General features: G+C 42.3%; 5 protein-coding genes and 4 non-coding genes across 9 annotated transcripts in view; 4 read left to right on the top strand and 5 right to left on the bottom strand.

Moving 5' to 3' along the window:
• LOC132868075 (carbamoyl-phosphate synthase [ammonia], mitochondrial-like) overlaps nt 1-6,208 on the top strand; it is a 7,152-nt gene extending 944 nt beyond the window's left edge. The window contains exons 2-3 of the mRNA XM_060901040.1: nt 722-879; nt 6,182-6,208. Coding sequence (XP_060757023.1) covers nt 722-879; nt 6,182-6,208 — 185 coding nt within the window. The remainder of the gene's footprint in view (nt 1-721; nt 880-6,181) is intronic.
• On the top strand, nt 2,740-2,812 carry trnat-agu (transfer RNA threonine (anticodon AGU)). The gene has a single exon. It is a non-coding gene; the product is annotated as a tRNA-Thr (tRNA).
• Nucleotides 6,209-18,758: 12,550 nt separating the features above from the next.
• Nucleotides 18,759-19,130, bottom strand: trnat-agu (transfer RNA threonine (anticodon AGU)). Its single transcript has 2 exons — nt 19,094-19,130; nt 18,759-18,794 (listed from the first exon to the last, which is right to left on the bottom strand). It is a non-coding gene; the product is annotated as a tRNA-Thr (tRNA).
• A 4,974-nt stretch (nt 19,131-24,104) lies between these two features.
• Nucleotides 24,105-24,186, bottom strand: trnas-gcu (transfer RNA serine (anticodon GCU)). The gene has a single exon. It is a non-coding gene; the product is annotated as a tRNA-Ser (tRNA).
• A 12,529-nt stretch (nt 24,187-36,715) lies between these two features.
• trnas-gcu (transfer RNA serine (anticodon GCU)) lies at nt 36,716-36,797 on the bottom strand. The gene has a single exon. It is a non-coding gene; the product is annotated as a tRNA-Ser (tRNA).
• A 17,184-nt stretch (nt 36,798-53,981) lies between these two features.
• LOC132867774 (histone H4) lies at nt 53,982-54,540 on the top strand. The gene has a single exon (XM_060900779.1). It carries the CDS (start codon nt 54,009-54,011, stop codon nt 54,318-54,320), a length of 312 nt encoding a protein of 103 aa, XP_060756762.1. The 5' UTR covers nt 53,982-54,008; the 3' UTR covers nt 54,321-54,540.
• Nucleotides 54,541-54,710: 170 nt separating this feature from the next.
• LOC132867760 (histone H2B-like) lies at nt 54,711-55,360 on the top strand. Its single transcript, XM_060900767.1, has one exon. It carries the CDS (start codon nt 54,928-54,930, stop codon nt 55,300-55,302), a length of 375 nt encoding a protein of 124 aa, XP_060756750.1. The 5' UTR covers nt 54,711-54,927; the 3' UTR covers nt 55,303-55,360.
• Nucleotides 55,361-55,695: 335 nt separating this feature from the next.
• Nucleotides 55,696-56,402, bottom strand: LOC132868074 (uncharacterized). Its single transcript, XM_060901039.1, has 2 exons — nt 56,392-56,402; nt 55,696-56,310 (listed from the first exon to the last, which is right to left on the bottom strand). The coding sequence occupies exons 1-2, from the start codon at nt 56,400-56,402 to the stop codon at nt 56,028-56,030; spliced, it is 294 nt and encodes a 97-aa protein (XP_060757022.1). The 3' UTR covers nt 55,696-56,027.
• A 94-nt stretch (nt 56,403-56,496) lies between these two features.
• LOC132867787 (histone H2A-like) lies at nt 56,497-57,070 on the bottom strand. Its single transcript, XM_060900790.1, has one exon. The coding sequence runs from the start codon at nt 57,059-57,061 to the stop codon at nt 56,675-56,677; it is 387 nt and encodes a 128-aa protein (XP_060756773.1). The 5' UTR covers nt 57,062-57,070; the 3' UTR covers nt 56,497-56,674.
• Between the last annotated feature and the right edge of the window lie 15,019 nt (nt 57,071-72,089).

The raw sequence follows: 72,089 nt of genomic DNA, 5'->3' as shown, positions 1-72,089 counted from the left end.
ATATATATATTAGAAATTACATGCTTGAAATATTCATGTTTTTCTATTGCATTTTGAATTTTTTTTGCAGTTTGTTGTAAATATCTACCATATATTACAATATCAGACATTTTATATTTTTAGATATAGAAATATAAAGTTTTGGTTCGAGAACTGACATGCGACCTTTTACCTGGATTTTCATGTGGTTATAATATCAATTGCCTGTTGACATTTATTGGTAAACTACAAACCTAGAAATTAATGCAAACAACAATGAGTGATTTAACAAAATTTAATGTACAAAAGTACTTAGAAAGTGGGTAGAAAGTGGAACAAAAAGATTTTCTGACACAGGTTAAACATTATCAGTTCATTTGTTTACAAACGTTTGGATTACTTCCTCATTTACCTAAGCACTGACTTCGATATATTTATATAAAACATATTTTGGACTTAATACAAGTCTATATAAAAAATTAAATAAAAACTGTTTTGTTAACTTAATTCCACATACCATTAAAAAAAAAATTCTCATCTCGATGTCAATAACTGTGGAACGGTGTCACATCATCTGACACGCTAAGTAATCGGGAATCAACTTATTTTTTTCCAGTGGAAGATTGAGTGACTATTCATGCACAATTTATGTATTGAAAGTCTCTTCTACTTTTGCAATGGCCAAAAGATCATTAAGGTGTCGATGATTGTAGCCACAGCTCTAGTTCTGGATACTTAGGAGTAGTGGTGCTGTTTCAGATTGGCGTACTGCAGCAGTACGGTGTGAAGGTTTTGGGCACACCTGTAGAGGCCATCATCGCCACAGAGGACAGACAGCTGTTTGCTGACAAGCTGAAGGAGATCGATGAGAGGATCGGCCCCAGTGTGGCTGTGGAGTCGGTGAGCCCTGCTCTTCTCTCATTACACTCCACACGTGTATATCCAATATCCAGCACACGATATTCCCAGTCACCCACTTTTAAAGGCCTATATAGATCAAATGGGTGTGCTTTTATACGAATGTTTGCATGTATAACATTATTTATGATAATATTTACTCAGCATGTAATGATATATTGCAATGATAAATCGTGATACATATTTATGACGATTTGAAGAAATGAATTACAAAACAATATCAGCTGTGAGCTACTGCTCACTTACGTATCCCCTCGCTCTCGCTTATATCAGAATACAAGCAATTGAAGGAATAGGACAATTATTATGAATGTTGACTTCAACAAATAATTAACCCTGAAACAAGTAAGTAAAGAGCAGTGTTCTCCCCAGATATTTCAAATAGCATCCTGGTAAACTGTCATTTTGAAATAGCATTTTGCTTCTTGAAATAGCATCTAAATTCACCCTATATCTTTCATAAATACATTCAGTCAGTAAACAGATAGTCGATGTGGGACAGACCTGAAAACGGTATAAACAGTATAGAACCCCAAGCTGAAGCTCAGTACCAAATATCAAGCAGTTGTGATTTGGAGTTGCTGAGAAAAGTGTTTCGAAAATTTTGTAAATCCACCCTATATGTTTCGTAAATACATTCATTTGGTAAACAGGAAGTCGATGTGGGACAGACCTGAAAACGGTATACATGGTATAGAACCCCAAGCTGAAGTTTGGTACTAAGTGGCTATGATTTGTGGTTGCTGAGAAAAAGGGTGTTTCGGATGGACGGAGATACAGACGGATGGACAGAGGTAAACCAGTATATTTCCCCTTCTTTGGAGTGGGGGTATAAAAAAATGAATTGTAATTATCAGGCTGTATAATCACTAAGATAGATAGATAGCTCCCAAGCTGGGAATTTGTTTTGTTGCAGCAGCAAGTTATCAAACATGTGAAAAGAAAAAGACACACTGTGCAACATAAAATAGAATTAAAAAAAATAACAAGCTGACTTTACAATATACAGATAAAAATGTAACAATAAAAAAAAACTAAATATGCAATTTGTACATGTGCCTGTGCATTAATAGTGCTAAAATCAAGAATTGTGATAAATGAAGATAAAAACTGTGCAAAAGTGTCAGTATTGAATGGAAGACAAACAAATAAATAAAAACAAATCAACTCTAACAATGCAAATGACCCAAAACTATATCTCTTCAGGTAGCTTTTTTTCTTTTGCCATGATCTGGATTTGAACCAGGGTTGTTACAGCCACAATGCAGAGTACTAACCACTATACAATCACGGCAAACCACTCAAAGATAGTCATACTAGCTTTCAAGACCATACTACTCATAGTTTTCAAGTTCTGATCTGGAAACAAAACCTCCCCCTCAGACGAACCTGAGAAACTCAGTCTGATATTGTTTCCATGGAAACATGAAAAATTAAAATTTCTCAAATTTCTTAGTATGAAAAGGCACATCGACATCACCTTATTAATATGTATACCAAGTTTCAAATCCATATCATGAATAGTTTTGGATATATGCTCCGGAAACAAACATTGCTCTTAGAAACTAAGTCAAAAATCTATTTTTTATGTAAAAATTTGAAAAATACTTGAGAAAGTAGCCAGAATGTACAGTCCACAGCCCACTCTACGATTGACACACCGCATTATTTAAAATGTGTGTCCTTTTTTTGTGAGGCAAATAGTAAACAGAAGCTAACTGCAGCGAGGAACTAAAGTTGTGAGTGATGTTACAGCAGTTTCTGTGGGCTGTTTTGAGGATCAGCACAGGGGCTTCAAGGTTCTGCTGTGGCCCCAAGTTTCAGCAGCTGTGAAAGAATTGAGGCTCCCTAGCTCAGTGGTGAGAGCCCTGGTCTAGTAAACCAGGGGTTGTGAATTCAACCCTCACTGGGGCCTGTAAGGGATATTTTGAAAGTGGAAAGATGATCCAGATAAAAGAGGGGATATTGAGAACACTGACACCAGAAGGTGAGCAAGTGTTGCTCATGATTTCTCATCACCTGAAGACCACTTTCTGCTGGTGAGAATGGCCTCATATGGACAGTTTGAAGATCAGTGTGATCACTGTGGATGAGACTGAGGACTTGAAGGTGTTTTTGGTGTGCAATTTCTGCAAAGCACTTTGCACTCAAGTCTCCATCAATGCACATACTCAGGTGGTATTTGTTTATATTTGGAGGCTATTTTGCAAAATTTACCAAGTCTTGTTTTTGATAATAATATACAAGTTCAGATATAAATTCATACATCTGGGCTTGTTGTAATGTTTGTAGGATGCTGTTTCATAGTTAATTATGCAGTGGAACTTTGCACATAAAAAGATCCCTGAAACCACATATAGGAAATTGGTATAAAAGTATTACATTATTAATATGCATTTATTATATCCATAATAGGTGTTATTTGTGGCACACAACCTTTTTACTCAGGTCAAAAGCAGGGTTCATACATTAGATACCCATTTAACCCTAAAAGGACCTAAACTACTGAGTGGGATCAGTTAGAACCTCAGAGGTGGTGTGCTGCTCAGTCTATTCAACTGACATCACTTTCTGCTTTTAGGAGTTTGTTACTCTATAGATTCTTTATCTAAAAGTATGTTTGTTTCAAGATTGATGAAAAAAAACTGTTTAACAAGGTGACTGATTTTCTGTTTGGGTCCCATAACTCTTTGAGATTTGTTGCAAAAATATTTCAGCAAGTTCGTCGCTTCTTTGTGTGTCTATGTTTGCCTATCTGTACATTTGCATGCTTGTCTCAGATATCTGCCATAATAAAGAATATAACTCTTTCTTACAAATTGTAGATAACTAGTGAACCTGTTAGTTATAGAGTTACTGAAATGTCTGATGTCTGATGCTTATCTGTCCATGCGCTCTCCATACAGAACAACAGACAGTCCAGCAGATACAGAGGAAACTGACATTGTCTAGTTGTGAAAGTGACATTGTTTTCTTTTGAAAATAGTCCAGTGGCTGTTCTGGTCATAATGTGTTACCAATAACTGCTTTTATCTTCATGTTTTGTGTTTGAATCCTTAGGCAAAGTGTTATTTCTTGATGTAGTTTGGACATAAAAAAAAAAAAAAAACTGCTCGCAGCTTAGTAATAAATGTATCACAGAAATTTCTAAAATGAGAGATTGTGAGCTGAGTTCTGGAATGTAGATAAGCTATAAATATTCTCAAGTTCTGTAGCAATAGTGTCAAATATTTCTGTTTTTTTATGTTCTCTATGTACTTAAATGTCTCATTTTAAACTTAACTTGATAATATCATGTAAACATATGATTTCTATTCACATAAAGTTAGTAAACGGGTAATTTAAAAAAATACAGATTTTATAATGGACTTAAGTGATACGGATATATGGTGGGTTTTTTTACGTTTTTACATGTGATTTTTAGCATTTCCTTTTTTGGTGAAAATGGTGATTGCTGATATTACAACAAGTAAAAATAATTTGTTTGGGATGTAAATAAAGGGTTAATACTGAGAAACCAGACTTGGCAAATTTTGCAAAGTAGGTTACATATGCTCCCTGACTATAAAGTTGATACGTCAACAACAAAAAAGACCTTGCTATGGAATTTGTCTCACATACAAAGACAATTTATTTATAGCCCTGGTTGAACAGAGCAAAATCAGTAAAGCCAGAGAGATTTTCTGAAGAAAGCAAAAGTAACATGAACCTGCTTTCCTCCACACATCTCATGCAACCATCTCAAATGTTGACACTTTATTTTGGCCTGTTGGTCGAGGGCAGGGGTGGGGAACCTTTTTACTATCAAGGGCCATTTTGAGTTTTATAACATCCTGTGGGGGCCAAACTAAATTTTTTAACCCATAACCTCTGCTGAAAATTTTAAGATGCAGCCCATTTATTTTAGCGTTCTTTCATGCTATTCAAATAAAGCAACTTTATTGATGTAACTTTCTGTTTTAATCTTCCCATTTTCTTTTTAAATTTTATCCACCTCTTATTGTTTTAATGTTCTGTTTTTAGTCTTGTATTCTTATTGATTTTATATGTACTGATGTAAAGCACTTTGAGCATTTTATGTAATGAAGAAGCTACAATATATAATATTTTACCAAATTTTATTATTATATCTGGCCGACCTAATGTGAAGGCTGGAACTGTTTCTCTTTGGCGAGGCGTCTGATGTCAAATGGTAGAGATGACGATGATACTCGCAGCTGGTTTTCCAGGTTTGGGTCAGTCAGTCTTGAGCGGAACCGATTCTTTGCAAGGGTCAGTTCTGAGAAGAACTGCTCACAGCAGTAGGCTGTCCCAAACAGTGATGCAAAGCTTAGGAAGGTTGTTGTACCTAGCTTTGAGATCATTGTTGCTTTGCAGCTCAGTGATTTCGTGCTGTAGGTTGTCAGGCACATCAGCTGGTTCCACATTGAATGGTGTTGCAAATATGTTCAGGTCCTTCTCATAACTTCTCATCAGCTGGAACCTCTCTCCAAAGGCCTGGAGTAGTTTTGCACACTCCCCAGCATATTCAGATGTCACAGCAGGCTTTTGTTCTTGCAAAGTAGGAAAGTGCACAGTGTTTCCCCTTTCCAGTTGCACTTGTCACTGTCATGGTCCTACCTGTGGGCTTCTCTCTTCAGGTAACATCTCCACTCAGCATTACCGGCCACGCCCGCACTCACTTCCTCTTATTAACTTTCAGTGACTGTCATTGGCTGTTGCCGATCACCTGCTTCCCCCTGGGTGTATTTAAGCTGCAGTTCTCCCTAGCCTCAGTGTCAGATTGTCTGCAACTCTCAGCCTGATAACCTGCTCTGTGTTCCTACTACTCTGACTCCTGAAATTGTTCTGTTCTGTTTGACTCGGTCTGCTCTCCAGCCCCGGAACCCTGACCTGCCTTCTGTTCCGTTTGACTCTGTCTGCTCTCCAGCCCCAGTAACCTGATCTGCCTTCTGTCCCCTATCTTGCTACCTGATTTGTGACTCTGTGTTCCAGTTTGCTCTCTAACTCCTGCCTGCTGAGGGACTGCTCACTTGGAGACTACCTGAAACCCATGTTCTGTCAGCTTACAGCCACAGCTCTCTGACTATGCCAGATCCTGTCAGATCTCAGCTGCTAAGCAGGGCCAGGCCTGGTCAGTACTTGGATGGAAGACCTCAGACGTCACCACCAGCCATCCCTGCCTCTAGACTTCACACACATTCTCCCAACTCCCTTTCCCCTTGTTATTAATAAACTGTGGTTTGAGCACATTTGATCTCCTCTCCTGTCTGTTTCGTGACAGTCACAGCTTCAGTTTAAAGTCAAATGATTTCACATTTGAAAACAGTGAGCTGAAAAGCTGGTTGGGACCTTGGAGCTTAACATTCAGTTCTGAGAGGAACTTGGTAATGTCCACCATGAAGGCCAAATCACACAGCCATTTGCTATCATTGAGTTCTGCGACTGGTTTGCCCTTCATCTCCATGAGCTGCTTTACTTCTTCCCTCAAGTTATGCGTGCAAGCATATCTGCACGACTCAGCCACCACACCTCACAATGGTAAACCAGGTCTCCATACTCTGACTCAAGCTCAGTCAGTAGCTCTTTAAACTGGTGACTGTTAAGTCCTCTGCTTTTAATGAAGTTGATGGTGGAAACAACAGTAGTCATCACATTATTGAGCTTCAGGGAATGCACATACAGGCTCTCTTGGTGTATGATACAGTGGCACACAACCAACTCATTTGGATCCAGACTGAGATGACTCATTTCTTTTTTAACCAACGCAGTCAATCCTTTCTGCATGCCAACCATGGCTGGGGCTCCGTCTGTTGCCGGTCCACTTAGCTTGTCAAACTGCAGTTCGAATTTGTTCATAGCCAAAACAACTTGCTCAAACAAATCCTCACCTTTGGTAGTGCCATGCATGGCTTGCAAAGACAGCATTTCCTCTCGTGTATCAAACTCAGCTGTAATCCCATGCATATATATATATATATATATGGGGCGGCACGGTGGTGTAGTGGTTAGTGCTGTCGCCTCACAGCAAGAAGGTCCTGGGTTCGAGCCCCATGGCCGGCGAGGGCCTTTCTGTGAAGAGTTTGCATGTTCTCCCCGTGTCTGCGTGGGTTTCCTCCGGGTGCTCCGGTTTCCCCCACAGTCCAAAGACATTTGGACCTGTGATGACCTGGCGACTTGTCCAGGGTGTACCCCGCCTCTCGCCCGTAGTCAGCTGGGATAGGCTCCAGCTTGCCTGCGACCCTGTAGAAGGATAAAGCGGCTAGAGATAATGAGATGAGATATATATATATGATTGGACTAGGCATTGCCCTGGTTTATTGAGGATATCAGAAAATGGTGACAGCTGTCCAAAGCCCCATAAAGCTGCCCGACATGATTGAAGCGGTGGGCAGAGCTGTTGGCACTCAGACTGTGGCTATTCAGAACTTGAACTGCAACATGGATAACATCATGGAGAAACTTTTGGCTTTGCAAAGGAAAATGGATCGATTCAGAGACCAGAATGGACAACCAGAGTAGTCATGTAAAAGAATGCATCTACTTGCCCCAAGACCAAACAATCCCAATCTTACCTGCTTTCGGCCCCCTCTGACAGCACTGGCCTCGGTCAAGGCCATTGCTGGAACAATAACTCCCCCTGAAGATCACTGCAGTGATACGCTCTTGCATTCCTTCCCCCACTTCCCACGGTCACCGCTTTTTACCCCCAGTGTGACAAGCGGGTGCACGACCAGCGCCGTCATGGCTGCAGGAATGGACGGCTGCTTGCTTGCGCTGGGTTATCTCCACCCCTCCCCCCTCCACCCACTGCCCACCCTCCCCTGCAGATCAAAGTGCAGAAATCACCGTATGACAGGGTTCACGTTTCATGAAACATTTGTATCTTGCCAATCACAGCGTAAGAATGATTGTGCATTGATAAATGTGGTGGGTGAAAACCATTGTCATTTCAATATCACAATCCTAAATATTATCGGTTTAGAGGCTCCTTGACTTTACGACATGAACAACAGAAGGGCAATAATATAACAACAACCAATCAGAATTCAGATACATTCTGTTGCTGAGTAAAATCGTGCTGTTTTACTGTTAGACCAATCAGATCTCAGCTTAAACTCGCATTCTAAACTAGTTGCAGCTCCCCCAGAAGACAGCGACTCCCCCTGCAGCCTCATGGAACGCAAGGTTTAAGGCTCCGGATGGGTTTTACTGCCGTTTATGAGGGAAAGGAACAAACACCCTCCCGACAGCCAATAAAACACATTTGCGAATTGCTAGAATGAGTTAATCATCACATGCAAGACAGGGCCACTGACAGCTTTGGCTGGGCCCGGGACAAAATGCTCTGAATGGGCCCCCCGGGCCAACACACACACACACCCACCTCTCTTATCCCAGTCTCTACTCACTCCAACCCTTAAATGACAGGTATTCAAAAACCATTCACTGAATCTTTCCCCCCTGTTCTGTAACGGAATAAGCGGTTACTGTTATTTTGTATCCTTTAACCGAACGCCATGAAATTTATTCCGTTACTAGAGATGCGCGGATGGCAGTTGCAGCCGCGGAGTCCGCAGATAATCCGTGGATCGGGCGGGTGAACTAGCGAAAAATAAAAATTTAATTACATTCGGGCGGGTGGCGGTTGAAGCACTGAAATAAATAACAAATAATGAATTTGTGGATGAAGTAGGGGAGTATTCCTCCACAAACTTCCATATCGATGGATCAGCAGAGGAAAATCTACTTTCCTTTTGGGAGAAACACGGGCAGGCATTTCCACGACTACAGCACCTCGCCAAGAGAATTTTATGCATTCCAGCAACAAGTGCTGCGAGCGAGCGAGCGCTCCTTCAGCGCAGCAGGGCGCGTTATAGAGGCCAGGCGCTCTCGCCTAAAACCCGACACAGGAGATGCCATTTTATTCTTGCATAGTGCAAAGAAAAAAATCTAGACACACCTTTTGTTGTTTGTTCTTTAGACACATTGTGTGGTATTTGATGTCGTTTATGTCCTGAAGATTGTGTAGGGTGATTGATAACGGTTTATAAGCTACTGTAGGCACATAGGCCCATGCCGTTTATTTTATTTTATTGTATTAACATATTATTTTTTAAAATAAATTCAACAACTTACCAAACCACAAGTGGCTATAGGCAATGCGCAGATATTTTGTTTGTTAGCCGATGCTATGCCGTTTATTTTTTGTATAGGCATAGGCCCACTATTATTTTTATTTAGCCTAAACTGTTCAACTACATACGTGGCTATAGGGCATGTGACATATTTTCTTTTGTTAGCCCTATTTATTTTCATGTTTTTCTTGCACGTCATCCCTATTTGACAGATTTGGCATTGCTCAATATCAATAAAGGTTCATCAGTCTTGTCGCGCATTTGGTCTTTTCCGATATTAAACGGAGCACACCCTGCTGCCCCACTGCCTTTGCTAGTACCTGCTGCATCATCCGAATCTTTTTTAAAATATTTATGCAGTGAGCCCCTGAGTCTCTTGGTTTCTTCCTCTCTTTTTCTCTTTTCTTTTCTGTGCTCCGTTGTGCATGTTGGCAAATGGCACACACACTGATTGTCGAAGCGCTATGATCGAACGATGTCATTTTTTCCCCCCTTAATCAAAGAGTCAGACCAAACCATTTTTGCATTAAGGGTGGTAGGGGGTTCTTGATGCCTTTTTCAAAGACAATAAAGGCAAAAGATCTAGAAATAATTTATTGAATGCAAATATAGCACATTTCTCCCCCAAATCAACACATTTTGAAATGAAATAAAATAATCGCAACTTCATGAGAGCCCAGTTTTGGGCCCTCCCCATTCCTGGGCCCGGGACAACATACCCGTTTGTCCCCCCCTGTCGGCGGGCCTGATTGTCTGTTTTAACATGATTTTAGTTTAAATTGAGTGCAAGTATTTTGATAAGTACTCTTAAATCAGGGTTGGGCATATTTCCCGGTCAATGGCTTATTTCCCGGACAGCATCCAATATATGATTTCCTGTACAAAGAAAAACTGAAATAATCTCTGTAAAAATAATTATAGTAGTAAAAGAGCCATTCAAAAAAATGATCAGAGACTGAACTGGAAAAGGAAAAAAACCCGAACAATAACAGTGAAGGGGAGTGCTATAAAGATATGTAAGGATTGTAGGGAAAGTTGAGAAAATAAGAAGAGGTAATGAAAGGAAAAAAGTCAGGAGATACTTTACTTGGGGCAAATTTGATCGGACATGACAGTTTAACACAGAAGCCAAATGATCACACACTATCGATGTGAGTGGTAAGATGGCAGCCAGATGACTTCACTCATCTCAACAGCAGGGAATAGGCTATGAACACGCCAGATTTTTATGGAGAGCTCAGTAGTTTGGAGTCGGTGATGTCACGATTTGTCCTCAGAATGTGATATTTGAACCTTGGAGAGAGGAAGATGGCGGTGCACAGGAACACTGTTTTCCTTTTAAAATAAAATATGTACACAGTATACAGGTACAAATATGAACAAGTGAACATTCAAACATGTTTTGTATGGATATTATCTGTCAGTATAAAGGAGTTTACTTTTTGGGTTTTGTTTGGCTTTAATTCAAGGCATTTAACAAAAATATTCTTTTAACCATTTAGGAATTATAGCAGTTCATAGTTGCAGTGCAAGGACCCAATTGAATCCACATTGCAACCGTAAGGACTACTATTAGGGCCCGAGAACCCGAGGTGCAGGCTGAGGGCCTGAGGGTCTGTTCCTCCAGTGGCACATGCATCTTTGGCTCAGGCCTCATACTTGTGAAAAATCAAAAACGTACATTTTATGTGGGTTTTGGCATGATTGAGGAGCTCCATAGTGTCCCCCAATGCAAGCAATGTTTAGATTTTTGAATGTGTTTATTTCTGTAGTTGTCACAAAGTTTGTTCGATCTCCGTGGTTTTTGGTGGGGACACTGTCATCACCATGACAGACCTATTTCACACTGGCTTATATTTGCTCCACTCAACAGGAAGTCAGCTATTTTTAAAGTTTTGCATTTAAAAAAAATAATAATTTCATGTACTCTTTCAAACTCATTGGATTCACTTGAAATTTGGCTGGTATAAACTCCAGATGTATGAAAATAAATTGTGACAGTATAGTAGATATGGCCTATTTAAAAAAAAATGGTTCATTGAGTGACAAAAGGGTGAAAAATCTAAACTACACTCAAATTACATTTTGTGTTTGCTGTGTACGACAAAATCCACATTTTCTGAAATGGATGTCCATTTAACTCATGTAGCACTAGTTTTGCTGTGAGGCAGGCAAATATCTTTCAAAAAGAGGATAGACCTTGATGGCTAAGAATATGTAGGAACTTGAAAATCGTTGCACTCCTGACAGGTGCCGCTTCTCCATTGTGTACCGAGAAAAAGCACATCCAACAACATATCCTGGTAGAGACAGCATGTCCTTCAGGTAAACTGCATAGCCAAGTCCCCAAAATGCAAAGCGCATGCACAGTAGGGCAATAAGTAATTTTACTGTAACACTCCTGACAGTTTTGAAGTGCTTTGAAAAGCTTTCAGCCCACCGCCACTGTGTTAGCGACATAAATGGTTAACAGCAGAACAGAAGAACAAATGTAAATTGAGAAAATGGTCACAGGTTTATTATTTAGGGCAATTTTCAAGCAACAGTGATGCTGTATTTGGTTAAAAAAGACAAATTAGTGACAATTCAACACATTCAGTGCCAGCTAACAACAAGGTTATCAACAGCAACTGGGAAACAACTGTCGCTCTCAGACTTAAACCACCAGTTGGATATCTAACAGCAACAATCAGCCATCAGAGTACCTGTAAAATTTTCCTTTGTTTCCACACGGACTCTATCCTATTCTCTGCAGTGGTGTGCGTTCTTGATACCGAGTCTTTTGAAAAAGACACGAAAGCTCTTCAAATTCATCCTCAATCGTTGGCTTTTTGGATGAGGATGACACTGAACCTTTTGCCATGGAGAAAGAAGTGGTTGGATTTTTTTCCCTAATTTATTTTTAAACAGATTGGCTTATTGGTCTAGGGGTATGAGTCTTGCTTAGGGTACAAGTGGTTCTGGGTTCAACTCCCAGACAAGCCCAGGTTTTATCTTATGTTTTACCTTATAACATCCAAGATGGCACTGCGGACGGTTGCCTCGGTACTTCGCTTTCTTGTACTTTCTACATTTTTGTGTATTTGTTGTGTTTCTTGCGTTTCTTCGCTTGTCACATACTCTAGAGAAGAACTCATAAACATTGGATTAACCACCAGTAAAGTTCTTTCATCGGCTTTCATCAATCCGGAAATTTTTTCAGAGTTACTTGTTGGGGGAGCAGCAGCTCTCTATGGATTACGCTGGGGACGCCGGAGACACCGGGGGAAGCGAGCCGGTGCACTCGTCAGACTGAGGCAGCGGGGGTTTCGCACTGCGCTCCCGTCTATTCACCTGGCTAACGTCCGCTCTCTGGCCAACAAGATGGATGAACTGCTGCTCCTCAACACAATCAACACAGATTTTAACAGATCTGCTGCCTTGTGCTTCACCGAAACCTGGCTCGGTGAGCACATCCCGGACACTTCTCTCCACCTGCCTGGATTTCACCTTCACCGAGCGGACCGTGAAACGGCACTCACGGGGAAAACAAGGAGGCAGAGTCTGCTTTTACATTAACAAAGGTTGGTGTACTGATGTCACAGTTCTAAATAAATCATGCAGTCCTCATCTGGAGTCATTATTCATAAACTGCAAACCGTTTTATGCTCTGCAAAAGTTTTCCTCGTTTATTCTGGTTGGAGTTTACATCCCCCCCTCAGGCGAGTGTAAATGAGGCGTTACAACACCTGGCTGACCAGATAAACAATGTGGAGAAAAAACACCCAGACTCTTTGCTCATTGTTTTGGGGGACTTTAACAGAGCAAACTTCAGCCATGAACTGCCAAAATATAAACAGCACATTAAGTGTCCCACCAGGGACACTAACACTCTGGACCACTGTTACACTGTTTTAAAGGACTCGTACCACTCTGTCCCCCATGCAGCCTTGGGACTATCTGATCACTGTATGGTTCATCTTATCCCATCCTACAGGCAGAAGCTGAAATCTGCTAAGCCTGTAGTTAAGACGGTGAGGAGATGGTCTGATGAGGCCAAAGTGGAACTACAAGCCTGCTTTGACTGCACTGATTGGAGTGTTTTTGAGGCTGCAGCTTCAGACCTTCATGAACTGACTGATACTGTTCCATCTTACATCAGTTTTTGTGAGGATATGTGTGTGCCCACCAAGACCTTCTGCACATACAATAACAACAAACCCTGGTTCACCGCAAAACTCAGACAGCTTCGCCAGGCCAAGGAGGAGGCCTACAGAAGTGGGAACAGAGTCCTGTACAAACAGGCCAGAAACACACTCAGTGCGTTTACATGCACATCCAAATCGAGCTACTGTCGGTAATCGAGCTAAGGGTCCCAGCAGGGGTGCCAGAGAAATCCAATCCTACATGCACACAAGGAAATCGAGCTATTGTGTGAGGTACATTGTGCACCTGAGCCACAGGTGGCGCTACACGCCCCATCGTGTTGGTACACTTCCGGTTGTCGTCATGAAGAAGAGCTATTCAAGAGTATAAGCAAAGTTATCAGCAGTGTTGCCAGATACTGCTGACGTTTTCCAGCCCAAAACATGTTCAAATCTGCCAAAATGCACTTAAAACTGCCCAATCTGGCAACACTGGCTGTTCCGTGTTCACAAGTTCCGTGCTCAAGCTATTAGGCTTGCTCTAACAGACTGTATGGCTACAAACTGTCCTGCGCAGACCACTGTTTTGTAAGACAACTTATTTTGCACAATTGTATATTTTTCTAAAGTCCATTTTTTGCTTACAAAAAAAAAATTTTTTTGCTTACAATTTAACTTATGTCTTAATAAACACACAAAAAGTTCAATTGTTTTGTTTTTATTGACATTCTTCAGATGTTGTATATATATATATATATATATATACACACACACACAAATACAATGACTTGTTTATGTACACAATTCACAGCTATGCAACAGCTATACAGATGTATTTGGTGATACAGTAAGTGAGCTAAATTTTAACAGTGCAAACAATGCCACAAAAAGAAAAGATTCATGCCGTTGTCATGATTCGTTGTCATGCCGACCGAGGCTGTTGTGTTTCCCGCTTGTGGTCTCGTCACTTCTGGAAGGGGCAGTGCTGAAGTAAGTAGCTCGACTACGTAGCTCGATAGGGTTTACATGCAATAAGTAGCTCGGCTAAAATTGCATAATCTAGGTCGTGTAGCTCGATTACGAGAAATCAAGTTCGGTTCAGTTTCAGCCGAGCTAAGGTGTTTCCATGGCATTTAGAACTTCGATTTCAGTCGAGCAACGGCAGAAATTTGATTTTCTCTATGTGCATGTAAACGCACTGACTGACGAAAGAGGTGAAATCAGCTAAGAGGAGCTATGCTGAAAGGATCAAAAACAGCCAACGATCCGGCATCAGTGTGGACAGGCCTGAAGAATATCACTAACTACAGGAGACCATCCCCCTACACTGCAATGAACCATCAACTGGCTGACGAGTTGAATGTATTCTACTCCAGATTCGACAAATTCACACCTCTCCCCCCCTCAGACATTAAAGACCCATTCACACCCCCTGCTATTCTGCCTCCTCTTGCCTCTGACCCCACACCAGCACTCAAGATCTGTGAAGAGGATGTTTGTCAGCTTTTTCGCAGACAGAAGATCAGGAAGGCACCTGGCCCAGATGGTGTGTCACCCTCCTGTCTGAAGGTCTGTGCTGATCAGCTGGCTCCCATCTTCACCCAGATCTTCAATAGATCCCTGGAGCTGTGTGAAGTCCCCTCATGCTTCAAATGCTCCACAATAATCCCAGTTCCCAAGAAAACCACCATCACAGGACTGAATGACTACAGGCCTGTAGCTCTCACATCTGTAGTCATGAAGTCCTTCGAGAGACTGGTGTTGTCACACGTGAAGGACATCACAGACCCCCTGCTGGACCCCCTGCAGTTTGCCTACTGGGCAAACAGGTCAGCAGATGATGCAATCAATATGGGACTGCACTACATTCTGCAACACCTTGACTCTGCAGGGACATATGCCAGGAATCTGTTCGTGGACTTCAGTTCGGCATTCAACACCATTGTTCCAGACATCCTCCACACCAAGCTCACCCAGCTCACTGTGCCCTCCTCTACCTGTCAGTGGATTACAAACTTCCTGACTGACAGGAAGCAGCAGATGAGGATGGGGAGCATCATATCCAGCACTCAGACTGTCAGCACTGGCGCCCCCCAAGGGTGTGTGCTCTCCCCACTGCTCTTCTCCCTTTATACCAATGACTGCACCTCAAGAGACCCGTCTGTTAAACTCCTGAAATTTGCAGATGATACAACGGTCATCGCCCTCATCCGGGACAGTGACGAGTCTGCATACAGACGGGAGGTTGAACAGCTGGTCTGGTGGTGCGGTCAGAACAATATGGAGCTGAACATGCTCAAAACTGTGGAGATGACAGTGGACTTTAGGAGGAGCCCCCCCCCCACTCTGCTGCTCATCACCAACAACACTGTGACTGCCGTTGAAAGCTTCAGGTTTCTGGGTTCCACAATCTCTCAGGACTTGAAGTGGGAGACAAACACAGTCACTGTCATCAAAAAGGCTCAGCAGAGGTTGTACTTTCTGCGCCAGCTCAGGAAGCTCAACCTGCCTAAGGAGCTGCTGACACAATTCCACACTGCCATCATTCAGTCTGTTCTTTGCTCTTCCATCACTGTTTGGTTTGGATCGGTCACCAAACAGGAGAAGAACAGACTGCAATGGACAATAAGGTCTGCAGAGAAAATTATTGGTGTCAACCTGCCCTCCATCCAAGACTTATACTTGTTCAGAGTCAGGAAACGGGCAGGTAACATCTCTGCGGACCCATCACACCCTGGTCACAATCTGTTTAATCTTCTCCCCTTCATGGAGGCGATATAGATCTCTGTATGCAAAAACAACCAGACAATAAGAACAGTTTCTTCCCTCAGGCTGTCTCTGTGATGAGCAGCTAAAATCCAGATTCTATATCAGTAATATCACTTGCAAAATATCTGCACACTCATACTGTCATTCTGTACTCACTGTTACTTATATTTATACTTATTTAAATTTACTATTCATCTTTGCACTATGCACCATATTGCACCAAAAGGGAAATCCTTTCTGTGATGAACAGCTAAAATCCAGATTCATATATCAGTAATATCACTTGTAAAATATCTGAACACTTATACCATCATTCTGTGCACACTGTATACTTTATATTTATTTAACTATTCCATACTTGACTTACCTGGATTACTTTGCACTATGCACCTATTTTTGTTGTTGTTGTTTGCTTGTTTTGTGTCTACGCTTTTTTATCTGTTTTGTACTATGAGAGCTAAGTGAACCGGAGTCAAATTCCTCGTGTGTGTCCACATACCTGGCAATTAAAGTGTTTCTGATTTCTGATTCTGATATGGTCGATCTGGACTGGGGTATCAGGGATTTCACTTGACTGCATCATTCTTAAAGTGCTAGTCTAATGAAAGTTACATCAGAAAATCCCTGGCTTGCTGTGCGTGATGTGCTCAAATACACTGTAAAGTTGGCGAATAAATGAAAAATTAGTTTGAATTTTTTTTTGCACCTGAATTGAGGTTAATATGTAAAGGACATTAGACACTGGATGCTTATTAATTTCTTTCTGCTTAACTCTGACAAAGCTAAAGTACTTCTACTAGGACCACATGCAGCTAGAAGTAAGTTTTCTGATTCCACAGTAACTCTGGATGGCCTTTCTGTTTCTTGACGTGTAGCAGTAAAAGACCTCGGAGTGATTATTGACCCCAGTCTTTCATTCGAAACTCACATTGAGAAAGAAGTGGATGGGTTTTTTTTTTTTTGGATGAAGAGGTTGGTCTAGGGGTATGAGTCTTGCTTTGGGTGTAAGAAGTCCTGGGTTCAACTCCTGGACAAACCCAGGTTTTACCTTAAATGGTCAATCTGGACTGGGGTATCAGTGACTTCACTTGACTGCATCATTCTTAAAGTGCTCGTCTAATGAAAGTTACATCAGAAAATCCCTGGCTTGCTGTGCATGATGTGCTCAAATACACTGTAAAGTTGGTGAATAAATGAAAAATTTGTTTGAAATTTTTTTTTGCACCTGAATTGAGGAATGTGTTAAGGACATTAGACACTGGATGCTTATTAATTTCCTTCTGCTTAACTCTGACAAAACTGAAGTATTTGTACTAGGACCACATGAATGAATGAATGAATGAATGAATGAACCCTTTATTGTCACGAGTCACAAGTACCAGCAAAATTGGCCATCAACCCGTCCGTACATATACACATACATACAATTGACATATACACATACATACAATTGACAGAGGGGGAGTAGACAGGACAGGAAGACAGGGATGGAAAGAAAAAATACAGAGTAACATGAGGAGAGGCGAGGAGAAAAAGCAACCCCCACACTATGTTCCTGTGGGGAGTACAGTGTGGGAACATTCAAAAAACACCTCAGCACATTAAGCACAAAATAAGTACTTTACAACGTGAAAACTCAGCAGAGGTTATGGGTTAAAAAATTTAGCTTGGCCCCACAGGATGTTATAAAACTCAAAATGGCCCTTGATAGTAAAAAGGTTTCCCACCCCTGCCCTCGACCAACAGGCCAAAATAAAGTGTCAATGTTTGAGATGGTTGCATGAGATGTGTGGAGGAAAGCAGGTTCGTGTTACTTTTGCTTTCTTCAGAAAATCTCTCTGGCTATACTGATTTTGCTCTGTTCAACCAGGGCTATAATTAAATTGTCTTTGTATGTGAGACAAATTCCATAGCAAGGTCTTTTTTGTTGTTGATGTATCAACTTTATAGTCAGGGAGCATATGTAACCTACTTTGCAAAATTTGCCAAGTCTGGTTTCTCAGTATTAATCCTTTATTTACATCCCAAACAAATTATTTTTACTTGTTGTAATGTCAGCAATCACCATTTTCACCAAAAAAGGAAATGCTAAATATCACATGTAAAAACGTAAAAAAACCCCACCATATATCCGTATCACTTAAGTCCATTATAAAATCTGTATTTTTTTTAAATTACCCATTATCTAACTTTATGTGAATAGAAATCATATGTTTACATGATATTATCAAGTTAAGTTTAAAATGAGACATTTAAGTACATAGAGAACATACCACAAAAAAAATCAACTCGATGGGTTTACCATTTTTTCTTAGGTATGGCGCTCCACTGGGAGCTCCGCTATTATGGATATAATAATTGCATATTAATGATGTAATACTTTTATACCAATTTCCTACATGTGGTTTCAGGGATCTTTTTATGCACAAGGTTCCGCTGCATGATTAACTATGAAACAGCAGCCTACAAACATTATAAGAAGTCCAGATTTATGAATTTATATCTGAACTTGTATATTATTACCAAAAACAAAACTTGGTAAATTTTGCAAAATAGCCTCCAAATACCACCTGACTATGTGCATTGATGGAGACTTGAGGGCAAAGTGCTTTGCAGAAATTGCACACCAAAGACACCTTCAGGTCCTCAGTCTCATCCACAGTGATCTCACTGATCTCCAAACTGTCCATATGAGGCCATTCTCACCAGCAGAAAGTGGTCTTCAGGTGATGAGAAATCATGAGCAGCACTTGCTCACCTTCTGGTGTCAGTGTTCTCAATATCCACTCTTTTATCTGGATCATCTTTCCACCTTCAAAATATCCCTGACAGGCCCCAGTGAGGATTGAACTCATAACCCCTGGTTTACTAGACCAGCATTTCTCAACCTTTTTTCAGTCACGGCACCCTTCAGAAGTATGCAAATTCTCAAGGCACCCCCATATAAAATATACGCAGCCACGCTGACCCCGGCAGTGACGTTGTGACATGGGAAAGGGGACCATGAGACAGATTTTGGTAATGCATGAGACGGCGATGATCTGCATTAGTGTAACTATCATTTTTTGGAATTTTAATTAATTGTATTTATTTCAATGTTAGAATATATAATTTTTTGATGGCACCCCTAATGAAGCCAGACGGCACCCCAGTTGAGAAAGGCTGTACTAGACCAGTGCTCTCACCACTGAGCTATGGAGCCCCTGTGCTGACCCTCAAAATGGCCAACAGAACCTACTGGAACATCACTCACAACTTTAGTTCCTAACTGCAGTTAGCTTCTGTTTACTATTTGCCTCACAAAAAAAGGACACACATTTTAAATAATGCAGTGTGTCAATCGTAGAGTGGGCTGTGGACTGTACATTCTGGCTACTTTCTCAAGTATTTTTCAAATTTTTACATAAATAGATTTTGACTTAGTTTCTAAGAGCAATGTTTGTTTCCGGAGCATATATCCAAAACTATTCATGATATGGATTTGAAACTTGGTATACATATTAACAAGGTGATGTAGATGTGCCTTTTCATACTAAGAAATTTGAGAAATTTTAATTTTTCATGTTTCCATGGAAACAATTTCAGACTTAGTTTCTCAGGTTAGTCTGAGGGGGAGCTTTTGTTTCCGGAGCAGAACTTGAAAATCATGAGTGGTATGGTCTTGAAAGCAAGTGTCTGATTACCTGAGTAGTTTGCCATGATCGTATAGTGGTTAGTACTCTGCGTTGTGGCTGCAGCAACCCTTGTTCGAATCCGGGTCATGGCAAAAGAAAAAAGCTACCTGAACAGGTCTAATTTTGGGTTTACTGTCATTAGTCATTTGCACTGTTAGAGTTGATTTGTTTTTATTTATTTGTCTTCCGTTCAATACTGACACTTTTGCACAGTTTTTATCTTCATTTATCACAATTCTTGATTTTAGCACTATTAATGCACAGTCACATGTAAAAAGCGCATATATAGGTTTTTTTATTGTTACATTTTTATCTGTATATTGTAAAGTCAGCTTGTTCTTTTTTTAATTCTATTTTATGTTGCACAGTGTGTCTTTTTCTCTTCACATGTTTGATAACTTGCTGCTGCAACAAAACAAATTCCCAGCTTGGGAGCTATCTATCTATCTTAGTGATTACACAGCCTGATAATTACAATTCATTTTTTTTATACCCCCACTCCAAAGAAGTGGGGATATACTGGGTTACCTCTGTCCATCCGTCTGTCTCTCCGTCCATCCAAAACACCCTTTTTCTCAGCAACCACAAATCATAGCCACTTAGTACCAAACTTCAGCTTGGGGTTCTATACCGTGTATACCGTTTTCAGGTCTGTCCCACATCGACTTCCTGTTTACCAAATGAATGTATTTACGAAACATATAGGGTGGATTCACAAAATTTTCAAAACACTGAAATCACAACTGCTTGCAGGGGCTTCAAAGTTTGGGAGAATAGCAGGGTACAAATAATTTACAGCAGGGTGCAAAATCGTAAAATGTCTGCCAGTGGCAGACATAATGCACGCAAAGCGTGCAGGGGGGATTTCAAAGGGGGGTGCGCCCCCCCCTTGGGCACGGAAAATTTTATGAAATGCACTGAGAAATGGTGGCCTCTGGTAACTTTTAACAGTGAAAATAAAGGGTAATCAATACCATTTGGAAACATGAAATATGAAACCATACCTCAGTCATTTTATCAAATTTCAGAAATATTTGCAAACAAACACATAAAAAGTAGTCCAATTGAAATCCACATATGGATGATATAATAATTTTAAGTCTGATGTGCACTTTGACTAAGCTAAGGTGACAAGTTTCTCCAGATTCTCTAATACTATTGAAGAATATGGTGAAATCTTGAATACAGATGACGAACTATATATATATATGAGAGAGAGATAGATGCAAGTACGAATTTTTCATGGGGCGGGATGGTTTGGAACAGGTCATCTAAAATTGGGATAACATTTACCCGGGACGGGTATTTGAGGCGGGTCGTCTAGCTTAAGCTTGATTAGCGTTGTTACGCACGCAGTTTATTTTTTTGAGCAGCTGTCAAACGCAGAGTCAACTTTACGATCTGCGATTATAATGTCTTAAGCAAGGCTGAGAAACAGTGGACTAAGACGTATTTATTTTTCTATATCAACACAATGACAGAATAAATTTGTGCTCAAAACGTACTTACCTTTCCCTCTAGACCTTTTTAGCCATGCATCCAGCATGGAGCCGCTTGCAACTCTCTTCGTCGCCATTTGTGAGTCACATGATGGTATGAACCATTCACAGTCCATGGAACACTAAGCCAATCAGAGTACGGCTTACATATGGCACAAGGGGCAGTAATGGCTGCACTCATGTCGAGGATGTAAACAAAGTTGACGCAGCAACGGACATACATGACATAGTGGATGTAATTTACGTTCACAACTTATTTTGCCGTCAGAAATATTTAATATTAAATTTTGTGACTCGACTGACAATAGCCGGTGGCATAACAAGCCACAGACGGCGATTTGCCGCTGGTGACTGGCTAATTTTGAGACCGCTGTGCTTGATATTTGGTACCGAACTTCAGCTTGGGGTTCTATACTGTGTATACTGTTTTCAGGTCTGTCGCACATCGACTATCTGTTTACCGACTGAATGTATTTATGAAATATATACGGTGGATTTAGACGCCATTTCAAGAAGCAAAATGCTATTTCAAAATGACAGTTTACCAGGATGCTATTTGAAATACCTGGGGAGAACACTGCTCTTTACTTACTTGTCAGGGGTAATTATTTGTTGAAGTCAACATTCATAATAAGCGTCATATTCCTTCAATTGCTTGTATTCTGATATAAGCGAGAGCGAGGGGATACGTAAGTGAGCAGTAGCTCACAGTTGATATTGTTTTGTAATTCATTTATTCAAATCATCATAAATATGTATCATGATTTATCATTGCAATATATCATTACATGCTGAGTAAATATTATCATAAATAATGTTATACATGCAAACATTCGTATAAAAGCACACCCATTTGATCTATATAGGCCTTTAAAAGCGGGTGACTGGGAATATCATGTGCTGGATATTGGATATACACGTGTGGAGTGTAACGAGAGAAGAGCAGGGCTCACCGACTCCACAGCCACACTGTGGGCGAGCCTCTCATCGATCTCCTTCAGCTTGTCAGCAAACAGCTGTCTGTCCTCTGTGGCGATGATGGCCTCTACAGGTGTGCCCAAAACCTTCACACCGTACTGCTGCAGTACGCCAATCTGAAACAGCACCACTCCTACCACAGGGTATCGTAGGTCGTAAGTTTAAGTATCCAGAAGTAGAGCTGCAGCTACAATCATTGACACCTTAATGATCTTTTGGCCATTGTAAAAGTAGAAGAGACTTTCAATACGTAAATTGTGCATGAATAGTCACTCAAACTTCCACTGAAAAAAAAAAAAAGTTGATTCCCGATTACTTAGCGTGTCAGATGATGTGACACCATTCCATAGTTATTGACACCATTCCACAATTATTGACATCGAGATGAGAATTATTTTTTTTTAATGGTATGTGGAATTAAGTTCGCAAAACAGTTTTTATTTAATTTTTTCAAATAGACTTGTCTCATCTCATCTCAAGCTGCTTTATTCTGTTCTACAGGGTCGCAGGCAAGCTGCCCCAGAAATTTTGGGCCCCATGAAAGATTAGAATTTTGGGCCCCCCAACTTTGCCCACCCTTGTCACAATTGCACTATTGTCATTATTTGACTTTTGATAGCCCATGGACCTTGAGTTTGTGATGAACTCCATACTCAGTAGCCTTATAAATGTTACCCATAAAAGACAGGAAACATCTTATTATAAATTTATTTCAAAGTGACACAGAGTGACATTTCAATTTGATCAATTACGTACGTATTTCTTCATATGTTGTAACCTCTATCCCTCTTTTATGTGTGCTGCGCTTTCTCCAGCTCCTCAATTTGAAACCAATGGTTTAGAACGTGTGAACATTCCACACACATAACCATGTCAAACACTTGACTGGTGTCCGTTATTAGCAACACTTTAATCTAGCAAACTGTATATGGCGCTCGCTCATTAAAAACTTCAATCCTAAAGCATTTATGGGTTGTATTGCTGCTTACCTCCTTCTCCAAAGGGGGGTTCAGTGGTTTGGTAGGGCGGAGGTCCCCCTGAGGCTGAATCTGTGCATATTTAGGGCACCCCATTAGTTATGAAACTGGTTATTAGCACTAGTTATTAGCACCAGCATAATGTAATATTTCATCTTGTTTATCACACAAGTCAGTTCAGTTATTAAAATGGAAAAAATGTCACTGTACAAACTGTAAAAGTGTTCTCTTGATAGGCTAATCCAAACACGTTCATACTGTTCATTTACCATTCGCTGATATTTTGAACATGTGAGCGATAGCTACCTTTCTTTGGGAAAAACTTAGTGACCAGTTGCCTGCCTCTCCGGTCCCTCTCAGCTTTCAGCTGCCTTTCTTTACGTTTTTGACAGCCACGCTTCATATTTAGCGATCATAGACTGTACGCACTCCACTGCTGGCTGGCTGGCTGCTGCACCGCGACACAGCAGCAAGTAGCATTGCACTGATCAGCACACAGATTTAACGCATCGCGCTTCTACCAGAACTGGACCGTACCATTTCGCAAAAGGGGGAGGGTTAAATGACAATATGTTGAAGAACTCAAGAATTAGACAACCTTGTTCAATTAGCTCATTTTACCAGATGGAATATTGCATTGTTGTTATTTCAAAAGTCTTATTAAAATCATATTATCAGCCCCTTAAAGGGCCCCATGGCAGTGCTGGGCCTTGTTCTAACCTTTCCCCCCCTGGCGGCGCCCATGCATCTGTGAAAACAGCCACTATTTGGATTAAACCCACAACCTTGGCACTGTTTGTAACAATTACCTAATCAACTAACTCCACACTACTTTTCTGCTGATATGCTCCTCTGATGAGCTGTGAAGGTTAGCTTTCAACCTTCTTTGGATTGTGGGGGAAACCAGAGCATCCAGAGGACACCCACGCAGACACAGGGAGAACATGCAAACTCCACACAGAAAGGCCCTCGCGAACCCGGAGCCTTCTTGCTGTGAGGCGACCATGCTAACCACTACACCACCGTGCCACCCAAAAGGGCAGGCACCCGACAAGGGTGGGATTTGAACCCACGCATGCAGAGCACAATGGATTAGCAGTCCATCGCCTTAACCTCTCGGCCACCTCGCCTGTGTGTGTGTGCGTGTGTGCGTTTATTTATTTTGTATGATGCAATGATCATTGGTGTGTTAGTAACTCTGTCAAAGTCAAAACTCAGACTCATTAAAATATTTGTTGGAACATTATTGCTGTATATTTATATAATAAGCCTGTTATGAGAACTACATAGAGCAACAGGGGGCAGCCAAGATGGCATCAGTGTAATACAGTATGTGATTTGTGGAGCTCCGCAACATGAAGACAAAACCTAATTTGCTGAATTGCTAAATATGCTTAAGGGCTGATTAGAATGAACCTAATTGATAAACTAAATAGCTACTACATGGACCTCGCTCAGAAACAACTTTTTAATCCTTGTTTTCTTTCATTATGCCCCCGTTATGTCTACACGGACCATAAATGTCCACAGGACTGAAGTAAATTGACCTAGGTAGCAAGTCAACTGTTCTACAGAATGTTCTGTAAATAGATTTTGTACTTCAAACTCCATGACCAGCATGAATTTTACAGACTGTGCAACTTAAGGACAAACAGGAAAGTGCATTGACTGTAACAAAACATTGTAAATAGTTGGCTAACATAACAATAGCAGTTGAATAAATAGATGAGTGGATCTTTAGATCTTGCAATTACTGGTATTTACCAAGGATATTACCAAAGTGCTAACTCTCAGAGCAAAGTGTGGCAAATATAAAAATGCACATTGAAAACATCAAAAGTGAACGGATTCTGTGACTGTGTGTGTGTGTGTGTTTGTGTGAGTCACGAAGGCAACCAAACCCAGAAAAACACCACGGTGACTGGAGCCCTCAGTTTCGTCTTTGCCTCGTAGAGCTAACTCGAACACTCCACAAAATTTCACGCATTGGATGAGCCGGTTTAATATGTGCCTGTTCTTGCTCACCTCATCATTGTGGCGGTGAACTGCTAGCCTGTAGCCCTCATCCAGTTGTGTAGCGATGTTCACTCTCCCATAAGCCGAACATTTCACGCAGCTGCCCATGTGAATCTTTGATGACTCATGTTTTTTTATTTTCTCCGACAAATGATGCATGTCCGAAACTCCAGTGACCGTCCAAGCAGTGTTGTCTGTGGAGCCACCTCCAGGGTGGAAAAGTAAGCAGGGGGAGCAGAAAACTGCTGAGGCTTCCTCGCAGCCAGCTCGCCAGGATTTGCGCTGGGACCATGTTGAAGTAAAACCTCAAGTATATGATTCCCCCCCTTGTCGAAATTTGTTTTATGTTTAGATTTGGTCGAGGGGGGTCCAGCTTGTTTTGTTGCCAATTAAGCTCGATTTGATTGCTGACTAAATGGAACTTCTTTTAAGGACCGCACTGAATTGCTTCCCGCATCCATCTCACCTCAGAAACTGAGCAGATCGAATGCAACTTTGCCGCGCTTCGCAGTGACGTAAGCACGTTAGGGCAAGACCCCCCCCCCCCCCCCCCCCCCCCCCCCCCCCCGGAACCCATAGAGATAGCATTGAAGTGTCAGTCAGGAGAAAAAAAATATATTAACATGGGACTCTATCAGTGAACTCTTGGGCGATTTTCAACGTGACTGAAATCGCCCCAAAAGGGGCGGTACACTAGAAGCAAGACCACCCTGATTGGACAATGATACCCAGAGACAGATTAAAACAGCCTCAAGCAGCGCTGGTGAAAGTTTGTTTTAAAAAAAGAAAAAAAAAATTTTTTTTTTGTTTTGGCAGTGCGTCGCCCAATCGCCCTTATGCACCAGCCGCCCTTGGTTGGTAAGCATACTTGCTATTTTTTCAGGTTATCCATCAATATGGAAACAGAGGAAGATAGCTGCGCTGTAATGCATTTCTATGCCAGAGAGTCTCTGAGTGAAAAGTTTGAACCAGATGGTTTACAAGACGGAATGGAACAGTGTTTGGTGCCACTACCAGAAACCCTGAAACCATGACCAGCCAAAAAGTCGAAGACACGTGCCAGTGACGAGGATCATAAAGAGGCTGTGCCCATCTTGCTTTTGCTAAAAATAATGGAAAGAATTGAAAAGATGCAAGAAGAATCTCTCAAAGGGCTGCAGTCACTTGAGGCAATGGTTAAAGATAATACAAATTCCATTAAAAGTGTCACCGACGTCCTTGATTCTATGGGGAAACAGGTAGAAGACGTGAAAAATAAAGTCGTTGCCTTACAAAGTAAAGTCCACATCTTAGAAAAAGAGAACAGTGTCCTCAGAAACAATGCAGCAACCTGGATGCCTAAAGAAAATGGAATCTACGAGTGTCTGGCATTCCGGAGCAAGCAGGTGAGAATGTGAAGAATATCATCGTTGACATTTTCAAACACATTTCCCTGGACATCGTGGACCAGCTGGCTTACTCAGTGGACATTGCTCACAGATTAGGTCCCTGCTCTGCAGAGGTGTGCTCCAGCTGTTGCATCATAGTTCAATTCCTGTCATGAGCACACAGGGACATTGGCAGTGGCATTTCCAAAACCCCAGGGCTGTCCTGAGATCACTGAAATATGCACAACTCACAGCAAACCCAAGGAAGTGTGCAATTTGGTGGGTGGAAGTACAGTATCTGGGCTTTCACTTGGGTCATGGGCAGGTGCGTCCCTAAATTGATAAGAATGCAGCGATTGTGGCCTGCCCAAGACTCAAGACCAAAAAGGGGTGAGGCAGTTCCTGGGGCTGGCTGGCTATTACAGGAGGTTTTTCCTAATTTTTTGGACTTTACCAGCCTGTTGACTGAGCTCACTAAAAAGGGAGCACTAGAGCTCATCTAGTGAACAGAGCAACTGTGCAACGGAGGACGGAGCCATGCAAACGGGCTTTTTCACAGTTTGAAATATTGTTTCTCCAAGACCCTCGGTGTAAACATAAATACACAAACCAAACAAGCATTAATTAAAAAAAAGCACACCCATACAATACCACACAAGCAGAAATAGCGCAAATTGTATTAGTGCAAATGGTAATAGTAACAGTGCAAAATGGCTAAGGATATGGGAGTATCTGCAATATGCAAATCATGATCCATTTACAGGATGAGTACTTTTACTAACTTAGAAATAAAATATTATTAGAAGAACATTATCATCAGAGGGTCTACCATTGGCAATTTATAATAGTCATAATTGACATTAACATTGACTGTAGGCATATTAAAGTTTGGTCTTTAGTCACTGGATTTATCTAGATCTGTTACTATTAATAAGATTTAATTGACATGAAGTGTGGTGAGCAGAGGTGGAAAGAGTACTAAAATATTATACTCAAGTACAAGTACTGTTACTCTGATGAAATTTTACTTAAGTACAAGTAAAGTTACCAGACAAAAAATCTACTCAAGTAAAAGTAAAAAGTAGATCATTTAAAATGTACTTTGAGTAAAAGTAAAATGTTACTTTTAACAATGGGTGTTTTCTGCCGCCATTGTGTTGTGCAAAAATGAAAAAAAAGAGGAAACAAGGATATATGTACATCTCAACCCAGATGTTTTATTTAAAGGAAGTATATCAAATTGAATGCTTAGGATAATGCTGCATTAAAACTGAGACAAACAAAAAAGGTCAATACACACAGTCATGTCGTTTACATCGCCCTGACCACACACAAAGCATTGTACACGAAATATGAAAGTGAAATGTTGCACCAAAATCTCGTAGCTTGCCTGTGTGCACTGTGTGTTATTGAACAATTCAATTCAAACATTATTTATTTTGCTTAGTATTCCTTTCTGGCCTGTTGGATGTAGAATGGTAGGAGGACTGATCACATCAGGTTGGCGAGCTAACTTGCTTGCATGATTAGTCAACCAAATAACAGACTAGTTACCGTTATGTTACAGTACCAACAGGTTGCTACTTCAACATTAGCAATGCCATCCACTATTTTTGGAATATAACCAGCCTATTGTCGGTTTTACTATGGAAAGGAAACATTATGATCAGGGCACAGATATGTTTTTTGAACTGGGGGGGACAAAAAACTGGGGGGGGACAAAAAACTGGAGGGGACAAAGCTGCCAGCAAACCAACCCCAACCCCGATATGCCTGTCAAACTTGTTGTGGGTAACCATAGCAACCAAGCTCGAGCTTGCAACCTGTGCAGTCTGCGCAGCTCAACCAACCGAATATCATTCTTTGCTTTGTTTTATGTGAGTCATTGCAACTATGTATACACTGCTGTGCACCTCAATAAACCAAATGGTAATTAGTCTTTTGATTTTTCCGTGAGGTTTGCCTTATGCAAAGAAAGACAGCATAGAAGTTTTTTCCTCCCTATAAGTGGGGGGGACCGAACGAGGTGAATTTAAATCTGGGTTGGACGAATCCCACCCGTCCCATCCTGTATCTGCGCCCGTGATTATGATGCCAATGACAATACTTACCTCAACATGCTTGCGCAGATTAGACATCGAATTTTTGTATGCCGCAATGGTTGTCTTCTTGGGCACACAATCTGCATTGCATAATGAAACTGTCACCCCTTTTCTCTACGAAGCTGAAGTGATCACGTATGTAGGGCCAGGGGTGCACTTCATTACTGGAAGAAATTGCGTTTTCTGCAGGGTCGTCCACCACAGGTTCCTCGGTCTCCTCCATGTCCGCAGGGGCGCTTTATCAACACCTGTGGCCCAGGGGCTAGGCCCCTCATAGGCTACCTGTCAACCCTACCCTTACCATTGGCCAGGAAAACACTCTTATTTTATTTGCAATACGTGTCAAGCATTTACAGTGTAAGTGCGTAATTAGCCTAGAAGCCTACGATAGGTTATGTTTGGCTCAGTGTAGCTGCACAAGGCCCACGCTCACATCGCTCAACACATCCGACCACAGAGGGAGAGAAGAATGCGCGCATTATCGTTACAGAGCCGGTTCTGATTATTACCACGGACAGGACAGTGATACTGCGTAACTTTCACACAGGGGCGTGGCCAGAGATAACCACACAAGCGCGCGTGCACTAATGTAGACCTATGTGTTGTGAACATAAAACACACACACCTACAGACAAGTCCTTTTAAAAAATAAAATACATAAAATTAGCTCGGCGGCATGAAAACAAACATTCACTGCAAGACAAGGTGCCCTAGAATCGCCATCAGTTTTTAATATCTATATGGACTTTGTTGTCAGGATTGCACAGCATGAGATATCAAAACTGTACCCAGATACAGGCTTCAAGTTCAGATATTGCATTCCAAATGAGGTATCCACAAGAGAAATGCGTACGAAAGCACGAGCATCAGGAGAGGGTTGCATAACAGAGATTCTATACGCAGATGATCAGGCCATACTCGCTGGATCCATCGAGGAGCTTCAGAATATTCTTCAGTTGTATGATAAGACCTACACCCGCTTTGGTTTACAAATATCATATGTCAAAACAGAAACAATGGCTTTTAACGTCAATGAGGATATCAAATGTAAACCAAGTATCATTTCCCTTGGCGGCACTAATATTAAAAACGTCTGCACCTTTAAATATCTTGGTTATAATGTCAGCAACTGTGATGAATCCTCACACTTCCTGCATGCTAGGATAAGTGCTGCATTCATGAAATGGAATGAACTGAAACATGTTCTAACCGACCACCGAATACTATTAAAAACCCGTATAAAGTTCCTAGTGGCATGCATTCGATCTCGTCTCCTGTACAGCACACAGGCATGGCAACTATCATCCAGTGAAATTCACAAAATTGAGGTAGTGTGGCACGGCTTCCTAAGGAAAATGATTAAAGGTGGATATAAACGAAAGAATGCCCCTGACCAAAAGAATACTACAAATGAAGATATAGACTGGAGCTACAAGATGTCCAATGCTGACCTCCGGAAACTGACAGGAACCCAGGATATAAAACTATCCTGCTATGTACAACAACTAAAATATATTGCTCACGTTTGCCGGATGGGCAATAACCAAGTGCAAAAGCAGCTCCTGTTTGACAAAAATGGTTACAAATGGATGAAATGGGAAAATCTGCTGGGCATAGACACCCAACAGATAAGACGTATGATGATGGACAAATCAAACTTTGAGCAACTGCTGCAACTGCTACAGCAGAAGCACCCCTAGAGAGTTTAAATTTTGGCAGGGGAACATGATGATGATGATGAAGGTACTTGGCTCGGCGGCCACATGAAACGTAAACACCATGGACAGCGGCCAAACTCATAACTCTACAGACCGAAATACACGAAACCAAGTCCTACTAGGGTCTATTTTACCGATCTATGTTCAAGCATCATGCAAGTCTTCCTTCTCCTTGAATAAGACTGTGCATTCAACTGCCTTTTTGACATGACTGCATCGAAATACCACTTGCAACAATATTTCACGCACTCCATCAAGAAAAAAGTTAAACATGATGAACACGGGCATACTGTTTTGAGCATACGATTTTTTAAAAAGAAACTAGCTACATCAAAGTCCTTCAATAAACCCATCCTTTAGCGCAAATGAGCTTAACCTAGTTCAAAGCATGACGCTAGCAGTAGCTGCATAAGGCAAAATCATGTGGGCCTTTCGTCAACAACAAGCCATGGTGGGCAAACATTAATAATCAAGTGTTCTTATCTTAAAACGCTGTCTTGACCACAGAACTTCTCAAGTATTTCACTTAAATCCACACGGGTTAACAGCACACCCAACACAGCTAGCGAGAAATGTGGATCTGTGCTAGCTTTGTATTGCTATTCCCCTCCGTATGCTTACTCTGTCTGCTGCCCGAACTGTGAAAATTATAGGCTACAATCTTTTCATCAATTTCTTCAGTAGATGCCGTTTTAGACATTTTATTATCCCCATTGAAATATGCTATTATACTAACAGGATTATAACTCAAATCACACGACACGTATTCAAATCACAACTGATTTATTTTACTGTTGGACAGATCATAGCATATCTAGCCTAGCTGCACATAGCCTAGCTGCTGGTAGGCTGATAACTGATAAGTAGCTGATATTCTGAACAGATTGGTGATCCTTGCCTTAAAAAAGTCTGTGACTTTAGGCAACGATTCTATCATTACCTGCATCTCTCTCTTTTTTTCCTTTTATGCGCCCCGCTAACATGTGAACGCTTCATCTTTCAAAGCCTCTAAATTTGTGTCTCAGTAGTCTGCAGTCTTTGGCGCGCTTTTGTGCGTGACGTTACATTTTGTTACATTTTATTCTGGTACAGTTGTGGGTGTTCGTTTCGCGAACCACATCCACCATGTCTCTTACAGCAGGCTACTGTGCGCTCATTTATTTCTAACCTTATTTCTATCCGTACATTAATGTAGGCCCACGATTCCGACAGTTTATTATTTTATTAATATTACAAGGCCCCTGATTGGCTGTGGCCCAGGGGATTGAGCCCCCCGAAGCCCCCCCCCTTAAAGCGCTGGTGCATGTCTGCCATCGTCTGTGTGAGACTCGCGCGCACGACAACTGTCCTTCCTGTGATTCATTTCCAGAACGCATTTCCCCTTCTCCGTTTTAGCCTTTTTTAAATTTTTTATTTATTTATTTTTTTACTCAGTAACGGTTGTGATGTAAAATGTACTAAAGTACACTACTTAAAAGAAAACATACTTAAGTAAAAGTAAAAGTACACTCTTTAAAATTACTTGAAAAAGTATAAGTACACAAAAAAGCTACTCAAGTACAGTAACGCGAGTAATGTAATTCGTTACTTTCCACCTCTGCTTTCCAGTTACTGAGCTATATATTTAATAAACTCCACAAAGATCAACATACACTTGCATTTGTTGTCCTACCTTAACCTGACCATAGTTTTAATTGATATCACTGTTTAAAGATCGTGATGGCCAAATGAGACTTCGAAGCGCGTATCAAGAATAAGGGGGCAGATGAAGCTCCGCTTTGAGGCTTTGTATCGTTGAGCAGAAAACCACATGACCCATGATAAACAAGGCCTCAGTTGTGATTCACTAAAAGGTTCATTACTCAGACTCTCATTCAGCAGACTTCACTAGCGACCTACTGCTAAGAGAAATGTACAGCATGTTTAATTTCTACCTCACGTCAATGTTCTGCCACTTTACATTATTATTTGCAGGTACAGTAATTTGCACAATGTTCCATTTTAAAATAACTTATGTCATCAGATTTTTTTTTTTTGCTTGTTTGTTTTACTTATTTACCTGGATGTTATTTGGTGTTGACCCTCTGTCTCTCTCTTACACACACACACACACACACACACACACTTTGTCTCTTTCTATGGATTTATGGTCAGTATAATTTTGTCTGCACAATAAAAAGGTGTACATAAACATAAAGGGAGTAAGCTTTGTGTTCAGTGCTTGTGTGATGGGACTGTGAGTGCTACTGCAGCCGTGCAGTGCACAGAGTAACTTTTAGGGGAACCTTTATTGATTCTTGTTGAGGAACAATTTTTTTTCACTGTGTTTGGATTGAGGCGATTCCTTTTCTTAGAAATTCCATCCCCAGCTTCACGTGGTTCCCTCACGTGGTTTTCTTCCGAACGAGCCATGCCTCGAGGCGGGGTGTCATCTGCCACGCCCCCTTATACTTGGCACGCGCTTCGGAGCCTCGGCTTCAGACGGCCATCACTATCAACCAATAATTGCTGATTATTATCTGTCTGTATTTTGCCACAGCATTAAATCATAATGTATTTTGTGTGTGTGAGCAGTTTAAGGACAGTTCCCCCATTTCCCCCTGATGAAGCGATCAGCCAGGATGTGCTTCTATCTGACACTTAAAGACATTGATTTGAATTAAAAAGTCTGCAAAGGGAAAAAGTCTGCCCCTCCTAGAACTGCCACCTTATTGTGGTGGAGGGGTTTGTGTGCTTGAATGATCCTAGGAGCTATGTTGTCGGGGGCATTATGCCCCTGTTAGGGTTTCCCAAGGCAGACAGGTCCTAGGTGACAGGCCAGACCAAGAGCAGTTCACCAAAAAACCCCTATGGAGAAAAAATCCAGGACCGTGACGTCGCCCGGTAGGACGCAGCCGGGGCCCCACCCTGGAGCCAGGCCCGGGGTTGGGGCTCGTATGCGAGCGCTTGGTGGTCGGGCCTTTGCCCATGGGGCCCGGCCGGGCTCAGCCCGAAGAGGCGACGTGGGCCCGACCTCCTGTGGGTTCACCACCCACAGAGGTAGCAGTAGGGGTTTGGTGCAGTGTGGATTGGGTGGCAGTCGAAGGCAGGGGCCTCGACGACCTGACCCCCGGACACAGCGGCTGGCTGTTGGGACATGGAATGTCACTTCGCTGGGGGGGAAGGAGCCTGAGCTTGTGCGGGAGGTTGAGAGGTACCGGCTAGAGATAGTCGGGCTCACCTCCACGCACAGCTTGGGCTCTGGAACCCAGCTCCTCGAGAGGGGCTGGACTTTCCACTTCTCTGGAGTCGCCCATGGTGAGCGGCGGCGGGCTGGTGTGGGCTTCCTTATAGCTCCCCAGCTCAGCCGCCATGTGTTGGAGTTTACCCCAGTGAACGAGAGGGTCGCCTCTCTGCGCCTTCGGATTGGGGAGAGGGCTCTTGCTGTTGTTTGTGCCTACGGGCCAAATAGCAGTATAGAGTATCCGGCCTTCTTGGAGTCCCTGGGAGAGGTACTGAGGGGTGCTCAGACTGGGGACTCCATTGTGCTACTGGGGGACTTCAATGCTCACGTGGGCGATGACAGTGACACCTGGAGGGGCGTGGTTGGGAGGAACGGCCTCCCCGATCTGAACCCGAGTGGTGTTTTGTTATTGGACTTCTGTGCTAGTCACAGTTTGTCCATAACGAACACCATGTTCGAGCATAGGGGTGTCCATAAGTGCACGTGGCACCAGGACACCTTAGGTCGGAGGTCGATGATCGACTTTGTAGTCGTGTCATCTGATCTCCGACCCTATGTCTTGGACACTCGGGTGAAGAGAGGGGCTGAGTTGTCAACTGATCACCACCTGGTGGTGAGTTGGATCCGCTGGCGGAGGAGGAAGCTGGACAGACCTGGCAGGCCCAAACGTATGGTGAGGGTCTGCTGGGAACGTCTGGCCGAGCACTCTGTTGGGGAGGTCTTTAACTCCCACCTCCGGGAGAGCTTTTCCCAGCTTCCGAGGGAGGCGGGGGACATTGAGTCTGAGTGGACCATGTTCTCTACCTCCATTGTGGACGCAGCTGTTCGGAGCTGTGGCCGCAAGGTCTCCGGTGCCTGTCGTGGCGGCAATCCCCGAACCCGGTGGTGGACACCGGAAGTAAGGGATGCCGTCAAGCTGAAGAAGGAGTCCTATCGGGCCATGTTGACCTCCGGGACTCCTGAGGCAGTCGACGGGTATCGGCAGGCCAGGCGTGCTGCAGCTCGGGCAGTTGCGGAGGCAAAAACTCGGAACTGGGAGGAGTTCGGGGAGGCCATGGAGAAGGACTATCGGTCGGCCTCGAAGAAATTCTGGCAAACCGTCCGGCGCCTCAGGAGGGGGAAGCAGTACTCTGCCAACACTGTTTACAGTGCGGGTGGGGAGCTGTTGACCTCGACTGGGGACATTGTCGGGCGGTGGAAGGAATACTTTGAGGATCTCCTCAATCCCACCGTCATGTCTTCCACTGAGGAGACTGAGGCTGATGACTCAGAGGTGGACTCGTCCATTACCCAAGCCGAAGTCACTGAGGTGGTTTGCAAGCTCCTCGGTGGCAAGGCACCGGGGGTGGATGAGATCCGCCCTGAGTATCTCAAGTCTCTGGATGTTGTGGGGCTGTCTTGGTTGACACGCCTCTGCAACATCGCGTGGCGGTCGGGGACAGTGCCTCTGGAGTGGCAGACTGGGGTGGTGGTCCCTCTTTTTAAGAAAGGGGACCGGAGAGTGTGCTCCAATTATAGGGGAATCACACTTCTCAGCCTCCCAGGGAAAGTTTACTCCAGGGTACTGGAGAGGAGAATTCGACCGATAGTCGAACCTCGGATCCAGGAGGAACAATGCGGTTTTCGTCCTGGTCGCGGAACACTGGACCAGCTCTATACCCTTCATAGGGTGCTCGAGGGTTCATGGGAGTTTGCCCAACCAGTCCACATGTGCTTTGTGGATCTGGAGAAGGCATTCGACCGTGTCCCCCGTGGTATTCTGTGGGGGGTGCTTCGGGAGTATGGGGTTCGGGGCTCTTTGCTAAGGGCTGTCCGGTCCCTGTACGAACGGAGCAGGAGTCTGGTTCGCATTGCCGGCAGTAAGTCAGACCTGTTCCCAGTGCATGTTGGACTCCGTCAGGGCTGCCCTTTGTCACCGGTTCTGTTCATAATTTTTATGGACAGAATTTCTAGGCGCAGCCAGGGGCCGGAAGGAATCCTGTTTGGGAACCACAGGATTTCATCTCTGCTTTTTGCGGATGATGTTGTCCTGTTGGCTTCTTCAAACCAGGACCTTCAGCATGCACTGGGGCGGTTTGCAGTCGAGTGTGAAGCGGCTGGGATGAGAATCAGCACCTCCAAGTCCGAGGCCATGGTTCTCGACCGGAAAAGGGTGGCTTGCCCTCTCCAGGTTGGTGGAGAAGTCCTGCCTCAAGTGGAGGAGTTTAAGTATCTCGGGATCTTGTTCACGAGTGAGGGAAGGATGGAGCGTGAGATCGACAGGCGGATCGGTGCAGCCTCCGCAGTGATGCGGTCGCTTTACCGGTCCGTCGTGGTGAAGAAGGAGCTGAGCCAAAAGGCGAAGCTCTCAATTTACCGGTCGATCTACGTTCCGACTCTCACCTATGGTCATGAGCTTTGGGTAATGACAGAAAGAACAAGATCGCGGATACAAGCGGCTGAAATGAGTTTCCTTCGCAGGGTGGCTGGGCGCTCCCTTAGAGATAGGGTGAGAAGCACAGTCACTCGGGAGGAGCTCGGAGTAGAGCCGCTGCTCCTCCACATCGAGAGGAACCAGCTGAGGTGGCTCGGGCATCTTTTTCGGATGCCTCCTGGACGCCTCCCTGGGGAGGTGTTCCAGGCATGTCCCCCCGGGAGGAGGCCCCGGGGAAGACCCAGGACACGCTGGAGGGACTATGTCTCTCGGCTGGCCTGGGAACGCCTCGGTGTTCTTCCCGAGGAGCTGGCCGAGGTGTCTGGGGAAAGGGAAGTTTGGGCTTCCATGCTTAGACTGCTGCCTCCGCGACCCGGTCCTGGATAAGCGGAAGAAGACGAGACGAGGCAAAGGGAATAAATCTGAATTAATAGTACAGATCTTTGGACAGATAACTAGAAAAGGTGTCATGAATTCAGGTACAGGTGTTTACATTTTTCCTAAACCTTTGTTTGTTTGTTAAAATTGCATTTTATATACTCTATGTTAATATTTATTTTTAAACCTTTATTCGTCACATGCACACTTCAAGCACAGTGAAATTCATCCTCTGCATTTAACCCATCTGAAGCAGTGAACACATGCACACACCCAGTGAGCAGCCCAGAGCGCCCAGGGGTTCGGAACCTTGCTCAAGGGCAACTCAGCACAAGCCCGCCCCACGTCAACCTAACTGCATGTCTTTGGATTGTTGGGGAAACCAGAGCACCCGGAGGAAACCCACACAGACACGGGGAGAACATGCAAAAGAACAGGCATGCGACGAGGGTGGGACTCAAACCCACGCATGCAGAGCACAATGGATTAGCAGTCCATTGCCTTAACCTCTCGGCCACCTCGCCCACATTAATATGTGTGTGTTTATTTATTTTGTCTGATGCAATGATCTTTGGTGTGTTAGTAACTCTGTCAAAGTCAAAACTCAGACTCATTAAAATATTTGTTGGAACATTATTGCTGTATATTTATTTAATAAGCCTGTTATGAAAATGTGAAAACTATATATTCACAAATAAATCCGTCTAAAATGCTCATCTGAAGTCTGACTGAAAATGAAATTATAATCATTTGAAACCAATCACAGTAAATTTTGTGCTCCTTTTCCTGATCAGAGGCTAATTATAGGATTGGATCAAAACACAGTAAATGAATTATTACATAATGCTGGTTTGGGCCATAAACCTGTGTTTTGTACAAATCTTTTATTTCACTCCTTTTGAAGAAAAGCAACTTTATTCATGGATAATAATCCACGAAACACAACAAAATGCATTTGAAACCAATCACAGTAAATTCTGTGCTGCTTTTCCTGATGGTAGAATAATTATTGGACTCGGACTGATGGGTTCGGAACCAAACAAAACCGCTTCCTCATAAAGCAACGCGGTGGAACAGAAAGACTTCACCGGCCAATCAGGCGGCACTTTCCTCATGAATATTCATGAAGTCCCCGCCCACCTCGCGATAATTGAAAGGTGTTTGTGTTTAAATGTTTGGAAATCCCCACAAAACGCTCATTTGTAGCAGCGGCGAGATCAGGATCCAGCAGCGACTCTGACACAGCGGTTATTCCCGCAGCACTGCTGGGTTTATTCCCCACCGGCAGCAATGAACTCTCAGTTTTCCTTTTCACTTCAGGGAATCAAACCCCAGTCTTTCACGTGATAGGCAGAGATCCTGTCCACTATACTAACAAGGATGACATTAGATGCTTCATTTATGGATCTAATGTAGAAACCAGCGCAGATCAAAGTGCAGAAATTATCATATGACAGGGTTCACATGTGATTCATGAAACGTTTGTATCTTGCCAATCACAGCGTAACAATGATTGGGCATTGATAAATGTGGTGGGTGAAAACCATTGTCATTTAAATATCACAATCCTAAATATTATCATGTCATTTATCAATCTAACGTAGAAACCAAAGCAGATCATGTGCCTCTCCTCTCGATGTTTGTTTTTTCATCTTAATTATTGTTTGTGTCACAATAAAACAACAGTTTTCACCTTTAAAGTGGGAGGCATGCTGAGTAAATCAAATGGTGCTAACCCCCAAAAATCCATTTTAATTCCAGCTTGTAATGCGACAAAACAGGACAAATACGAAGGGAGATGAACACTTTTGCAAGACAATGTAAGTTTGATTCTTCAGATACAATTATGTGAAAGATGAATGAATAAGCATCTAAACTATTTAAAGAAGAGTCTTGCCAGTAATCAGATCTTGGCAATGACACATCTGGCTCTGTTAGAAGATCTCTGCACATCCATTAGGCCTTAGGCATTCACACTTCACTACTCACTTCACTAGTTGTTGGGTTTCCTGTGGTGGCAGAAACACACAGGACCGAAACCATCAGAAAACAACTCGATGGGTTTCTTTATGTATCCACACTCTATGCCGACTGGCCACTCGGCGGTGTTTAGAACTGCTAATTAATAACACTGGCCACTAGGCTATTATACTGAATACTGTAATTAAATCAAAAGGTGCTTCAACAAAGTATTAGTTTAAGGGTGTGCACACTTATGCAACCAGCTTATTGTACATTTTTTATTTCTTTATGTTTTCCCCCTAACAGATTTGTTTGTTGTACAATTGAATTGTACAGGTTATAGGTCACATTAAAGGTGGGAAATGTTTTGAAATTATTTATCGTGGTCTTTTTTTTTACATCAGAAAAACCTATCATTTTAATGGGGTGTGTACACTTTTTACATCCACTTTTAATATTCCTGAGATGAAAGAAAGGTGTAGTGGTTAGCACTGTCGCCTCACAGCAAGAAGGTCCTGGGTTCGAGCCCTGGGGCCGGCGAGGGCCTTTCTGTGTGGAGTTTGCATGTTCTCCCTGTGTCTGCGTGGGTTTCCTCCGGGTGCTCCGGTTTCGTCCAAAGACATGCAGGTTAGGTTAACTGGTGACTCTAAATTGAGCGTGAGTGTGAATGGTTGTCTGTGTCTATGTGTCAGCCCTGTGATGACCTGGCGACTTGTCCAGGGTGTACCCCGCCTTTCGCCCATAGTCAGCTGGGATAGGCTCCAGCTTGCCTGCGACCCTGTAGAACAGGATAGCCTGCGATCCTGTAGAACAGGATAAAGCGGCTAGAGATAATGAGATGAAAGAAAGCTATCCCCGTAATGTTGTCTGTATGAGTTTCAAATGAAAGACTGGAGTCAATCAGTGTGTTTACATGCACATAGAGGAAATCGAATTTCTGCCGTTGCTCGTCTGAAATCGAAGTTCTAAATGGCATGTAAACACCTTAGCTAGGCTGAAATTGAACCGAACTTGATTTCTCGCAATCGAGCTACACGACCTAGATTATGCGATTTCTGCCGAGCTACTTAGTGCATGTAAACCCTATCGAGCTACGTATTCGATCTACTTACTTCAGCACTGCCCCTTCCGGAAGTGACGAGTGACGAGACCACAAGCGGGAAACACAACAGCCTCGGTCGGCATGACACTTCACCTTAGCTGCCCACTTTATGAGGAACACTTCTGTTCGTACATACAAACTACAAACACTCTTCTTAGAGTTTAGAGTTTATTTTATTTTTAAAAGGGACAGTGCACAAATTAAACATTATCCTTGTGGTAAAGACAGATGTCTGTACCAGGTTATAGCAGTACATGCTAATTTCTGCCTGTAGTCCCTTTGTTTATACTCTTGAATAGCTTTTCTTCATGACGACAACCGGAAGTGTACCAACACGATGGGGCGTGTAGCACCACCTGTGGCTCGGGTGCACAATGCACCTCACTCAATAGCTCGATTTCACAGTATGCATGTAGGATTGGATTTCTCTGGCACCCCTGCTGGGACCCTTTGCTCGATTACCGACAGCAGCTCGATTTGGATGCGCATGTAAACGTACTGAATGATCACACTGAGGTCTTTTACTGCTGCACATTAAGAAACAGAAAGGCCATCCAGAGTTACCATCCATCCATCCATCCATTATCTGTAGCCACTTATCCTGTACAGGGTCGCAGGCAAGCTGGAGCCTATCCCAGCTGACTATGGGCGAGAGGCAGGGTACACCCTGGACAAGTCACCAGGTCATCGCAGGGCTAATACATAGAGACAAATAACCATTCACACCTATGGTTAATTTAGAGTCACCAATTAGCCTAACCTGTATGTCTTTGTACTGTGTGGGAAATTGGAGCACCCAGAGGAAACCCACACAGACACGGGGAGAACATGCAAACTCCACACAGAAAGACCCTCATCGGCCACTGGGCTCGAACTCAGGACCTTCTTGCTGAGAGGTGACAGTGCTAACCATTACACCATCATGCTGCCCTCAGAGTTACTATGTAATCAGAAAACCTACTTCTAGCTGCATGTGGTCCTAGTACAAGTACATCTGTCTTGTCAGAGTTCAGGGTGGCAGGGTAGTGTAGTGGTTAGCACTGTCCCCTCATAGTAAGAAGGTTCTGGGTTTGAGCCCAGCGGCTGACGAGGGCCTTTCTGTGTGGAGTCTGCATATTCTCCCTGTGTTTGCATGGGTTTCCTCCAGGTGCTCCAGTGTCCCCCACAGTTCAAAGACATGCAGTCTTTCGGTTAACATGGGGTGGCCATGAGGTTTGGCTGAAGTGCAGTTGAGCAAAACACCTAATGCCCAACTGCTCGCTGGGTGCTGTAGCATGGCTGCCCACTGCTCTGTGTGTGTGCTCATTGCTCACTTGTATGTGTTAACTGCATCAGATGGGTTAAATCCAGAGGTTAAATTTCACTGTGTGCTTAAGTCTGTCCTTGAGTGTATGTGTGACAAATAAAGGCTTGGTTTCTTAAGGAGAAGGAAGGTAATAAGCATCCACTATCTAATTTCCTTCACACATTGCTACAGTAACATACTAGCTACTGTTGTTGACATTAGCTAGCTTGACCTTCAAAATGGCGGACACCGGGGCATCACGTCACCTGTGACGTCATGTCGAAAACCTCTATAGTCCCTGGACAGATGTTAGAAAGTCACCTTGCTCTACCTGCCATAGTACAGCCTCAAAGAGCTGCTGTAGAGGGTAAGGGTAAGGTCACCAAATGATGTAAATTTCAGGGTTAAACATTTTTCAGGGATCAAGACTTAATGATGATAATGAGGGATAATGACTTAATTTACAGCTTTTCTGTAGCAAGAGGAGTAAATTTCATGAATGAATTAAGGCAGTGTTTAAATAGACTGCGTTAGTACACTATCTGAAGCATTATTAGGACAATACTGTACTACAGGAAGTAGTACTGTCTACTGCTGTCAGAATGCAGAGAAAAAGACCAGTAACAGAAGAAGACAGACTGGTGAGTCAGAGGTTCATCCTACAGCAAGGTAATGAGCCACAACATTAGAAGAACAGAACCAGACGGTGGCTTCACATGATGAAGACCAGCATAGTCTCCAGACCTAAGCCACATGGAGCTGGTTTGATGAACTGGACAGTAGGTGAAAGCAAAGAAACCTGCAAGTGCAACACATTTGTAGGAACTTCTGCAATAGTGTTGGACCAACTTTCTGAACAAAGTTTGAGTTCCATTGTAGAAAAAACACCATGAGTGTGTTCAGCTGCTGGATTAGTTAAAAATTTAAATTTAATTAATAAATTAAATTTAGGTAAACTTTGATTCCTTTTTACAATCCTTTTTACAAACTGTTTGGCCATCAGCAGTAAAATAATTACTTGGTCTGTGGTACTTTTTGAGTTACACAAGAATGAGGCTTTAAAATGTCCACTGTTAATGTTTTGATTTGGTGCCTCTGACATCACTTTGGACAGCCAGTGACTGACATGTTTGTCTCGGGGGAGAATTATTAGTGTCCTGCGTGGTGTTACTGGGTGAGTACTGCATGGGACAGGCTAGCAGGCCTCAACTTCTGACAAACTTTGGCAGACACTGCTCCCTCCATACTATATTATGCAGAGTGGCTGTTTGGCCACTTACTGTCCGGTACATGGATGGTAGATAATATGAGGGAGATCCACTCCCTGGTTCAGTTAATATAAGCTTGAGGCTCTGGCCCCATTGTCGCTCCTAGTTCCCTGATGGTACCTGCAGCTTGTTCTTGGGAGTCTCCGTCTACACAATAATTCACTAAAGTAAATTTACATCCATATCACTTTGTTATTTAGCTGATTTTATATAAGCTTACAACCTAGTAAGTCAGTGATCTCATGTAATGGACCTTAGGATCCTTACCAGGGACACATAACATGAGTAATTAACAGCTCAAACCTATAACACTAAGGATCAGCATGTATTGCAGACTGAGGAAAAATTCAAAAAGAAGACAAAATCTCCAAGTTACAGTAAGGTGGGTGAAACATGAAACACAATAAAGAGACAAGGCCAGTGAACAGAGAAAAATAACACTTAAATGACAGGTTGGGATGAAACATGGGTTAGACATTCAAACTATGTATGGGGTCAATTGAAGCTGTTTGTGTATTCTTATGTATGTGAGCATCAGCATTGGCCATCCAGTTTCACATTTAATTATTATTTTTTCATCATAACTACTAGTATTGTAATTTTTAAGATGTAGCACTGACCTGGACTGTTACAATAATCTGTGAATAAATGTTAATGTACTATTATAGGTTAATATAAGAATATATTGATCCCCAGAGGGAAATTCAGCCCAGCTCTATATAATTAAAATTAGCTCCACCTTTACCAGCTGTAAAATTACACATTGATCCATGATAATTATAATACAATAATATTATTCTGAAATTGGCTATTTTGCATTATGAATAGTTTTGGTAGGATATTTACTTGTAACTGAGTATTTATACAGTGTAATATTACTACTTTTCCTTAGGTAAACGCTCTACTGATTTACATATAGAGATAACTGGGTGTACATGGTTACATTTTATTTTTAAGAAGGGGGCATTCTTATTTTAATGTTAACATTTTTTTTTTACTTTGTAAAGTAAAAAAAATGTTAATATTAAAATAAGAATAAGTTAAGTATAATAAGTTAAGTTAACTATAAATAGTTAACTGCAGAGATAAATGTGATTGTTCTCTAAATTTCAAACAAAACCAGGCTTGTGAGTCAGAGTTGAGAAGTGCAGAATATTGTGGTGCCCTCTCTGCCTTCAGCTCAGCCTTAATTGATGGCCCATCAAGGGGAGGGGCACTCCCCCCGCACCTGCACTGCTACTGCCTGACGGAGCTGCGGAACCTGCACCTCCCCCACCTTTCAATCGAGGATGCGGTCAGGAGCGAAATGGGTGCGGGGGAGAGCGACAAGGCGAGGCAAGTTTATTTATATGGACCCTTTTCACGTGGCGTCACGACAAACGCGGCCGCCATTTTGGACGTGTACTACCAGTAGTTTACCACAGCCAGCATTGAGGAACGGCAGCAAAGAAAGTGTTTATTTTCAGCAAGACTTCCATCATGCTACTATATTGTTGTGCACCTGGATGTAGTAACCATCAACAAACAAGGCAAGGTTTATCATTTTATCGGATCCCGACGGAGAAGATGGATAGTGGCCATTAACAGATTGGCAGCCCTCGGCATACCAACGCTTGTGTAGTGACCACTTTGTTGGGGGTAAGACGAATAAAATTAGCCAGAAAAGGCATTACATTGCTGTTAACATTCTGTGGCGGCGAGTGTGTAACCAAATAGGTTAAAATAACCCATTGTAACCTCTTTGTTCTTCTGTAGTAGCTATTGTTGACTAGCTAATGTCAACAACATCATAGCTGGTATGTTACTGTAGCAATGTTTATGTTCAGTCATTTGGATGACTGTTAAAACCTTTCAGTCTCAAGTTTTTCCTTTACTGGATTTACTAGTTTACTGTAATTATGATCCGGCAGCTATTTACACCGGATCCAGTATAAATAGCTGCCGGAGCCAACGTCCGAGAATTAAGCAGCGCGCTCCGGCTTGCTCCCGGAGTGCTCCAGCCGAGGTTCCGGAGCTCGCTCCGGCTTGCTCGCCCTCAAATTAAGCGGCTTGCTCCGGAGCAAGCCGGAGCGCGCTGCTTAATTTGAGGGCGAGCAAGCCAGACCGCGCTGCTTAATTTGAGGGCGAGCAAGCCGGAGCGAGCTCCGGAACCTCGGCCGGAGCACTCCGGGAGCAAGCCGGAGCGCGCTGCTTAATTTGAGGGCGAGCAAGCCAGAGCGCGCTGCTTAATTCTCGGACGTTGGCTCCAGCAGCTATTTACACTGGATCCGGTGTAAATAGCTGCCAGATCATAATTACACTAAACTAGTAAATCCAGTAAAGCCGGAGCGCGCTCCGGAACCTCGGCCGGAGCACTCCTGGAGCAAGCCGGAGCGTGCTCCGGAACCTCGGACGTTGGCATGTATGTGTATGGCGATGGGTTTTTAACGACATAGGTATACAGATCATGTGGGCCGAAGTCAGGTAAAGACGAGGGCTTCGTGTACTTCCGTACGTCAGTGAACAATCCTGGTGGAAGCAGGTAAACGTCGTTCTCCAAGCCTGCTAACCTCAATTTTTGCAAATACCTCTCCCTCTGCTCGCCCTGTAAATGCCCTATGTCGCTGGATAGTGAAGGTGTTTTCTGCATCTCGCTCCTTTTTCTTTTATGTTTTTCGTTTGTCGCCTTCCTCGCATTCAAACTGATTCGAGCCGAAGTCCACTACATGTCCAAAATGGCGGTCACGTGACTGAAAAGGGTCTATAGCACATTTCATACACCGTGGCAGTTCAATGTGCTTTACAGAAGTAAAAGCAAAAAACAGTAAGCAATAGAAAATAAAATTACATAAAATAAATGAGGAAGAAAAATGATAAGAATTAAACAATAGTAGAAATAAAATAATAAAATGAAAAGTTCAATTTAAAAAAAAAAACAGCAAAATAAAATAGAATAAAAGTTAAGGAAAATTTAAAAAACATGCAGAGACTGTAAAAGTTAAGAGTTTAAAACATGTAGAGATGACAATATTAATAATTTAGCAGAAAGCATCTGAAAACAGCTTGGTCTTTAGATTTGAAGCTGCCAACAGCAGGAGCATTTTTGATATCCTCTGGCAGTTGGTTCCATAGCTGTACTGCATAGTAGCTAAAAGCTGCTTCACCACACTTTGTTTTAACAACTGGTTTTACCAGTAAATTTTGCTGCTGCGATCTGGTAGATCTGATTGGGTTAGGCCACTGCAACATATCAGAGAGGTAATTGGGCCCTGTACCATTTAGAGATTTGTACACCAGCAGCAATGCTTTAAAGTCAATTCTGTAGTTTACTGGAAGCCAGTGAAGGGACCTTAGAATTGGAGTAATGTGCTCTGCTCTTTTTGTTCGTGTGAGAACCCTCGCCGCTGCATTTTGAACCAGCTGAAGTCGTTTGATTTTTTTTTTTGGCAGGCCTGTGAAAAGGTCATTGCAGTAATCAACCCTACTAGAGGGTGGCACGGTGGTGTAGTGGTTAGCACTGTCGCCTCACAGCAAGAAGGTCCTGGGTTCGAGCCCCGGGGCCGGCGAGGGCCTTTCTGTGTGGAGTTTGCATGTTCTCCCCGTGTCCGCATGGGTTTCCTCCGGGTGCTCCGGTTTCCCCCACAGTCCAAAGACATGCAGGTTAGGTTAACTGGTGACTCTAAATTGACCGTAGGTGTGAATGTGAGTGTGAATTGTTGTCTGTGTCTATGTGTCACCCCTGTGATGACCTGGCGACTTGTCCAGGGTGTACCCCGCCTTTTGCCCATAGTCAGCTGGGATAGGATCCAGCTTGCCTGCGACCCTGTAGAAGGATAAAGCGGCTAGAGATGATGAGATGAGAACCCTACTAGAGATGAAGGCATGTATAAGTTTTTCCAGATCACTTTTTGACATGAGTCCTCTTAATTTGGAAATGTTTTTTAGGTGATAAAATGCCGTTTTAGTGATTGCTTTCATTTGACTGTCAAAGTTTAGCTCGCTGTCAATGAAAACACCAAGATTTTTAACCATTTCTTTTGTTTTAATCCCCTTTGTGTCAAGAATAGTGGTAATCCTGAGTCTTTCATCTTTTTTTCCAAATAGAATTACTTCTGTTTTATCTGTGTTCAGCTGAAGAAAATTTTGTGACATCCAGTTGTTGATTTGATTGCTACACTGGTAGAGATATTCAAGGGGGGTATAATCATTAGGTGATAGAGCAAAATAAATTTGGGTGTCATCTGCATAGCAATGATACAAAATTGAATTGTTCTTGATAATTTGCCCAAGTGGGAGCATATAAAGGTTTTGATTGATTGATTACTTTATTCTGAACAATAAAGAAGATATAAAAATAAAAATTTAAATAAAAAATGCAATAATCAAAACATCGTCATAAACAAACAGAATAGCGTAGCCACAAGGCAATAACATAATGTTCAGAAAGGATTAGGAAGAAGTAATAACTTATCCAATCCTAACCCTCTATACCACCGCTAATCAAATGTCACTTTCCACCATAATAAACTATATATACAAAAGAAAACAAAAGCAATAAACAAAAAAGAAAACATACCAAAACATACCGACATGGTATAATATCGACCAAATCAAATCATATATACAGATACTTATGTTATGCATATAGACACACATACAATACATATATACAGTACATACATATACACATACCTATAGCTATACACTAAATACAAGAAGACCAGTCACAGACTTACTCTCAATTTCATCATCACCTATATAGTCTGCCTGTCCTCATTCTCATATATTTTTATTAACATGTTTTTATATAATTTTTTAAACAGTTTTATGTTGGTGCTATTTTTGAGTTCATTTTCCAGACCATTCCACAATTTCACCCCACAGACTGTTATGCACATACTTTTCAGAGTTGTTCTAACATTTACTCTCTTAAAATTCATTTCCCCTCTCAGGTTAGACCCACCCTGCCTTTCCATAAACGTATTTTGTACCTCACCCGGAAGAAGGTTATGTCTTGCTTTATACATAATTTGTGCAGTCTTGTGTTTAACCAGATCAGTGAATTTCAGAGTGTATGCTTTTACGAATAATGCGTTTGTATGCTCAAGATATCCCGTATTATTGACGATTCTTATTGCTCTTTTTTGTAATGTGCATAACGGCTGCAGGTTAGATTTGTAGGTATTACCCCATATCTCCACACAGTAGCTCAGATATGGAAGTATGAGTGCATTATACAGAGTATGTAGTGATTTATAGTCCAGAATGTGTCTTGATTTCCCCAAAATTGCAGTAATCTTTGCTATTTTTGCTTTAACATGATTAATATGTGGTTTCCAGCAGACTTTATGATCAACAATCACACCCAGAAATTTTATTTCATACACTCTTTCTATGGTTATGTTGTCAATTTTCAATTCAACTTGAGGGTTCGACTTATATTTTCCAAATAACATAATCTTTGTTTTACTCAAATTCAATGACAATTTGTTTACGTTAAACCACCTTTTTAATTTATTAATTTCGGTTGTGATTGTTTCCATAAGCTGCTGTGCATTGTCCCCGGTGTAAAAGATGTTTGTATCATCAGCAAATAATATGCATTTCATTATACTTGATACATTACATAAATCATTAATGTACAATATAAACAGTTTAGGACCTAAGACAGACCCTTGCGGTACTCCACATGTTATGGGCAAATAATCAGATGTGTGATCTCCAATTTTTACAAATTGTTGCCTGTTACTTAAGTAGCTCTTCACCCAGTCCAAACCAACCCCTCTGATACCATACCTCTCTAATTTTTTGAATAGAATGTCATGATTTATTGTATCAAATGCTTTCTTTAGATCTATGAAAATTCCCATAACATGTTTTTTATTGTCTATACCATTTGTGATTTTCTCGATAAGTTCCATTAATGCCAGGGTTGTTGATCTGTCTTTCCGGAATCCGTATTGACTGTCAGCTAAAAGTTCATATTTTTCAATGAAGTTGTCTAGTTTTGCTGTGAACAGTTTTTCTAGGATCTTGGAGAACTGAGAGAGGAAAGAAACTGGCCTGTAATTTGTGTAATGGTGTCTATCTCCACATTTATATAAAGGTATAACTTTAGCTATTTTCATGTTGTTTGGAAATTTACCAGATTGAAAAGACATATTACATATGTGAGTAAATGGTTCTGCAATTTCTTCAATAACTTTTTTTTTATTAAACTCATATCAATATCATTCCAGTCAGTGGAGGTTTTTACTTTCACTTCTCCTTACAATGTCTATGACGTCTTTTACGCCAACTTCACCAAGGAATATAGATTTAGGATTTCTCTCCCATCGAGCAGCCTCCGCCCCTCCAGGTGTGTCTGTATCCTGAATCTTTTCTGCCAAATCTGATCCCACATTTACAAAGAATCTATTAAAACCATTTACCACTTCCTCCATATTATTTATTGATCTGTCATTCTCAATATAATGATCAGGGTAGCTTGTGTTTTTGTTTTTAGCTCTATTCCTAATAATACTATTCAGTACATTCCATAGCCCCTTCATGTTATTTTTATTACTATCTAATAATTTATTATAATATTCCTTCTTACATGTCCTCATAATGCTGGTTAATTTATTCTTGTATTTTTTATATTTAATTTCTGCCTCCAAAGTTCTTTTTTTTATGAATTGTCTATACAGTGTGTTCTTTTTTTTTACAGGCATTTTTTAATCCTTTGGTGATCCATGGACCATTTGCTTGTTTTTGTCCATCATTGTATTTCCTTACAGGACAGGTTTTATCATATAGTGTTTTAAAGATATATTTAGGACTCCACTGTATGCTTTGTCAATATCTTCTTCCTCATATACGACTCTCCAGTTCTGTTTAAGTAATTCACTCTTAAGTATCCTTATGTTTTCTTCGGTTCTTACCCGTTTGTATTTCAGCTGATTCATATCCTTAGGTTTCCAGTAATTACAGTGATAGACAATAAATACAGGCAAATGGTCACTGATGTCATTATATAAAAGCCCACTTTCTGTATTATTTTCCAAACTGTTTGTAAATATATTATCTATTAATGTGACACAATGAGAAGTAATTCTACTAGGTTTGGTGATTTTTGGGTATAAACCCATACTGTACATTGTATTTATGAAATCTTCTGTCATTTTATGCTTTTTTGGATTGAACAGATCAATATTATAATCCCCACAGATAAACACAGTCTTCTGCACTGAGTTAGAAAACATGTTTTCCATCCAGTTTTCAAATATATCGATACTTGATGCTGGAGTTCTGTACAAACAGCTCACAATTATATTTTTTACTTTTTCCATACAAATTTCCACTGTGATACATTCCACCAGATTATCAACAGCTGCTGTCATACTCTCCACCACCTTATACTTCAGTCCTTTGTCCACATATATTGCCACACCTCCTCTCTTTTTCACTCTGCTTATATGATTTAGATCATAACCCTCCATCTCAAAGTCCACATGTCTGTCAGTGCTGATCCATGTCTCTGAAATTGCTATGATGTTGAATGGGTTCTTAAACTGTTTCAAATATTCTTTAATACTGTGGAAGTTGGCATATAGGCTTCTGCTATTGAAGTGGATGATAGATATGTTATGCTTTGATTGGAAAGTTGCGTTGTAGTGCTCATCTGTGTAATAACTGCAGCTGTTTTCTATATCATTGAGTAAGTTGTTATCCGGCTCAATATCATGTTCTATGTCCTGTTATTTTATGTTCTGTATATACAAAGTTTTCTAGTCCTAATGTGTGTTTATTATCAGGAGTTGTCATGGCTGTAGTTTAAGGATACCTTTTTGTTGTACGTTTCGTTAATATTTGCTCAGCTCCTCCAGCTCCCTGATGACTAGTACTTTGGCTTGTTCTGGTGTTCCATTTAAGTTGATGTATACAGGGAGTGCAGAATTATTAGGCAAGTTGTATTTTTGAGGATTAGTTTTATTATTGAAAAACAACTATGTTCTTGATGAACCCAAAAGACTCATAAATATCAAAGCTGAGTATTTTTGGAAGTTGGAGTAGGGCTTTCTTAGTTTTAGCTATCTTAGGAGGATATGTGTGTGTGCAGGTGACTATAACTGTGCATAATTATTAGGCAACTTAACAAAAAACAAACATATACCCATTTCACTCATTTATTTTCACCAGGGAAACCAATATAACAACTCAACATTCACTAATATACATTGCTGGCATTCAAAAACAAACAAAAAAACAAATCAGTGACTAATATAGCCGCCTTTCTTTACAAGGACACTCAAAAGCCTGCCATCCATGGATTCGGTCAGTGTTTTGATCTGTTTGCGATCAACATTGCGTGCAGCAGCAACCACAGCCTCCCAGACACTGTTCAGAGATGTGTACTGTTTCCCCTCCTTGTAGATCTCACATTTGATGAGGGACCACAGGTTTTCTATGGGGTTCAGATCAGGTGAACAAGGAGGCCACGTCATTAATCTTTCTTCCTTTAGACCCTTTCTGGCCAGCCATGCTGTGGAGTACTTGGATGCGTGTGATGGAGCATTGTCCTGCATGAAAATCATGTTTTTCTTGAAGGATGCTGACTTCTTCCTGTACCACTGCTTGAAGAAGGTGTCTTCCAAAAACTGACAATAGGACTGGGAGTTGAGCTTGACGCCATCCTCAACCCGAAAAGGTCCCACAAGCTCATCTTTGATGATACCAGCCCATACCAGTACCCCACCTCCACCTTGCTGGCGTCTGAGTCGGACTGGAGCTCTCTGCCCTTTGCTGATCCAGCCACGAGCCCATCCATCTGGCCCATCAAGACTCACTCTCATTTCATCTGTCCATAAGACCTTAGAAAAATCACTCTTGTGATACTTCTTGGCCCAGTCTTGACGTTTCATCTTGTGTGTCTTGTTCAGTGGTGGTCGTTTTTCAGCCTTTGTTACCTTGGCCGTGTCCCTGAGTATTGCACACCTTGTGCTTTTTGACACTCCAGTGATGTTGCAGCTCTGAAATATGGCAAAACTGGTGGCGAGTGGCATCTTGGCAGCTTCACGCTTGACTTTCCTCAGTTCACGGGCAGTTAGTTTGCGCCTTTTTTTTTCAACGCGCTTCTTGCGACCCTGTTGACTATTTTGAATGAAGCGCTTGATTGTTCGATGGTCACACTTCAAAAGCTGGGCAATTTTAAGAGTGCTCCATCCCTTTGCAATATATGTCACTATTTTTGACTTTTCTGAGTCCGTCAAATCCCTCTTCTGACCCATTTTGCCAAAGGAAAGGAAGTTGCCTAATAATTTTGCACACCTGATATAGGGTGTTGATGTCATTAGACCACACCCCTTTTCATTACAGAGATGCACATCACCTGGTATGCTTAATTGGTAGGAGGCTTTCAAGCCTATGCAGCTTGTAGTAGGCCAACATGCACAGAGAGGGTAATGTGGTCAACATACTCATTTGCCTAATAATTCTGCACTCCCTGTATTTTGCAGTTTGAAGTCCATGCTGATTGTATTTTCTTCTGTTTTCTGAGTAAACGGGCATTTTAAGTATAAATTAAATGAAATGAATAAATTTTTCCATGTAATTTTGCTGCCTTTACAGGAGGGAGAGTTTGTATAAGCACATAATATTACAACCCTTAATCTGTGTAGCTTTAAACTGCCCCCTTGCCAGTCGTCGTCTTCCCGGGCACAAAGACTGTTCATTGGGGGAAAAACAGTGCTTTTAAATGTAGTGTGGCCCAGCGGCTGGGGTGTTTTGACTCAACAGCAGCCCAACAGCTGTGCAAGGTTAGAAGTGACCGTGCCTGAGCACACTGGACAATGCCTAGCTGTTAAAACTACACAAAACTACACAACATGGTCGTCACAAACAAACCATTATTTGTTTACGTTAATTAATCAGATCATTCACAATCATCACTGAAAATCAGCAGGGGAAGGAGCTTAGAAACAGCTGGTTACGGCTTGCGGCTCCTTGTCCCATTGACTGTCCATTCCCTTCCCTGTCGGTTCCCTTCTGCCTGTGGATCGCCACTCTGCTGATCCGCTGAAACCACTTTGTTTATTGCCCTCCAAAATCAGCCCTTTTCCAGTGCATTTTGAAAGATACTGGACAGGACAGTTGGAAGAATAGCTTTTTTTTTTTTTTAATTGTAATGTAGTGCAAATACTATAACGACCGATTTAAATGGACGCAGCTGCTGGGTAGATTGCATCATATCTGACTGTCCTCAACCACTAAGCCAGCAGCTGGGTTATAGAAAGCAACTCAGAATGAGTTAAAATAACCCAAGAATATGACCCCACAGCCTCGAACCAGCGTTTAGGTTGGGGGAGGAAGAAAAACAAGGCAGCGTTTTTTCGAGGGTGCTTGTGTGGTGAAGCATCGGCTCTGTTAACAGTGTACACAGACATCGGTGTGGATCAGAGCTGAGTGCCGGGCCGAGTAATAAGGCGATGCTCTGCGTTCTGTGACCTGTAGCTGTAGTGGACCGAGGAGTTTAGAATCCGGGCCTTGAAGCCGCAGACGGGCTCAAAAGGGAACGCCAATGTTACACAAACACAGAGTGCTTTTACTAACCTCATTACAATGATGCAGGCCCGGCGCCATGGGCGGGCCTTAGGGGGCCGTGCCCGCCCTGAGACTCATGTGGGCCTGCCCTGCTGGAACCCAGAGCAGAGACTTTTTTTCATAGGAGACAGGTCACTGAAGAAATCGTCCATAGAAATGAATGGGGACAGTTCGTAACGGCAGCAAACATTCTAATCAACCGTCTCTGACGGCAGCACGGGTCTGCAAATATCCCGCCTGTTCCGCTGCCAACAACCAATCATATGTCGATCTGAACCAACAGCTTTCCAATCATCTTGCAGCTTCGTGCGCCGCTGTCCCTCTCCTGCCGTTATAGAAGTACTGCGCCTGCGCAGTGTCAAAATAATCCACGAGAAAAGTGGATTTTAAAGCTTTTTCTGAGTCATGAGAACCAACCTAACACTCAAGTATAATCAGCTTTTCATGGCGATTTCAATCATATGCTCTTCGCGACCGTTAGTTTTCACAGAGTCCAGTATTGATATCTCCCCATTCATGTTCAGAGGGTCTGGTCTCACTAACCCGAAAAAGATGCCTGAAAGTGGCTGGCGAGTGACCGCACTTGGCCTGATAGGAGCCCGTCACAGCTGCTGCTTCTTTGTTTGTTTTTTTCCCCCTCAAAAAAAACGTAAACTACAAGTCAAAGTTTTTCAGTATAACAATAATAAAGAAAAATGTGCTCAATTTAAAATGTATTGAAACTATTCGAAATCGGCTGATCGGTTCATTCATTATTATCCGTGAGTACAGAAACACTAGTAATAATTTCTGGATCATTGCTATAAACGTGGACTAATATTTCTTGGGAACCAATGGGTTAATGTCATGGAATGAACCAACCGACCAATCGCATTTTTTCTTCAGATGGTATCTGGGTAAATCAGCAGCTGTCTCAGCCAATCACATTTTATTGCTGGACGGGATCATATCACGACATCTTCCGGTAGATACCCGAAATCAGCTTTGTGCGTTGTGAGGCCAGCGGAGCAAAAAAAAAAAAAAACTTTTAATATGCTGAGCATTTGGAAAGTTGTTTTGGTTGCTTTATAGGTTTCTTAGAATATTTAACTCGTCACGTCTGTGCTGCTCTCCTGGGTTGCTAGAAACAGTTGTGTTGCCCTGGCTTGGCGTATAAAATGTGTGGCCCCCCCCAAAGCAATTCAAGGCCCGTCCGTCAGTCCGTGTCTGGCGCCGGGTCTGCAGTGATGGCTGTTTGTTTGTTGACAGGGAGTAACTGCGCATGAGCAGACCATGATCTGTCGGCAGTTGTTTGCAGTTCGCTCAGCCGATCAAAACGGCGTAAAAAATAATGTGAATGATAATGTTTCTGTGCACAGAAAGGATGAAGAATGCGCTCGCCAGTGAAAAGCTGTGGCGTTCTGTTTCTTTTTGAATGTGTTTTACTGCGGGACCGTTGTTCTTAGGCCTGAGGCCCGCCCACTCCGGGTCTCAACTCGGTCCTGTAGAGAGTGTATAAAGGCTGTGGGCGCTGCGCAGTGGCATGAACTGAGCGGCTTGACTTGGAGAGAACAGCGCGATGTCTGGCAGAGGAAAGGGCGGCAAGGGGCTCGGGAAAGGAGGCGCTAAGCGGCACCGGAAAGTTCTTCGCGACAACATCCAGGGAATCACCAAGCCGGCTATTCGCCGTCTGGCTCGCCGTGGCGGTGTGAAGCGCATTTCCGGCCTGATCTACGAAGAGACCCGCGGTGTGCTGAAAGTGTTCCTGGAGAACGTGATCCGCGACGCCGTCACTTACACGGAGCATGCCAAGAGAAAGACCGTCACCGCTATGGATGTGGTGTACGCCCTGAAACGCCAGGGACGCACTCTGTACGGCTTCGGCGGTTAAACGCTCCGACACTGAACCGCACCAACACAACGGCTCTTTTAAGAGCCACCCAAACATCCACAAAGAGCTCTTTCTCCATGAGCGTGCGTGAGAGAGGGAAGAGAAAAACAGCCTATGTATTTTTTTTAATTCTCAGGTAATATACTTGCTGTTTCGTTCTGCACTACACTGAGCCACAGCAACGAAATCTCGTTCTAATGTGTATTGTTTGATGCAAATCTGAATGAAAATAAAAAAGTAAGTCTATTTAAAATGAAGCAGAGAACAGGAAACTGCAGACACGAGTAACATCAGTAATACTTAACCGTTTCTATATGAAAGCTGTGTGAGAGAGAAACGCTTCAGATGGTGGTAATAGAAATATAAGAATAGAATGAATTCTTATCTATAAAATTCTTCCATCAAAACGGCGGGAAGGGAGACAAAGCGAGGCGGAGGGGAAGGAAGTGGGCGGAGCGGTAGGAGGCGCCCCGTATGAGGAGGTTTGGAACTCTGGCCAATAAAATATGTTCCTGCCTCGTGTCTAATTACACTGCGGACCTGTAAATAGAGCGGCCGCGAGGCGGGCCTTATTCATTCTCTTCCAGTTTACCCGAGGAGCAGCGCCATGCCCGAGCCACCTAAAAGCGCGCCCAAGAAGGGCTCCAAGAAAACCGTGACCAAGGCGGCTGGTAAAGGAGGCAAGAAGCGCAGAAAGTCCAGGAAGGAGAGCTACGCTATCTACGTGTACAAGGTCCTGAAGCAGGTTCATCCTGACACCGGCATCTCGTCTAAGGCTATGGGCATCATGAACTCCTTCGTCAATGACATTTTCGAGCGTATCGCCGGTGAGTCCTCTCGTCTGGCTCACTACAACAAGCGCTCCACCATCACCTCCAGAGAGATCCAGACCGCTGTGCGCCTTTTACTGCCTGGCGAGCTGGCCAAGCACGCCGTGTCCGAGGGCACAAAGGCCGTCACCAAGTACACCAGCTCCAAGTAAAGCGCGCTGCTGCTGCGGCCGCCTTCAGCAACCCAACGGCTCTTTTAAGAGCCACCCACTTTCTCATAGAAGAGCAAATTCGTGTCTCTCTCTGTATTGCTTCCTTGTCTTACACTAAGTGCAGAGTTGAATAAATATTTATTTACGGAAGATACATCGAGAAAAGTTGCCACATCAGGGAAACCAACCTCCATCAATGAGTAAATAAAGGAGCTATTTTACTTACAAAGTGAAAATAAGAGTAAAAATTATATGGGTGCTGCGCAATGAGTTCTATTGAGTAGTTTTAGTTATTTAAGATGTTTTATTTGTATCTGCAGATAAATGGAAATCTGCCTTGTGGCAATGTCCATTGTGATAAATGTATTGAAATACGCACAAAGATTTGTCCTTGATACACATAGACCAATTATTAAATACAGCATTACCTTTGCTCATTTCCAAGCAGCGGAGAAAACTTTCTGCTTCTCTCTTCTGATTACTGAAGCGGCGCTCAGACACCACAATATCTAAAAGGACAAAAACCTGTCAGTCAAACCGCGAGGAGTTCTAGAACTCTGGCCACTGTGTCCTAACAGCTGTTCTGTTTCACTGCTCCGACTCCACTCGAACCGTGAGCTCAAACAGAACGGTGTTCCGTGCAGGGGATGGAGACGGGCTCGTTTCTGTGAGACAGTGAGGCGGCTCTTAAAAGAGCCTTTGTGTGCGTTAGACGGAGTCCGCGTTTAAGCGCGCTCTCCGCGAATACGGCGTGCCAGCTGAATGTCCTTGGGCATGATGGTCACTCTCTTGGCGTGGATGGCACACAGGTTAGTGTCCTCGAACAGGCCGACCAAGTATGCCTCGCTCGCCTCCTGCAGTGCCATGACAGCCGAGCTCTGGAAGCGCAAATCGGTCTTAAAGTCCTGAGCGATTTCTCTTACCAGGCGCTGGAAGGGCAGCTTACGGATGAGCAGCTCAGTAGATTTCTGATAACGGCGGATCTCCCTCAGAGCCACGGTGCCGGGCCTAATTTATTGCCGCTCGCGCAGCTCCGCAGAGCCAACAGCGCAGCTTAGCGCGTTTTGTAGGTTCAATCGCCGCACGGACAGCGCCGTCATAATCTATTTTCACCCATCAGCCTTCCTTTATCGCCAGCACACTACTATTATTAGTGTTACTAATTAGTTACTATTACGGCTAAAATGCGTTATAAATAAAATGCATCATAATTAATACCACTTGATTATATTGTTTATGAATTCCTTTTGTGCTAGAGCTATGAAATACCACAAAACCTGGGAAAGGATTAAAAAAAATTGCACTTTTTGAGCATAGATGGGTGGCTCTTAAAAGAGCCTTTGGGGACTGACGAACGCAGCAGTGGGTGAGTTTATTTAGTCTTGACGGCCTTCTCGGTCTTTTTGGGCAAAAGCACCGCCTGAATGTTCGGCAGCACACCACCCTGAGCGATGGTCACTCCGCCGAGCAGTTTGTTCAGCTCCTCGTCGTTGCGCACAGCGAGCTGTAAGTGGCGGGGAATGATGCGAGTCTTCTTGTTGTCACGAGCGGCGTTACCGGCCAACTCCAGGATCTCAGCAGTCAGGTACTCCAGCACGGCGGCCAGATAAACTGGAGCGCCGGCGCCGACACGCTCGGCATAGTTGCCTTTCCGCAGGAGCCTGTGGACACGGCCCACGGGAAACTGGAGTCCGGCTCTGGATGAACGAGTTTTAGGTTTAGCTTTAGCCTTACCACCGGTCTTTCCTCTTCCGCTCATTCTGCTGCTCAGATCCGCTGCAGGAACAACTCTGAAATAAAAAGCGCTGCAGCTCGAGCCCTCTCTGATAAAGACAACACGGCCACTCTCTGATTGGTTAAGATCGTTGTGGCTGAAAAACCAATCACAAACATGCCGTCAAATTCCATGCCGTGTGTGTGTGTGTGTGTGTGTGTGTGTGTGTGTGTCTATCTGGCCGAGTTGTGGTGTTGGATTTGGTGGAATTTGATGTGCCAACAGGAAGACTAGGTGTTGGGTCAAATTTTATTATATGTAGATTATGATCAGAATATGAATCAGAATCAGTAGGTTAAATTAGGATATATGTAGATATATGTAAGTTGAGTGAAATATTAATTCTTAGCTTATTCTGTGTCAAAATTATAGTTGAAACGACCTTAGGTCCGGCTGGACATTGTTTGGGAACATTTTGTTTATGAATGTGTATTTTGAACAGAGAAGTGTCTGAAGGTCTGTTTTAGTGTCAGATCGACCCATACACACTCTGAAATGGTAGAATTAAAGTTTATGATCATGTTAATTCATTCAGTTGAACCTTAGGTCATAGCTTCATAAAAAGCTTTGAAATATACTATGGTAGTGATTAATGTTAGTTTTATAGATCCCGTAATTAATGAATGCATTCTGTGATTAATGTTAGTTTTATAGTTCTAGATTAGTTTCATAATGACATTATAATTATAATTAAGATCTTATGATTCTAAGGATTTTTAGTTTAAAAGCATTAACCTAATTTAGTTATGAGTTTAATCCTGTTAGTTGTTTAATTGTTCTCTCTCTTTCAGACATATTCTCATTGTTCTTGTGGTTAAGTTGTTCTTATTTTTTTATGTTTATTTTCTTATAACATTCCTTGTTTTAGCATTATTAAAGACATACTGTTATTTGTTATTTTACTTATGTTGATGGAATCAAGATGTCTCATCTCATCTCATTATCTCTAGCCGCTTTATCCTTCTACAGGGTCGCAGGCAAGCTGGAGCCTATCCCAGCTGACTACGGGTGAAAGGCGGGGTTCACCCTGGACAAGTCGCCAGGTCATCACAGGGCTGACACATAGACACAGACAACCATTCACACTCACACCTACGGTCAATTTAGAGTCACCAGTTAACCTAACCTGCATGTCTTTGGACTGTGGGGGAAACCGGAGCACCCGGAGGAAACCCACGCGGATACGGGGAGAACATGCAAACTCCACACAGAAAGGCCCTCGCCGGCCCCGGGGCTCGAACCCAGGACCTTCTTGCTGTGAGGCGACAGCGCTAACCACTACACCACCGTGCCGCCTGGAATCAAGATGTAATTTAAGAATTATTCCTGTCAATTATTAAGATCCTTTCTGTGCAAACTAGTTTCTTTTGACCTTCTTTGTAGACGAGACATTATCTATGTTTAACATTCCATACTATTCCATGAAAATCAGACATAATATTGATTATAAGCCAAAACTCTGATATCTATCTGTACCTTACTGTAAGCAAAAATATGTTTTTATATTGTGATTGATTCAAGATCATTACACACTTCCACATAGATGCACACCCATTACACACACACACACATGAAGACAAAACATAAACACAGAAACACTATAAGACGTTTCCAAAAATGTTTTCATTTTGACGAAGTGACTGAGCGAATAAACTGGCATGTGAACAACTCACATGTGTTCCCTTGTCTGTTTTCGAACTGTTGATTCGTCCTCGGGCCCGAGGGAAAGGCGTCCACAAAGGAATCCAGGGTCTCTTTCTGGGTGAACCCCAACACTAGGCCAGGCGGAGACTCTGCTGCAGCCTTTTGGTTATTTTATTCCACACTCCTGGAGCTCTACTCGGACGACATCAAATGAGATGTGAACCCGACTGTGGAATTCTTTCCTGATGCTATAATCCTAACACAAATCACTTTGCGCAGCTACAACCCTAAAAATCATCACTTTGCGCGGCTACAACCCTAAAAATCATCACTTTGCGCGGCTACAACCCTAAAAATCATCACTTTGCGCGGCTACAACCCTAAAAATCATCACTTTGCGCAGCTACAACCCTAAAAATAATCACTTTGCAGAGCTACAACCCTAAAAATAATCACTTTGCCTGGCTACAACCCTAAAAATCATCACTTTGCGCAGCTACAACCCTAAAAATAATCACTTTGCGCGGCTACAACCCTAAAAATCATCACTTTGCAGAGCTACAACCCTAAAAACAATCACTTTGCAGAGCTACAACCCTAAAAATAATCTCTTTGCAGGGCTACAACCCTAAAAATCATCACTTTGCGCAGCTACAACCCTAAAAATCATCACTTTGCGCAGCTACAACCTTAAAAATCATCACTTTGCGCAGCTACAACCTTAAAAATAATCACTTTGCGCGGTTACAACCCTAAAAACAATCACTTTGCAGAGCTACAACCCTAAAAATAATCTCTTTGCAGGGCTACAACCCTAAAAATCATCACTTTGCGCAGCTACAACCCTAAAAATCATCACTTTGCGCAGCTACAACCTTAAAAATCATCACTTTGCGCAGCTACAACCTTAAAAATAATCACTTTGCGCGGTTACAACCCTAAAAATCATCACTTTGCACAGCTACAACCCTAAAAATAATCACTTTGCAGAGCTACAACCCTAAAAATAATCACTTTGCCTGGCTACAACCCTAAAAATAATCACTTTGCCTGGCTACAACCCTAAAAATCATCACTTTGCGCAGCTACAACCCTAAAAATAATCACTTTGGGCGGCTACAACCCTAAAAATAATCACCTTGCAGAGCTACAACCCTAAAAACAAGCACTTTGCAGAGCTACAACCCTAAAAATAATCTCTTTGCAGGGCTACAACCCTAAAAATCATCATTTTGGGCGGCTGTAACCCTAAAAATAATCACGTTGCGTGGCTAAAACCCTAAAAATAATCTCTTTGCGCGGCTACAACCCTAAAAATCATCACTATGGGCGGCTGCAACCCTAAAAATAATCACGTTGCGCGGCTACAACCCTAAAAATAATCACTTTGATTATTCATGTTGTTTCAGTATTCATGTATTTCATGGAAGCTTTATAGCTGCACAAAGTGATTCATGTTGGGGTTAAAGCTGCACAAAGTGATTCATGTTAGCTTAATAGCTGCACAAAATGATTCAGGTTAGCTTTATATCTGCAAAAAGTGATTCATGTAAGCTTTATAGCTGCTCAGAGTGATACATGTTTGCGTTATAGATGCACAAAGTGATTCATGTTAGCTTTAAATCTGAAGAAAGTGATTCATGTGATTCATGTCACCCTACTGCTGAGGTTCCTGACAAAGAGCTGCTTTCAATGATGATCAATTTTTAAACAACATGCGACAATTTTAAAATATAAAATGTTAGAATATACCCCCCCCCCAACACCACCATCATGTATATTGGACAGTAGGCTAATGGGCCAAAAGAAACTGTTATTTCACAGTTTGTGACGCTGCCAACAATCAGCCAGAACAGAGGCAAGAGTATGGGCAAAATTGATGTGTTCTTTCTTTTAAAATCTGGAAATATCGTAACCGACCAGCCTCGCCTGTTTGAAAGACTACCAGCCGCCACTGCTATGAAGCTAACATGAATCACTTTGTGCAGCTATCAAGCGAACATAAATCACTCTGTGCAGCTATGAAGCTAACATGAATCATTTTGTGCAGCTATGAAGCTAACATGAGTCACTTTGTGCAGCTATGAAGCTAACATGAATCACTTTGTGCAGCTATGAAGCTAACATGAGTCACTTTGTGCAGCTATGAAGCGAACATGAATCACTTTGTGCAGCTATGAAGCTAACATGAATCACTTTGTGCAGCTATGAAGCTAACATGAATCACTTTGTGCAGCTATGAAGCGAACATGAATCACTTTTTGCAGCTGTGAAGCTAAAATGAGTCACTTTGTGCAGCTATGAAGCTAACATGAATCACTTTGTGCAGCGATGAAGCTAACATGAATCACTTTGTGCAGCTATGAAGCTAACATGACTCACTTTGTGCAGCTATGAAGCTAACATGAGTCACTTTGTGCAGCTATGAAGCTAACATGAGCCACTTTGTGCAGCTATGAAGCTAACATGACTCACTTTGTGCAGCTATGAAGCTAACATGAGTCACTTTGGGCAGCTATGAAGCTCACATGACTCACTATGTGCAGCTATGAAGCTAACATGAGTGACTCTGTGCAGCAATGAAGCGAACATGAATCACTCTGTGCACCTATGAAGCTAACATGAATCACTTTGTGAAGCTATGAAGCACTCGCTGCAGCTATGAAGTTAACATGAATCACTTTGTGCAGCTATGAAGCTAACATTAATCACTTTTTGCAGCTGTGAAGCTAACATGAGTCACTTTGTGCAGCTATGAAGCTAAGATGAATCACTTTGTGCAGCTATGAAGCTAACATGACTCACTTTGTGCAGCTATGAAGCTAACATGAGTCACTTTGGGCAGCTATGAAGCTAACATTAATCACTTTTTGCAGCTGTGAAGCTAACATGAGTCACTTTGTGCAGCTATGAAGCTAACATGAATCACTTTTTGCAGCTGTGAAGCTAACATGACTCACTATGTGCAGCTATGAAGCTAACATGAGTTACTTTGTGCAGCTATGAAACTAACATGAATCACTTTGTGCAGCTATGAAGCTAACATGAATCACTTTTTGCAGCTATGAAGCTAACATGAGTGACTATGTGCAGCTACGAAGCTAACATGAATCACTTTTTGCAGCTATGAAGCTAACATGAGTCACTTTGTGCAGCTATGAAGCTTACATGAATCACTTTGGGCAGCTAGGAAGCTTACATGAATCACTTTGTGCAGCTATGAAGCTAAAATGAATCACTTCGTGCAGCAATGAAGCTAACATGAATCACTTTGTGCAGCTATGAAGCTAACATGAATCACTTTGTGCAGCAATCACCCAAATACGAATCACTTTGTGCAGCTATCAAGCGAACATGAGTCACATTGTGCAGCTATGAAGCTAACATGAGTCACTTTGTGCAGCTATGAAGCTAACATGACTCACTTTGTGCAACTATGAAGCTAACAGGAGTCACTTTGTGCAGCTATGAAGCTAACATGAAACACTTTGTGCAGCTATGAAGCTAACATGAATCACTTTGTGCAGCTATGAAGCTAACATGAATCACTTTGCGCAGATATGAAGCTAACATGAGTCACTTTGTGCAGCTATGAAGCTAACATGAGTCACTTTGTGCAGGTATGAAGCTAACATGACTCACTTTGTGCAGCAATCACCCAAATCCGAATCACTTTGTGCAGCAATGAAGCGAACATGAGTCACTTTGTGCAGCAATGAAGCGAACATGAATCACTTTGTGCAGCTATGAAGCTAACATGAATCACTTTGTGCAGCGATGAAGCTAACAGGAGTCGCTTTGTTCAGCTATGAAGCGAACATGAGTCACTTTGTGCAGCAATGAAGCTAACATGAATCACTTTGTGCAGCGATGAAGCTAACAGGAGTCGCTTTGTGCAGCTATGAAGCTAACATGAATCACGTTGCGCAGCTATGAAGCTAACATGAATCACTTTGCGCAGCTATGAAGCTAACATGAGTCACTTTGTGCAGCTATGAAGCTAACATGCGTCACTTTGTGCAGCTATGAAGCTAACATGAGTCACTTTGTGCAGCTATGAAGCTAACAGGAGTCGCTTTGTTCAGCTATGAAGCGAACATGAGTCACTTTGTGCAGCAATGAAGCTAACATGAATCACTTTGTGCAGCGATGAAGCTAACAGGAGTCGCTTTGTGCAGCTATGAAGCTAACATAAATCACGTTGCGCAGCTATGAAGCTAACATGAATCACTTTGCGCAGCTATGAAGCTAACATGAGTCACTTTGTGCAGCAATGAAGCTAACATGCGTCACTTTGTGCAGCTATGAAGCTAACATGCGTCACTTTGTGCAGCTATGAAGCTAACATGAGTCACTTTGTGCAGGTATGAAGCTAACATGTCTCACTTTGTGCAGCAATCACCCAAATACGAATCACTTTGTGCAGCTATGAAGCGAACATGAGTCACTTTGTGCAGCTATGAAGCTAACATGAATCACTTTGTGCAGCGATGAAGCTAACAGGAGTCGCTTTGTGCAGCTAAGAAGCTAACATGAATCACGTTGCGCAGCTATGAAGCTAACATGAGTCACTTTGCGCAGCTATGAAGCTAACATGAGTAACTTAGTGCAGCTATGAAGCTAACATGCGTCACTTTGTGCAGCTATGAAGCTAACATGAATCACGTTGCGCAGCAATGATGCTAACATGAGTCACTTTGCGCAGCTGTGAAGCTAACTTGAGTCACTTTGTGCAGCTATGAAGCTAACATGAATCACTTTGTGTAGCTATGAAGCTAACATGACTCACTTTGTGCAGCAATCACCCAAATATGAATCACTTTGTGCAGCGATGAAGCTAACATGAGTCACATTGTGCAGCTATGAAGCTAACATGAATCACTTTGTGTAGCTATGAAGCTAACATGACTCACTTTGTGCAGCAATCACCCAAATACGAATCACTTTGTGCAGCTATCAAGCGAACATGAGTCACATTGTGCAGCTATGAAGCTAACATGAGTCACTTTGTGCAGCTATGAAGCTAACATGACTCACTTTGTGCAACTATGAAGCTAACAGGAGTCACTTTGTGCAGCTATGAAGCTAACATGAAACACTTTGTGCAGCTATGAAGCTAACATGAATCACTTTGTGCAGCTATGAAGCTAACATGAATCACTTTGCGCAGATATGAAGCTAACATGAGTCACTTTGTGCAGCTATGAAGCTAACATGAGTCACTTTGTGCAGGTATGAAGCTAACATGACTCACTTTGTGCAGCAATCACCCAAATCCGAATCACTTTGTGCAGCAATGAAGCGAACATGAGTCACTTTGTGCAGCAATGAAGCGAACATGAATCACTTTGTGCAGCTATGAAGCTAACATGAATCACTTTGTGCAGCGATGAAGCTAACAGGAGTCGCTTTGTTCAGCTATGAAGCGAACATGAGTCACTTTGTGCAGCAATGAAGCTAACATGAATCACTTTGTGCAGCGATGAAGCTAACAGGAGTCGCTTTGTGCAGCTATGAAGCTAACATGAATCACGTTGCGCAGCTATGAAGCTAACATGAATCACTTTGCGCAGCTATGAAGCTAACATGAGTCACTTTGTGCAGCTATGAAGCTAACATGCGTCACTTTGTGCAGCTATGAAGCTAACATGAGTCACTTTGTGCAGCTATGAAGCTAACAGGAGTCGCTTTGTTCAGCTATGAAGCGAACATGAGTCACTTTGTGCAGCAATGAAGCTAACATGAATCACTTTGTGCAGCGATGAAGCTAACAGGAGTCGCTTTGTGCAGCTATGAAGCTAACATGAATCACGTTGCGCAGCTATGAAGCTAACATGAATCACTTTGCGCAGCTATGAAGCTAACATGAGTCACTTTGTGCAGCTATGAAGCTAACATGCGTCACTTTGTGCAGCTATGAAGCTAACATGCGTCACTTTGTGCAGCTATGAAGCTAACATGAGTCACTTTGTGCAGGTATGAAGCTAACATGTCTCACTTTGTGCAGCAATCACCCAAATACGAATCACTTTGTGCAGCTATGAAGCGAACATGAGTCACTTTGTGCAGCTATGAAGCTAACATGAATCACTTTGTGCAGCGATGAAGCTAACAGGAGTCGCTTTGTGCAGCTAAGAAGCTAACATGAATCACGTTGCGCAGCTATGAAGCTAACATGAGTCACTTTGCGCAGCTATGAAGCTAACATGAGTAACTTAGTGCAGCTATGAAGCTAACATGCGTCACTTTGTGCAGCTATGAAGCTAACATGAATCACGTTGCGCAGCAATGAAGCTAACATGAGTCACTTTGCGCAGCTGTGAAGCTAACTTGAGTCACTTTGTGCAGCTATGAAGCTAACATGAATCACTTTGTGTAGCTATGAAGCTAACATGACTCACTTTGTGCAGCAATCACCCAAATATGAATCACTTTGTGCAGCGATGAAGCTAACATGAGTCACATTGTGCAGCTATGAAGCTAACATGAATCACTTTGTGTAGCTATGAAGCTAACATGACTCACTTTGTGCAGCAATCACCCAAATACGAATCACTTTGTGCAGCTATGAAGCTAACATGAATCACGTTGCGCAGCAATGACGCTAACATGAGTCACTTTGTGCAGCTGTGAAGCTAACATGAGTCACTTTTTGCAGCTTTGAAGCTAACATGAGTGACTTTGTGCAGCTATGAAGCTAACATGAATCACTTTTTGGAGCTATGAAGCTAACATGAGTGACTTTGTGCAGCTATGAAGCTAACATGAGTCACTTTGTGCAGCTATCACCCAAATACGAATCACTTGCTGCAGCTATGAAGCGAACATGAGTCACTTTGTGCAGCTATGAAGCTAACATGAGTCACTTTGTGCAGCTATGAAGCTAACAGGAGTCACTTTGTGCAGCAATCACCCAAATACGAATCACTTTGTGCAGCTATGAAGCTAACATGAGTCACTTTTGGCAGCTATGAAACTAACATGAGTCAATTTGTGCAGCTATGAAGCTAACATGAATCACTTTGTGCAGCTATGAAGCTAACATGAATCACTTTGTGCAGCGATGAAGCTAACATGAATCACTTTGTGCAGATATGAAGCTAACATGAATCACTTCGTGCAGCTATCAAGCAAACATGAATCACTTTGTGCAGCTATGAAGCTAACATGAATCACTTTGTGCAGCGATGAAGCTAACATGAATCACTTTGTGCAGCTATGAAGCTAACATGAATCACTTTGTGCAGCGATGAAGCTAACATGAATCACTTTAAGCAGCTATGAAGCTAACATGAATCACCTTCTGCAGATATGAAGCTAACATGAATCACTCTGTGTAGCTATGAAGCTAACATGAATCACCTTGTGCAGATATGAAGCTGACATGAATCACTATGTGTAGCTATGAAGCTGACATGAATCACTCTGTGCAGCTATGAAGCACTAGCTGCAGCAATGAAGCTAACATGAATCACTTTGTGCAGCTATCAAGCTAACATGAATCACTCTAGGCAGCTATGAAGTTAACATGAATCACTTTGTGCAGCTATGAAGCTAACATGACTCACTTTGTGCAGCAATCCCCCAAATACGAATCACTTTGTGCAGCTATGAAGCTAACATGAGTCACTTTGGGCAGCAATGAAGCTAACATGAATCACTTTGTGCAGCTATGAAGCTAACATGAGTCACATTGTGCAGCTATGAAGCTAACATGAATCACTTTGTGTAGCTATGAAGCTAACATGACTCACTTTTTGGAGCTATGAAACTAACCTGAGTGACTTTGTGCAGCTATGAAGCTAACATGAGTCACTTTGTGCAGCTATCACCCAAATACGAATCACTTGCTGCAGCTATGAAGCGAACATGAGTCACTTTGTGCAGCTATGAAGCTAACATGAGTCACTTTGTGCAGCTATGAAGCTAACAGGAGTCACTTTGTGCAGCAATCACCCAAATACGAATCACTTTGTGCAGCTATGAAGCTAACATGAGTCACTTTTGGCAGCTATGAAACTAACATGAGTCACTTTGTGCAGCTATGAAGCTAAAATGAATCACTTCGTGCAGCTATCAAGCTAACAAGAATCACTTTGTGCAGCTATGAAGCTAACATGAATCACTTTAAGCAGCTATGAAGCTAACATGAATCACCTTGTGCAGATATGAAGCTAACATGAATCACTCTGTGTAGCTATGAAGCTAACATGAATCACCTTGTGCAGATATGAAGCTGACATGAATCACTCTGTGTAGCTATGAAGCTGACATGAATCGCTCTGTGCAGCTATGAAGCACTAGCTGCAGCAATGAAGCTAACATGAATCACTTTGTGCAGCTATGAAGCTAACATGACTCACTTTGTGCAGCAATCCCCCAAATACGAATCACTTTGTGCAGCTATGAAGCTAACATGAGTCACTTTGGGCAGCAATGAAGCTAACATGAATCACTTTGTGCAGCTATGAAGCTAACATGAGTCACATTGTGCAGCTATGAAGCTAACATGAATCACTTTGTGCAGCAATGAAGCGAACATGAATCACTTTGTGCAGCAATCACCCAAATACGAATCACTTTGTGCAGCGATGAAGCTAACATGACTCACTTTGTGCAGCAATCACCCAAATACGAATCACTTTGTGCAGCTATGAAGCTAACATGAGTGTCTTTGTGCAGCTATGAAGCTAACATGAATCACTTTTTGCAGCTATGAAGCTAACATGAGTGACTTTGTGCAGCTATGAAGCTAACATGAATCACTTTTTGGAGCTATGAAGCTAACATGAGTGACTTTGTGCAGCTATGAAGCTAACATGAGTCACTTTGTGCAGCTATCACCCAAATACGAATCACTTGCTGCAGCTATGAAGCGAACATGAGTCACTTTGTGCAGCTATGAAGCTAACATGAGTCACTTTGTGCAGCTATGAAGCTAACAGGAGTCACTTTGTGCAGCTATCACCCAAATACGAATCACTTGCTGCAGCTATGAAGCGAACATGAGTCACTTTGTGCAGCGATGAAGCTAACATGAATCACTTTGTGCAGCTATGAAGCTAACATGAATCACTTTGTGCAGCTATGAAGCTAACATGAATCACTTTGCGCAGCTATGAAGCTAACATGAGTCACTTTGTGCAGGTATGAAGCTAACATGAGTCACTTTGTGCAGGTATGAAGCAAACATGACTCACTTTGTGCAGCAATCACCCAAATACGAATCACTTTGTGCAGCTATGAAGCTAACATGAATCACTTTGCGCAGCTATGAAGCTAACATGAGTCACTTTTTGCAGGTATGAAGCAAACATGACTCACTTTGTGCAGCTATGAAGCTAACATGAGTCACTTTGTGCAGCTATGAAGCTAACATGAATCACGTTGCGCAGCTATGAAGCTAACATGAGTCACTTTGTGCAGCTATGAAGCTAACATGAATCACTTTGTGCAGAGATGAAGCTAACAGGAGTCGCTTTGTGCAGCTATGAAGCTAACATGAATCACGTTGCGCAGCTATGAAGCTAACATGAGTCACATTGCGCAGCTATGAAGCTAACATGAGTCACTTTGTGCAGCTATGAAGCTAACATGCGTCACTTTGTGCAGCTATGAAGCTAACATGAATCACGTTGCGCAGATATGAAGCTAACATGAGTCACTTTGCGCAGCTGTGAAGCTAACATGAGTCACTTTGTGCAGCTATGAAGCTAACATGAATCACTTTGTGCAGCAATCACCCAAATACGAATCACTTTGTGCAGCGATGAAGCTAACATGAGTCACTTTTTGCAGCTTTGAAGCTAACATGAGTGACTTTGTGCAGCTATGAAGCTAACATGAATCACTTTTTGCAGCTATGAAGCTAACATGAGTGACTTTGTGCAGCTATGAAGCTAACATGAATCACTTTTTGGAGCAATGAAGCTAACATGAGTGACTTTGTGCAGCTATGAAGCTAACATGAGTCACTTTGTGCAGCGATGAAGCTAACATGAGTCACTTTTTGCAGCTATGAAGCTAACATGAGTGACTTTGTGCAGTTATGAAGCTAACATGAGTGACTTTGTGCAGCTATGAAGCTAACATGAGTCACTTTGTGCAGCTATCACCCAAATACGAATCACTTGCTGCAGCTATGAAGCGAACATGAGTCACTTTGTGCAGCTATGAAGCTAACATGAGTCACTTTGTGCAGCTATGAAGCTAACAGGAGTCACTTTGTGCAGCGATGAAGCTAACATGAATCACTTTGTGCAGCTATGAAGCTAACATGAATCACTTTGTGTAGCTATGAAGCTAACATGAATCACTTTGCGCAGCTATGAAGCTAACATGAGTCACTTTGTGCAGGTATGAAGCTAACATGACTCACTTTGTGCAGCAATCACCCAAATACGAATCACTTTGTGCAGCTATGAAGCGAACATGAGTCACTTTGTGCAGCTATGAAGCTAACATGAGTCACTTTGTGCAGGTATGAAGCAAACATGACTCACTTTGTGCAGCAATCACCCAAATACGAATCACTTTGTGCAGCTATGAAGCGAACATGAGTCACTTTGCGCAGCTATGAAGCTAACATGAGTCACTTTGTGCAGCTATGAAGCTAACACGAGTCACTTTGTGCAGCTATGAAGCTAACATGAATCACGTTGCGCAGCTATGAAGCTAACATGAGTCACTTTGTGCAGCTATGAAGCTAACATGAATCACTTTGTGCAGCAATCACCCAAATTCGAATCACTTTGTGCAGCTATGAAGCTAACATGAGTCACTTTGTGCAGCTATGAAGCTAACATGAATCACTTTGTGCAGCAATCACCCAAATACGAATCACTTTGTGCAGCGATGAAGCTAACATGAATCACTTTGTGCAGCAATCACCCAAATACGAATGGCTTTGTGCAGCTATCAAGCAAACAAGAATCACTTTGTGCAGCTATGAAGCTAACATGAGTCACTTTGTGCAGCTATGAAGCTAACATGAGTCACTTTGTGCAGCTATGAAGTTAACATGAGTCACTTTGTGCAGCTATGAAGCTAACATGAGTCACTTTGTGCAACTATGAAGCTAACAGGAGTCACTTTGTGCAGCTATGAAGCTAACATGAATCACTTTGTGCAGCTATGAAGCTAACATGAATCACTTTGTGCAGCTATGAAGCTAACATGAATCACGTTGTGCAGCTATGAAGCGAACATGAGTCACTTTCTGCAGCTATGAAGCTAACATGAATCACTTTGTGCAGCTATGAAGCTAACAGGAGTCGCTTTGTGCAGCTAAGAAGCGAACATGAGTCACTTTGTGCAGCTATGAAGCTAACATGAATCACTTTGTGCAGCGATGAAGCTAACAGTAGTCGCTTTGTGCAGCTATGAAGCTAACATGAATCACGTTGCGCAGCTATGAAGCTAACATGAGTCACTTTGCGCAGCTATGAAGCTAACATGAGTCACTTTGTGCAGCTATGAAGCTAACATGCGTCACTTTGTGCAGCTATGAAGCTAACATGAATCACGTTGCGCAGCTATGAAGCTAACATGAGTCACTTTGCGCAGCTGTGAAGCTAACATGAGTCACATTGTGCAGCTATGAAGCTAACATGAATCACTTTGTGTAGCTATGAAGCTAACATGACTCACATTGTGCAGCAATCACCCAAATACGAATCCCTTTGTGCAGCGATGAAGCTAACATGAGTGACTTTGTGCAGCTATGAAGCTAACATGAATCACTTTTTGCAGCTATGAAGCTAACATGAGTGACTTTGTGCAGCAATGAAGCTAACATGAATCACTTTTTGGAGCTATGAAGCTAACATGAGTGACTTTGTGCAGGTATGAAGCTAACATGAGTCACTATGTGCAGCTACAACCCAAATACGAATCACTTGCTGCAGCTATGAAGCGAACATGAGTCACTTTGTGCAGCTATGAAGCTAACATGAGTCACTTTCTGCAGCTATGAAGCTAACAGGAGTCACTTTGTGCAGCGATGAAGCTAACATGAATCACTTTGTGCAGCTATGAAGCTAACATGAATCACTTTGTGCAGCTTTGAAGCTAACATGAGTCACTTTGTGCAGGTATGAAGCTAACATGACTCACTTTGTGCAGCTTTGAAGCTAACATGAATCACTTTGTGCAGCTATGAAGCTATCATGAGTGACTTTGTGCAGCTATGAAGCTAACATGAATCACTTTTTGCAGCTATGAAGCTAACATGAGTGACTTTGTGCAGCAATGAAGCTAACATGAATCACTTTTTGGAGCTATGAAGCTAACATGAGTGACTTTGTGCAGCTATGAAGCTAACATGAGTCACTATGTGCAGCTACCACCCAAATACGAATCACTTGCTGCAGCTATGAAGCGAACATGAGTCACGTTGTGCAGCTATGAAGCTAACATGAGTCACTTTGTGCAGCTATGAAGCTAACAGGAGTCACTTTGTGCAGCGATGAAGCTAACATGAATCACTTTGTGCAGCTATGAAGCTAACATGAATCACTTTGTGCAGCTTTGAAGCTAACATGAGTCACTTTGTGCAGCTATGAAGCTAACATGAGTCACTTTGTGCAGGTATGAAGCTAACATGAATCACTTTGCGCAGCTATGAAGCTAACATGAGTCACTTTGCGCAGCTATGAAGCTAACATGAGTCACTTTGTGCAGCAATCACCCAAATACAAATCACTTTGTGCAGCGATGAAGGGAACATGAGTCACTTTGTGCAGCTATGAAGCTAACATGAGTCACTCTGTGCAGCTATGAAGCTAACATGAATCACTTTGTGCAGCTATGAAGCTAACATGAATCACTTTGCGCAGCTATGAAGCTAACATGAATCACTTTGCGCAGCTATGAAGCTAACATGAATCACTTTGCGCAGCTATGAAGCTAACATGAATCACTTTGTGCAGCTATGAAGCTAACATGAATCACTTTGTGCAGCTATGAAGCTAACATGAATCACTTTGCGCAGCTATGAAGCTAACATGAGTCACTTTGTGCAGCTATCACCCAAATACAAATCACTTTGTGCAGCTATGAAGCGAACATGAATCACTTTGTGCAGCTATGAAGCTAACATGAATCACTTATTGCAGCTATGAAGCTAACATGAGTCACTTTGTGCAGCTATGAAGCTTACATGAATCACTTTGGGCAGCTAGGAAGCTTACATGAATCACTTTGTGCAGCTATGAAGCTAACATGAGTCACTTTGTGCAACTATGAAGCTAACAGGAGTCACTTTGTGCAGCTATGAAGCTAACATGAATCAATTTGTGCAGCTATGAAGCTAACATGAATCACTTTGTGCAGCTATGAAGCTAACAGGAGTAGCTTTGTGCAGCTATGA

Source organism: Neoarius graeffei, chromosome 19 (genome assembly GCF_027579695.1).
Source record: "Neoarius graeffei isolate fNeoGra1 chromosome 19, fNeoGra1.pri, whole genome shotgun sequence".
In the NCBI taxonomy this organism is placed as follows: domain Eukaryota; kingdom Metazoa; phylum Chordata; class Actinopteri; order Siluriformes; family Ariidae; genus Neoarius; species Neoarius graeffei.
The sequence above is the reverse complement of the archived record's forward strand: the minus strand, read 5'-3'. Positions and strand labels throughout refer to the sequence as shown.

Excerpts from the sequence above, each read along its gene's own strand:
- LOC132867774 (XM_060900779.1), top strand. The coding sequence starts at position 54,009 with ATGTCTGGCAGAGGAAAGGGCGGCAAGGGGCTCGGGAAAGGAGGCGCT.
- LOC132867760 (XM_060900767.1), top strand. The coding sequence starts at position 54,928 with ATGCCCGAGCCACCTAAAAGCGCGCCCAAGAAGGGCTCCAAGAAAACC.
- LOC132867787 (XM_060900790.1), bottom strand. The coding sequence starts at position 57,061 with ATGAGCGGAAGAGGAAAGACCGGTGGTAAGGCTAAAGCTAAACCTAAA.